This window comes from Theobroma cacao, chromosome 2 (genome assembly GCF_053813885.1).
Source record: "Theobroma cacao isolate CCN51 chromosome 2, ASM5381388v1, whole genome shotgun sequence".
Classification (NCBI taxonomy): Eukaryota; Viridiplantae; Streptophyta; class Magnoliopsida; order Malvales; family Malvaceae; genus Theobroma; species Theobroma cacao.
Window position 1 is genome coordinate 32,843,213 of NC_142640.1, and position 72,089 is coordinate 32,915,301.

Consider the following 72,089-nt stretch of genomic DNA (forward strand, 5'->3'; position numbering starts at 1 on the left):
ACGATTGCTTGCCCAGTCTGCATCTGTGAAGGCACTGACACAAAGTTGTTGATGGCATTGAAGAAATAGACCATGATAAATTGTGTATTTTAAGTAGCTCAGGATTCGCTAAGCTGCAGACCAATGAGTCTTAGTAAGGGAATGCATGAATTGAGCTAGCTTGTTGATTGCATAAGAGACATCAAGCCGAGTGAGTGATAAGTATTAAAAAGCACCAATTACTTGACGAAACTTAGTTGCGTATGCCGGTGGAAAGCCATCATGAAGTTGAGAAGATTGACTAGAGGACATAGACATGGTACATTCCTTGGCTCCTACCATGTTTGTGCGTTCTAGTAAGTCACAGATGTACTTGTGTTGAGTGAGAAGAAGACCAGACTTAGTCGAAAGTACCTCAATACGAAAGAAATAATGAAGATCACGAAGATCTTTGACAGAAAACTGAGTGGCCAACGCTTCAAGAAACATTGAAGAAATTTGTTGTCACTACTAGTGATAATTAAATCATCTACATAGACCAAAAAATAGAGCATAAAGGCATTGTTATGATAGATGAAAAGTGAGGCGTCACTTCGTGAGTTAACAAAACCATAGCATAGTAAAAACCCTTTTAACTCAATGTACCAAGCTCGTGGTGCCTATTTAAGTCCGTAAATTGCTTTTTGTAATTTTCAAATGAAAGTTGGATTATTCTGATCAACAAAACCTGGTGGTTGCTGCATATAAACTTCTTTAGACAATGTACCATGTAGAAAAGCATTATTAACATCCAACTAACGAAGTGGCCAATTAATGGATAAAGCAAGAGCAAGAATAAGTAGAATTGTTGTTGGCTTAACAACCAAACTGAAAGTGTCATGAAAATCAATACTGGGGCATTGGTGAAAGCCTTTGGCAACAAGACGTCTTTTGTATCTGGAGATTGAACCATCAGGATCTCGTTTGATTCGAAAAACCCATTTGCATCCAATGACATTTTGAAAGGACGAAGAAGGAACAAGTTCCCAAATTCCATTTTGAAAAAGTGTTGTAATTTCATCTGACATGGCTTGCCTCTATTCAACTTGTTTAATTGCCTGTGTGACACATGTGAGCTTAATAGAATTAGGAAGAGGATGTTTAGTAGATGTTTGATAAAGACGTTTAGGTTTGAAAATGTTATTTTTAGAGCGAGTAATCATGGTGTGAGATGGAGGTTTTGGAATTGAAGAAGTTAAGGTTGTTGAAAGAGGAAGTATTGAAGGTGCGACTGAAGGATTTGAATGAGTAACATCTGTTCCAGAAGAATTAGAGAAAGGAAGTGAAGAAGAGATATTATTTAAAGGAAAAGAATTAGTAATGGAGGTACTTGACTCAGTAGAAGAAGATGGCAGTGAAGCTGTGAGTGGTTGCGATAGAGTATGCAACAGAGCTGTCATGACTATTGTTGCTGATGTTTGAGACACAGTGGCGGGTAAGGATAATTTTTGTGATGGAAAGACATTGACAGGAAGATACCAAGTATGTGCATAGATATTATAGGAATCAGTGGCAAAAGTTTTAGACAAAAGAAATTTAGTTTTAGTAAATCGAACATGACGAGAAGTGTAGATCTTGTTTGTTGTGATATCCAAACAAAGGTATGCACTTTGATTCAGTGAATAGCCAAGAAAAAGACATAGAGAAGACTTAGGTTCTAGTTTATTGGAATTATATGGTTTCAACCAGGGAAAGCACAAACACCCAAAAACTCTTAATTTGTTGTAATTGGGTTTTCTGTGAAATAATTTTTCATAAGGAGAAGAAAAATTAATGATAGGAGTAGGAAGGCGATTGATTAAGTAGACAACTATTTGAAAAGCATAAGACCAATATTTAGAAGGTAGTTTAGCTTGATGAAGAAGAGTTAATCTAGTGTCCATTATGTGTTTATGACGTCTTTCAGCAATCCCATTATGTTGAGGTGTGTGAGGTGGTGTTTTGAGGTGTTGAATACCCATTATGCATAAGAAATCTTTTAAAGCAATATATTCTCCACCACCATCTGAGTAAATAGAGATATTGGAACGTTTAAAAAATTTCTCAGCCACAGCCTTACATTGATAAAAGATAGTAAACACATTAGACTTTAGGTGTAAAGGATATAACTATACTTGTAAAGTGATCAACAAAGATGACATAGTAGTAGAATCCATCAACAGATTGAATAGGAAAAGGTCCCTAGACATCAGTGTAGATTAAATCAAGGGGCCTATTACTTTCTAAGGTTGATTCACCAAAAGGAAGACGTTGGCTTTTATTACATAAACAAGAGTCACATAAAAGGTTTAAGGGCAGAGGTGTTGAAAGTGAAACTATACCAGAATGAACAAGAGATTTAATTGTTTTTAGAGATGGATGTCCAAGACACCCATGCCAAATCACTAGAGATGTTGAAGAAGTTGTGCCAGTAGACAGAGCCACGGCTAAATGTTTAATTGCACCTTCTGTAGTCCGCCACTCATAGATATCATGTCAATTTTTTCTGCAGAGTATAGGTGTCCCTGTACAAAGATCCTTGACAAGAAAATAAGATGGAAAAAATTCAATGGAGGTTTGATTAGTTCGACAAAATTTAGCAACTGATATTAAGTTATTTTTAATAGATGGGACACATAAAACATTACATAAATTAAAAGAGGAAGGAAAGTAAATTGAGCCTGTGTGAGTTATTTTTAAACCTGAACCATCACTAATTCGAATGTCATCTGGGCCTTCATAAGGTTGATGAAGAGAAAGATTAGACATATTTGAGGTAACATAATGAGATGCACCAGAATCGACTATTCATTGGGTAGGAGCTGAGGAAGAAGTGGTAACATGATTGGCAGAAGGACGCTGTGATCGAAGCTGAGGAAACAATTTAAAACATCTTTTGGCACCATGACTGTGTTTACTGCAAAATTGACAAACAACTGAATTTGAATTGGAATTATAAGAGTTGATGGGTTTATATTGTTTATTTGCAGAAACAGGATTGGGAAATAATCCAGGTGCAAAGGAAGGAGATAAAGACTTTGGAGGACGGTAGGAGGAAGAAAATGTTTTGGCTAGATTTACAATTGGTGAAGTAGGATCAAGATATTGTTTTTCATTATGAAAAAGGAAAGTTTCATGATCAATGATTTTATTAAACAATTCTTCAAATGGAACAACAGAGTCTCGAGTCTTCATGGTAGTGATAAGTTCCTTGTAGGCAGAACCAAGACCACAAATGCTGTAGACAAGGGAATCAGCATCACTTGGTGGATCACTAAGAATAGTTAGTTCGTCTGTAATCTATTTAATGGAAATAAGAAAGTTAGTGACAGAAAAAGATCCATGAGTAATTGAAGTAAGCTTGTCCTTGAGATGAATAATATGAGCAGTCGATCTTTTGGAATAGAGATAGGAGAGATGAGTCCAAGCCTCTTGGCTAGTTTTGGCAAAGGAAACAAGTGGAATGATCCCCTCACTTAAAGAGGCAAAGATTGCATGTAGAAGCTGATGATCTTGATGACATCATGGAAGATAATCTGGATTTGAAACTGTTTTACCATTATAAACCATCGTTGTAGAAAGACAGAGAAAGTTGCCATCAAGATACCCAAGAAGATCCAAGTCGAACAAAAGAGCATTAAATTGAGCCTTCGATGAGAAATAATTAAATGATGTCAGTTTAAGAGGTAGTTGAGCAGTAGCACTAATTGTTATTAAATTTTTGGTAGGATTGGAAGAATCAGCATCAATTGATGAGTTATTAGTAGATGAATCAAAAGCCATTTTAGTTGAAAAAAAAAGCTCGTTAGAGATAAGGCTTTGATACCATGACAAGATTGAATAATTTGAATAATTTTTGTTGTATATATTTTCTAATTCACAACCAATATATATATATATATATAGCATTACATGTCTATCTGCATTTTTAAAAGAGTCCTAAATATAAGAAAAGCTATTACAAGACAAAATCTTAGAAGATAAAATAGTAATCAAATTGTTGAGGTTGTTGTAAAAAGGGCAAGAGAGATTTGTGGAGAAATTAAATTTGTTCGCAAGGCTGAGTTCGTTGACTAAGTATTTGATCGTTTCATAATTTTTGAATTTCCTGCTAATAGGATTTTATTTGATAGACATTCTCTAACACCAACCCAATATTTCTTTGGTACAAAAAAGAGTAAATTATATCTGTATTCTTTAACATTTAAGATGCATACCGTTTTAAAAATAATTTGTTGGTCTTTATACTTCGAATATTTTTAAGGGTGCGTAAATTTAAGCTGAATCAAAGAATCGAGTCGAGTCGAAGTGAGTTCATTTTTTTTTATTTGGTTAAATCGGTGTTCGATTATTTCAATTAAATATATTTGATTACAACAGTTTAATCGATTCAATTATCAGTTGAGAAATTTTCCAACCGAACTAAACGAAGTTAAGTTGTAAAATTAGTTTTTTTCTTAACTTACACCTTAACCCTGTCAAAGGCTAATTGGCAGTGCCTTCTCGGCATCCATGTCGACAACTGAAGTTGAGGCAGCTTGTAGCTTCGCAGAGTACGTGTTGGGAAATTGCGGAATTGTCTCTAAAGAATTGCCCAAGATCTAACCCAATCAATAGAATAAAGAAAGAAAGAAATCAAGCACACCCACAAGAACACAAGAATTTACGTGGTTCGGTATTTTGATGACTTACGTCCACGGGCACAACAACAGAGAAAATTTACTAAGAGAAAAATCAGGAGATTACAAGAATAGTCTCAAACTCATAACCCTTATCCCACGTACACCTAAATCACTCTCTCTAAATCTAGGTGATAATTATTCTTTAACCCATAGGGTCCTTTTATAGTGCCAAATACAATAACCTTATCCTAATATAATTAGGAATCTTATCCTAATAGAATTAGGAATTGTTATTCTAATCTAACTAGATTTAAAGACTATTTTATAAGGTATACTAATTTAATTAGAATTAAACAATCCTAATTAAATCACAATTCAAGACTATCCTAACAAATCTCCACCTTAGGCTTGAATTCACCAAGCTCCACCTTACGAACTAATCTCTGTCGACACCGCCACTGCCCCAATGAGCCTCAAGCACTACGAACACTGATCAAGTCCAAGCAATGCTTGAACTTTATCCCAGAAACTGACTTAGTTAGCATATCTGCCGGATTTTCATCTGTAGCTATTTTCTTTACTACAATCTCACATCTAGATTCTTGTCCAAAACAAAGATCACTAACCAAGTCTCGAAGCCATAAGGCCTCCTTCACAGTCTCGGTCACAGTCATATATTTAACTTCAGTTGTAAACAAAGCAGCTACTACTTTCCAACTGATTGCAGACCCTGAGAGAGTGAACACATACCCCATTCGAGATCTTTTACTATCTAGATCACCAGCAAAATCTGATTTGGAGAAGCCAACCACATTACGACTAATGTTTGCACCTCCTTCACACACTAAGCCAACTTCAATAGTAACTTTAGGTGTTTTCACAAGCTTCCATGTTTGATCCCAGTGTAGAGACTCAATCTTCTTAGAAGACTCGACATATATAATTTTCTCATGATAAAAGTAAGGCTCATCAATCTCTACTTCCACAAATAAAACATAAGAATCAAAATCACCATAAATACAAGTAATGCTTCGTTGAGATACCAATTCTTGTACCTCTTGCAATTCTTTCTGGATTTCACTATCATCCCGCACTGTCACAAGAGCATTGATTTCAAGCTCCACCTGCTTGCCAACTTCTTGGTCTAATGTGTTTGCAATTCTAGACTTTATCCCACAAAGTAATGCAGACTTGTCAAAGGTAACATCCCGACTCACCATAAACTTGGGGAACTTACAATCAGTACACCACAACCAATAACCCTTCACCCCATATGCATAGCCTAGGAATATGCACTCTGTCGCCCTCAACTCAAGTTTACCATCACTCACATGAGCATGAACAGGACAACCAAACACTTTCAATATAGAGTAATCAGCGGGTTTACCTGACCAAACTTCCTCGGGAGTCTTTAATTCAATTGCAGTTGATGGAGACCGATTTACCAAGTAACAAGCCTTGTTGATAGCTTTTGTCCATAATACTTTGGTTAGGCCAACATTAGAGAACACGTATTTTTCTCTCTCCAAAAGTGTTTTCTTCATCCATTCTACAATACCGTTTTGATGTGGTGTTTTGACGACAGTGCAATGTTTAATGATTTTTTCATTATTGTAGAATAGACCAAACTCACATTTGCAAAATTCCAAACCTTTGTTTGTTCGAAAGCTCTCGATCCTTTTCTTAGTCTGCTTCTCGATCAATACCTTCCAATGCAAAAAGGTGGTTAACACTTCACTCATAGCCTTTAGAAGATACGTCCACACCTTTCTTGAAAAATCATCAATAAAGATCCACATGTATAATGATCCACCTTTTGATGCCACCGGAGAAGGATCCCACAAATCTAAATAGATGTAGTTTACTGTACTCCTGGTTTGATGAGTTTTAGTGCTAAATTTCACTCTATGTTGCTCACAGAAATCTAGCTTTCCACTCTTTTGACCACACAGCAAACTACGCTTACTTAGTTTTCTAATCCCTCTATCGCTCATATGACCAAATCTCATATTCCATAAACGTGTTACATCATCTTCAGGATCATTAGATGAGATCACAGAAATAGTTTCAATGACCGTGTTTCCCACTAGACAATAAAGGTCACCGGATAACTTGCCCTTCATGATAGTTAAGGTTCCTTTAGATACATTTAAGACACCATCTTGGCCACTATATTTGTAGCCCTTCTTATCGAACAAACTCAAGGATATTAAATTCTTTTTCATGTCAGGGACATGTTTTACCTCAAGTGTTCTTACCATACCATCAAACATCTTGATTCGAATTGTGCCAATCCCAACAACTGAGAGAGAGAAATCATCTCCTAATTGTATAGTGCCCATATCAACAGATTGATAAGTTGTAAACCAATCACGCCTAGGACATATATGAAAGCAACAAGCCGAATCCAAGATCCATGTATCCATTAGGTTACAATTAGTAATTGCAAGAACATTATCAGTTTCCTCAAAAGTATCAAAGTCATCTCCAACCACGTTTACAGTATTCTCAGACTTATTGAACTTTTTATCATCCTTGAATTTGGTACAGTCTTGATGAAAATGCCCTTTCTGACCACAATTCCAGCAAGTTTTCCCTTTTGCTCTAGATTTACCTTTTCTGTCTAAGCCTTTCTCTTTACCTCTACCTCTATTTACAACCAAACCTTCTGCTTGATTTTCATTCCGAATACCACCAACTTTCTTCTTTAATTCCTTGGAATTTAAAGATGCCCTTACATCCTCGAAAGTGAGAGTGTCTCGGCCGTATAGTATAGTATCCACGAAATTTTCATACGATGGAGGCAAAGAACATAAAAGAATTAGGGCTAAGTCTTCATCCTCAATTTTAACATCGATATTCTTTAAATCAAGAATAACTCTATTAAATTCATCAATGTGGGTATTAACGGACGTACCTTCACTCATTTTGAGAGTATACAATCGTTGCTTCATATAAAGCCGATTCGTCAGGGACTTGGTCATATAAATACTTTCGAGTTTAAACCACACTGCAGCAGCAGATTCTTCATCCGTGACTTCTCTTAGCACCTCATCAGACAAAGCAAGGAGAATAGCATTATGTGCTTTTTCCATAAGGTCATCTTTCTCACTATCAGATAAATTCGAGGGAAGATGCTCTTTTCCCTTCAGTGCCTTCAACAGTCCTTGTTGCACTAGCAATGCGCGCATCTTAACACGCCACAGGCTGAAATCGTTTCTTCCATTAAACTTTTCAATCTCATACTTGGTCGATGAAGTTGCCATAGCGAGATTCAGATTGACCCAAGACCTTGAAGCTCTGATACCAGTTTGTTGGGAAATTGCGGAATTGTCTCTAAAGAATTGCCCAAGATCTAACCCAATCAATAGAATAAAGAAAGAAAGAAATCAAGCACACCCACAAGAACACAAGAATTTACGTGGTTCGGTCTTTTGATGACCTATGTCCACGGGCACAACAACAGAGAAAATTTACTAAGAGAAAAATCAAGAGATTACAAGAACAGTCTCAAACTCATAACCCTTATCCCACGTACACCTAAATCACTCTCTCTAAATCTAGGTGATAATTATTCTTTAACCCATAGGGTCCTTTTATAGTGCCAAATACAATAACCTTATCCTAATATAATTAGGAATCTTATCCTAATAGAATTAGGAATTGTTATTCTAATCTAACTAGATTTAAAGACTATTTTATAAGGTATACTAATTTAATTAGAATTAAACAATCCTAATTAAATCACAATTCAAGACTATCTTAATAGTACGAGTCTGGCTCCCCTCTCGATTTGGTGCGAAAGGTCAGATATAGCCCCATGCAATGCCAATCGAGTGTCATGACGGGCAGCTCAACCCTTCACATCCCAAACTCTCCATTCCTCCTCCTCCTCTTTCTCTCTCTAAGGTTCTTTTCTATTTCTCTCCTCAAAATTTTCAAAAATAAAAATTATAATGATAAAAAATCTCCAAAATCAGTCTAATATATATATAAAATTACCTCTGAAATGAACCCATAACCCAAATATTACCTGGCTATCCGAGCTTCATTACTATAGAAGTACTTTTAAATTTATACTTTATTCCTATTATTTTTTTTTTGAAAAGCAATACTTCATTACTAGTAATCATTACCTAAATAAAAGGTTAAATTAGTGAAATCAAAGTTTACGTATAAAATAGTATTCTTCTTTTCTTTTCCTTTGTTTTGGTTTACATGAGAAAAATGATTGAATAGTTTTTGGAGCTGTTCTCTTCTGAGGAATATTTTCGGTCAAATCTTGATATAGTTGATTTTAGTTTCTTGGGGAACTACCTTAACAACTTGAAAAGTTATGGATCACCTGGGAAATGTAACTCTATTTGTATAGAATATAGTTAATCTAATATTCCCCTAAAGTTATTCTCAATTACAAAATCAAAAAATTAATTAAATATCACATGCATATAAATGAATTTTCAATTTAGCTGGGACTAGTGTGGTTTTATGATTATAAGAGAAAAAAAATGAGCAAGGAAATCAAGGAACAAAAGCCAAAAATATAAAACTAAATATCGTTTTGTTTATGGTTGGACAAATGGAACCCAAACAAGGGATATACGACTAATTGCCATGTTTTCTGTTTTACCAAAACCTGTTAGAAGAGACTCTCGTTCTCATCCTCGAACTCATGCAGCAAAAGTTTTCGAGGAAAATATCATGATAAATTGATTGGAGATATATTACAACTAAAATAGTATGTATCGCAGTATCGTCTTTCTTACCAACGTACACCTTTTTCCAATTTTATTATCTTACTCACTCTAATTTAGTAATTCCATCTATCTTCCCAAGGCCTTGCAAGCTGAAAACTTTACCATTCTTCAACACCTTTTCTCAACGCTGTGTGTCCCAGCTTTCACTCTCTCCTTCTCTCCTTCCTCTCTCTCTTTTGAGTCTCCCAGAGGTTTCTGTTTTCAAGCCTTCTCCTTCATCGCTTGGTTTTTCCTGCCAGCCAAATAGGTAAGGCCTTTGAACCCCAAGCTTTGCATTTCAACATTTTCTCTCCAAACGGTCATATTTTCTCTTTTGTGCGGAGATGTTTTCTTTGGTCTTGGTGGTTCTTGCTCTGTTCAACTTTCATGGTTTAGCGACTTGTTTGAACAATGATGGCTATGCCCTTTTGTCATTTAAGCAGTCCATTTATGCGGACCCTGAAGGGTCCTTAAGTAACTGGAACTTTTCCGATGACAGCCCTTGTTCATGGAATGGGGTTACATGCAAGGAACAAAGAGTTGTTTCTGTTAGCATTCCAAAGAAGAAACTCTATGGGTTTCTTCCTTCTGCCTTAGGCTCTTTGTCTGATCTTCGCCATGTAAATTTGAGGAACAACAAATTCTTTGGTGGTTTGCCTGTTGAGCTTCTTCAAGCTCAGGGCTTACAGAGCTTGGTTCTTTATGGGAATTCCTTATCCGGGCCTTTGCCTACGGAAATAGGGAAACTTAAATATCTTCAAACATTAGATTTATCTGACAATTTCTTTAATGGGTCATTACCCTCATCACTTGTTCAATGCAAGAGACTAAGGGCCCTTGATCTCAGCCAAAACAATTTCACTGGTTCTCTGCCAGATGGGTTTGGGTCTGGCTTGGTTTCTCTTGAAAAACTTGATCTCTCAATCAATAAGTTCAATGGTACAATTCCTAGTGATTTCGGAAATCTGTCTAGTTTGCAAGGAACTGTTGATTTGTCTCACAATCTCTTCACTGGTTCAATCCCTGCTAGTCTTGGAAATCTTCCTGAGAAGGTCTATATTGATCTCACTTATAACAATTTGAGTGGGCCAATACCCCAAAATGGTGCTCTTATGAACAGAGGACCGACAGCATTTATTGGGAATCCTGGGCTTTGTGGCCCCCCATTGAAGAACCCTTGTTCTTCAGATGCTCCAGCTGCGAGTTCACCTTCTTCATTTCCGTTTCTGCCAAATAATTACCCTCCTGGAAATTCAGATGACAATGAGGGTAAAAATGAGAGAGGAAGAGGACTAAGTAAGGGTTCTGTTATTGCTATAATAGTGAGTGATATAATTGGAATTTGCCTTGTTGGGTTGCTATTCTCCTATTGTTATACAAGGGTCTGCTCATGTAGTAAGGATAAGGATGATAATGGCTATGGTTTTGAGAAGGGAGGGAAGGGAAAGAAGGACTGTCTGTGCTTCAGGAAAGATGAGTCCGAGACATTATCAGAAAATGTAGAGCAGTATGATCTTGTGCCACTGGACACACAGGTGGCATTTGATTTGGATGAGCTGCTTAAAGCTTCAGCTTTTGTTCTGGGGAAGAGTGGAATTGGTATCGTGTACAAAGTTGTGCTTGAAGATGGGCTTACCTTAGCCGTGAGAAGATTGGGTGAAGGGGGCTCTCAGAGGTTTAAGGAATTCCAGACAGAAGTAGAAGCAATTGGAAAGCTGAGGCATCCTAATATTGTTACACTCAGGGCCTATTATTGGTCTGTTGATGAGAAGCTGCTCATATATGATTATATACCTAACGGAAGCCTTGCCACTGCATTGCATGGTATGTTTCACCAAGTCTTCTTTCGACAAATATAAATTTCTTTCTGTTAGTGCAGCAGTTAGTTTAATGCTTTTTTTTATCTGTCTTTTGTATTGACTGACTCCATTTTCTTATCATTATCAGGGAAGGCAGGAATGGTATCATTCACACCATTATTGTGGTCTGATCGACTAAAAATCATTAAAGGCATAGCCAGAGGCTTGGTTTATCTGCATGAATTCAGCCCCAAAAAATATGTTCATGGAGATTTGAAGCCAAGTAATATCTTACTTGACCAGAACATGGAACCACACATTTCCGATTTTGGACTTGGAAGACTTGCTAATATTGCTGGAGGATCTCCAACCATGCAATCTAACCGAATGCCTTCTGATAAACCACAAGAGAGACTACAAAAGAGTGCTTCCTCAGAAGCTACTGCCGTTTTTTCCTCCATGAACTTGGGATCTTATTACCAGGCTCCTGAAGCCATGAAAGTGGTAAAACCATCACAGAAGTGGGATGTATACTCATATGGGGTAATCCTGCTAGAAATGATCACAGGGAGATCACCAGTGGTTCATGTGGGCACCACAGAAATGGATCTTGTTAATTGGATTCAGCTATGCATTGAAGAGAAAAAGCCACTTTCAGATGTTTTAGATCCATATTTAGCTCCAGATGCAGATAAAGAGGAGGAGATAATTGCAGTTCTAAAGATCACAATGGCTTGTGTGCATAGCAGCCCTGAAAGAAGACCTACCATGAGGCATGTCTTTGATGCTTTGGAAAGGTTGGTCTTATCCACTGATTAAGAAATCGATTAAATCCAAGAATCCAGTGCCTCATGGGATATAATTGAAATTCTTTACATCAAACTGAGGATGGTTTCAAGGTTATGGTTAGTTCCACTTCAACTGAAATGATGTGCTCCTATAACAATTGTGACAGCGGAGAGAAGCGATGCAATTGTGCTTTAAAGCAAAATGGTTGTCTTTATTTCTGTAGGATTCCCTTCTTTGTCTCAAGGGCTAGGTGATGGTAGGTCTGCTATAAGAGCTGCTGTGAGTTTTTAACTGCTTTTGCATGAATTGGCTGTTCGCATATACTGTATGTGATTGGTGTTATCTTCTTGCTCTTATAGCAGACCCGTTGTCCCTTGTTTTTCTTGGTCAATAAAGTTAATATTTTATTTGTTTGTTTTATATTTTCCTTTGTTATGATACACGATCATGAGCAATGGAGGAAAAATATATATTTTCCCTATGCATCAATTAAGAACGATATATATTTTGTGACTTGGAGACCGCGACACGCACGCCGGGGAGAACTTAGAACTCCAATGCTCAGTTAAGTGGCCTGCAAGCACCCAGCCGTGGTATTGAATAATATATAAAATACAGAAAAGCTGGATGCATATGGCTGCAGAGAAGTTCTTTTGTTCCCCCTTTCAAAGAAAGATGGAGAAACAGGGACTTTACTCTTGGGGTTGAAGGAGGCATGCACCTATCATTGATTTAAAGAATTGCGTTGGGGCTTGCTGTTCTTTGACTCTCTGGTCTTGGTTCACATTCAAAAAAAGGCCGTATCAGGACATAGGTCTTTATTGAGAAGGGCCTCACTAAGTAACCTGTCAAATTTTGCGCCCCCCAAATTAATTAGTTAGAGTTGACAATTGAATATGCTTTTCACTTTATTGGTTCGGTTTCAAATCATTGAATTCTCTAGCTGCTTGACTCAAGGGTGATTCAAGTGACTAATGTCAGCTGCCTCTGTGGGATTAATCTATCAAGGATCTAGTGACTGTTTAGAGTAACAAGGACTATCAAATTATGTATATATGTACTCTTAAACTCAATTTTAGAATAATTTTTATGTCATATTGAGTTAGTGAAGTCATTATTAAACAGTTGATTGCAGCTTATTTATGAGACTTTAGGAAATTTTATATATATATATATATTTGAAAAAAAGAGATTTAAATTATTTTTTTTTTAAAAAAAGAAATCATTCAATAACTATGAGTTAAATATTTGGGTACATTTTAAAAACTTTCATGCATTTCATGTTTGAATATATAAAATAAAAAGATCAGAAACGAGTTAATACAGTGAAAGGACCAGGTATTGGAGAGGCTGAGGTTGGGGACTCATTCTATGAGTATGCTTTGGGGGAATTTCATATTAGGGCAATGCAATGGAAATTATTAAGTTTATTGTCAGGGGAGTGGGTATTTACTAAGAAGGAAATGAAATTTTTTATAATTATTAAGTAAGAGAATTCTATTACCATTTTACCCTTACATCATTTAATATTTTGCGAACTTGCTTATAGAAGTTGGACCCAAAACGGGAACTGTAAATTTGTCTTGATATGACATTTCCAGTCATGTTATCATCGATTTAGGTATAACTGCCCGGACTTCTCTTCCGGTGTCGCTTGGCCTCTCTCTCCTCCATTTCCTATCTTTCTCTCTCCTGATGTTGAAGAAATAATTTAACAATTTAAGGGTAAAGGGTAAAGGTGTAATTTCAATTTCCATAATAGTAACTAAAAGGGATAGTCATTTCCTTCCTAATAAATATTTATCTCCATGGTGGTGATGTCCAATTATGTCTATTTGGTTGCCCTCTTCTGAAATTCCTCCTACGTTTTCCAGGGCACAGCTGATTTAATTTTCCTCGATGTGATTTGACATGTCAATATTTCTAGATACCGTCTGTCATATCCCAATCTTCCACCCATTTTGTCCACATTCTTAATAACCTTTATTCTTCTACTTAATTATTCTACAAAATGTAAAAAGTTATTCTTAGTGTATCCCAACTGTGTCATGTCGAGTTAGGGCGAAGTTAGAATTCTCCCTAAGCATCCTACCATGTGGCGCGAATGAAGGGGGTAAAACTAAAATATAGGAGAAGAGTCTTAGCTGTCTTTTGGAATTAAGTGGCAGTGAATCTGTCTGTTTCTTGACTTTAACCACAGCTTGTTGTCGGAACCTATTCGGTCAATTCAGTCCAGCCAGCCAGGCTATTGCTAGGTTAGCATCAGGAGGCTTGATTGAGTAATTGTAGGCTTTTATTAACCAGAGTGTGCGCCATGCAGAGAGCCGGATATTTTTCCGTTTTCTTTTTTCGAGCTCGGCAGATTCTGAAAACATATACCTAACAAAGAATGTTTGTCCTATCTAAAGTACTAATAATGAAAATATTCATATTTTTTATAGACTTTATCATTGTTAGTGGACAGTAATACTTGAACAACCACAGCAGGGACAAGGGTTTGGACGTCCTAAATTTGCTCATTTACTCATTGTTGGATGTAGTGAGAGGTAGTAGATTCCAATGTAACAGTTGGCAAAAGCTGCTTTAATGCATATGCACCAAACTGGGCTTGTTGCCAATTCATCAACCTTTTATATATGATATTGTAACGTAATGGTGGGCAATTTATGGATCGAGCTACTTCCAAGTTTTTTTAGCCGTTATGAACTAGAAACCTAAACTGTAGTAAAATTTTATCTACCTTGTTAAATGAGAATTGGTAACTTAAATTTGGAGGAAACTCTTGGAGCTGTAGAACTTTGAAGGATGAGGATTTAATTGCTGAATTCAAGAATCTGCTAGCTGGAATTGGCAGGTGGTCCTTGTTGGTCATGTTTTTGGTAACAAAAACAACATTGATGTGGGCTGGGACTTAATATCCCCCTCCACATGTCGCTAAGTGCACTTAGAGTTCCATACAAAAGACAACAAAACTTTTTTAAAGGAAGAGCGAGCACAACTCTCTTTCTAAAACAAGGATAAAAATGATTTGTTAGGAATATAAATTTTTGTTGATATTATAGTATTTGGGTGATTTCCCAAGAATAGCCCACTTGGTGGAATGGCTATTTAGTGAGCAAAAGTGAAGCACATGGTGGAACATTCATCCCACACGGCTTAGAAGCTGATAACTTTATGATACAAAGTTATTTAAACTTAATTTTGATAGTAATTTAGTTTAGTTCTTGTGATAATACATAAAAATTAGTAAATTTTATCTAAATTATTTTAACTTAATTAATTTAGGTGAATCAATTTAATCTTAGTTAATTTTATACTTAATTTAGTGTTATTGAGATTGAGATAGGTTATTATTAATTTATTTATGCTTTTGTAGATGTTTATTGAAAGAAGAATTTTAATGGAAGAAAGAAAGTAAGTTCAAGGTGCAAACTCACACTGCATATGTTTTGGTATTTCAACCATTACTCTTTTTATAGAATTCCAAATGAAATGATTTTTGAACCATTGGAAAGATAAGAGAAAAAGCTACAACTTTTATATTGATCACTTTGCCCAGTTCGGCATAGAAGCAAAAATCTTGTCGAAGTTGAAGCATTGCAGCAATCCTAGAATAATTACGATTTCTGCTAATTAAATGGTAAAGGCCCCTTGGTGGAGGTAGATCGCGGCTTACGTAGTCTAATGAAGAAATCCTAGGTTGAATTGATTTCTTTCTTCACCCAACTTGGCCTAACTTCAAAAACCTATAAAAATAACCTTTCGAGAAACTTTTAGAAGAATGAAACACCAGATTCATAATTGAGAATAAAACCACAAAATCATTGAAGTTGAGGAGAAATCAAGGGGATTCAAGAAGATTTGGAGATCAAGATTTCAATTCTTGGGTTCTTTTATCTTTTTGTTATTCTTTTCTTGGTTTTTGTTTTTGATGTTCAAACTTAATTTGATGATGATGATGATGTGTGACTTGATGAGGAACTAAATTATTTATCTAAGATTATGATTGAACTCAATACATAGTTTGGTTAATTTATCTTTCTTTTGCTTATGTTTGATGGTTTTTAAGTTGTTTATTCTATTTTGTTCTTAATGCTTCTAGTTGATTGATTACCAATAAGATTGAATTGGAAGCCTAAGTTAAACTTTGACGAAGGAGATTTAGGTAGACCTAAAATAGAATAATATTGGATCGAATACATTTAGTTGATTAAGTGGTTTGATTTGCATAGAGGGGAGACATATACCTATAAGCCATACGCAGCCCGGATTAGAGTATGAACTTAATGATTCTTTCTTCAATTTAATTTGCAAAGACGTATAGTGAATTAATTGGGAAAGATATTTTTATGAGAAACTCGAGAAAGACTTGTAAATAATTTAGGACTTTAGGTTAGCAATTTAATCTATTAAGCTAAGTTAAGAGAAAGAGATAATAATCAGATGAAGTATTAAGAGATATCATAATCTTAGGTCTGGTAGTCACTCGAAGTTAATAAAGTAATTTTATTGATAGATTTAGAGTAGTTTTAGTTATTAGTTTAAAATTTTTCTTTTCAATAATTAAATTGTTTGAATAAGATTAAGGTGTTTTAATTTTAGTAGTTAACTTTAGAAATTAATTCAATTCCCTATGAGATTGACACTATACTCACATTGTATTATACTTGCGTGGGTAAAAAATTGAACAACAAGTTTTTAACATCGTTGCTAGTGAGTTGATTTTTAATTCTTTCCTGTTAATATTAATACCAAGCATTCTTAATCTTGATTTAAACTTTTCTTTTCTTTAAATTTTTTTAAGTACATTTGGTTGTTGTATGCGAAGAGCCCAAAATTTGAAAATTGTTCCTTTTGATCCAGAAATTGAAAAGAATTTTCAAAGGCTTTAGAGGAAAAATTAACAAGTTTCTATTCTAAGTTAAAAAATGGCTGATCAACAAAGGAACGAGACCAAGTTTTTGAGGGAATATGTTGTTCCATTGGTTCAAGGTCTCCACTCTAGTATCTGAAGACCTCATATTCAAGACAACAACTTTGAAATTAAGCCAACAATCATTTAGATGATTCAAACTTTTGTTCAATTTGGGGGTTTGCCTAATGATGATCCTAATTCTCATATTGTGAATTTATTGGAAATTTGTGACACATTCAAGGCTAGTGGTGTTATTGATGATGCCATAAGATTAAGGCTTTTCCTTTTCATTGTGAGATAAAGCAAAGGGCTGCTTAAATTCGCTTTTTGCTGGTACCATTAATACTTGGAATGATTTGGCTAAAAAATTCTTAGTAAAATTCTTTCCACTTGCCAATATAGCAAAGATGCGAAATGATATCACTTCTTTTATGCAATTTGACTCTGAATCACTATATGAGGCTTGGAACAAGTATAAGGATTTGTTAAGAAGTTGTCCTCACCATGGATTACTTAAGTGGCTACAAGTTCAAACTTTTTATAATGGTTTGCTGGGACTTATTAGAACTACCATTGATGTTGTAGTTGGAGGTGCACTTATGAGTAAATCCATTGATGAGGCTTACGATTTGCTTAAAGAGATGGCTTCCAATAACTATCAATGGCCATTTGAAAGATTGAGTACAAGAAAAATTACTGGAGTTCATGAATTAGATGTGATAAATTCTTTATCTACACAATTGGCTTCTCTTACAAAAAAAAATAGATAAATTAAGTGTCAATGCTATTCAGAGCCTTTTTGTGATGTGTGAATTTTGTGGAGAAGGACATTCTAATGACAATTATCCCATCTATTCTGAATTTTGTCAATTTGTTGGAAATAGGCAATATAACAATCCCTATTCCAACAATTATAATCTTAGTTGGAGGAATCATCCTAATTTCTCATGGGGCAACAACCAAGGGTCTTCATCAGCATTTAAGTCAAACTTTCCCCTCAGATTTCCATCTAGAGCCCCTATGCTAGAGAAAAAGCCTTCAATGGAGGAGATGTTCATGCAATTCATGACAAAGATTGAGGCATTCATTTAAAGTCAAACAACGTCATTAAGAAATCTTGAGACATAAGTGGGCCAACTTGCTAGTGCTTTAAATAATAGACCTCATGGTACCTTACCATGTAATATTGAACCCAACCTAAGAAGAGAAGATAAGGAATATTATAAGACAATCAATCTTTGCAATAGGAAAGAGTAAGTAATAAAGCTCTAAATTTTGAAATTTTAATTCATTTTGATGCGAAAGAAATTGAAAAAGATGTTGAAAAAGAAATTGTGGTTAAACAATCTATTGAAAATTCAAAAGAAGAAAAATCACAATTAAAATCTACTCCCACATTTCCACTGTTGTCCCGTTAATATGTGCTAGAGGGGGGATGAATAGTACAATTTGGTTCTTGACAAGATGTGAAACTAATTTTCAGAACTTAAGAATATAAAAACAGAGTATAAAGTGCACAACAATTTAGGGTGGTTCGGTCTAAGACCTACATCCACTACCTTGATTATCCAACCAAGGATTTTTCCAACAATTCACTAAGAATCCAGTGAAATTCATACGCTTTCACTAAGCTTTTACAATAGCTTTTCGCAGGCTCAGCCAAAACCTTTACACTAGTTTTTCACGAGCTCAACTAAAACCCAAAGTGGTTTTCCAAGGCTCAACCACAACTTATAACATTCAAGCTTTTTGAAGCTTGAACAACCCTTTAGAGTGACTCCCTCACTCTAAGTACACAAGAAGAGAAGTTAAAGAAATAACCTATGATTACAAGTTGATCTGAATGGTATAAGATTGAGTGCTAAATACAATGGCAAAGAGTAGGTGTTTAAGTGCAGACAAGTGCAGCGAAGTTTTTCTGGTTTTTCAACTTTCTACAGCTCAAATCTCAATTAAGGCTTTTTAAAACTTATTTCTCATTGTTGGAAGACCCTTTTATACTTGGAGATGCAACTTTGATGGTAGTTTGATAGTTTATGGCCGTTGAAAACAGTTGGGGATGAGTTTTAGCTGTTAATCTGTCTTGTAGTGCTCTGATTCAAATTATAGACAGAGTGCTCTTAGTCGACGACTTGGTTGACTAAGTTGATTCTGTTTCTGGTTTGCAGATTTTGGCAGAGGGCACTTAGTCGACTGACTTGGTTGACTAAGTTAGTTCTGTTTCTCAAACTCTTCAGTCCGCCATTTCTCTAATTTGAAATTTGGTCAACCAATATTCTTTCTTGTTTCACCAACAAGCTTCCTCCTTGTTATTCAGTTACATCTTGTTGATTTTATCTTTCTTTTTTTCTTTCAAAAATACTCTTTGAAGAGTTAAGAAATTAATTTCATATATTAATTTCCTACACACTCAAGTAAAAGTATTAGACACAAATAAATGAGAATGTTTTATTATCATAAAAAAGTAATGGAGCCAACATCCACCACCTTTTCCTCAAAGATTTCAGAAAAAAACTTGACAAACAATTCTAGAGATTTATTGATGCGTTTAAAGAGTTACATATTAATATTCTTTTTGTTAAAGCTCTGGAACCAATGCCAAGATATGTTAAATTCTTGAAAGACTTTCTGTCTAAAAAGAAGAAATTAGGTGAGCTTGAAACTATTGCATTTATTAAAGAGTGCAATGCCATTATTCAAAATAAGCTTCCACAAAAGCTTAAAGATCCATGTAATTTTACTATTCCCTGCACTGTTGGTGCTGTTTGTTTTGCTAAAACTTTATGTGATTTAGGTGCAAATATAAAGTTGATGCCATTGTCCATTTATAAAAAATTGGGTTTGAAAAAGATTAAGCCAACTTCTATGACTTTATAACTTGTTCGATCCATCATCTATCTTTATGGTATTGTGGAAGATGTTTTGGTAAAAATTGGTAAGTTTATTTTTCCAATAGATTTTATTATTCTTGATATGGAAGAAGATTATGAAATACTAATCATTCTTGAGAGACCATTCTTGAGAACTACTCAAGCTTTAATTAAAGTGAAAAAGGGTGAGCTTACTTTAAGGGTTGAAGATCAATAGGTAACATTTTGTATTTTTAGAGCTTTAAATTTTTTTAATGATCATGATGAATGTTTCTCAATTAATGAGGTGGATAACATTACTAATAATGTGTTTATTGAGAATCATTATGATGATCCACTGGAAGCATCTTTAATTTCTTCATGTGATATTATGGATGAAAGTTCTTGAATATGTGAACCATCTTGATGCCCCGTCATGTCTTCCAAATTCCCAATTTGAGTCTTTGGAGTTATCAATTACAACTTCACCAATCAAGCCTTCCATTAAAGAACATTCTTCGTTTGAGCTCAAACCATTGCCTAATCATTTAAGGTATGCCTTTTTGGGAAATTCTTCTACACCACTAGTAATTGTTTCTTCTTCTCTTCAAATGAACAAGAAAATAAACTCCTTCAAGTTTTAAGAGACTACCAAAAAGTAATTGAATGGACCATTACAGACATCAAAGGAATTAGTCTATCAATTTTTATGCATAAAATTCTTTTAGAAGAAAATCACAAGGCAACCATTGAGCATCAACGGAGGTTAAATCCAATTATGAAAGAGGTGGTAAAGAAAGAAATTATCAAGTAGCTAGATGCAGGTATTATCTATCTTATTTCTGATAGTTCATGGGTAAGTCCAATCCATTGTGTCCTAAAGAAAGGAGGTATGTTTATAGTTTCTAATAAAAATAATGAGCTCATTCCCACTAGAATTGTGACTAGATGGAGGGTATGTATGGACTATAAAATATTGAATAGAGCCACTAGAAAAGATCATTTTCCACTCCCTTTTATTGATCAAATGCTTGATAGATTAGCAAGTAAGGATTTTTATTGCTTTTTGGATGGTTATTCTAGTTATAATCAAATTTCCATTGCTCTTGAAAACCAAGAAAAACCACTTTTACTTATTCTTTTTGAACTTATGCTTTTCGTAGAATGCCTTTTAGACTTTGCAATGCTCTAGCCATTTTTCAGAGATGTATGATGGCAATTTTTTTTGATATGGTAGAAAAGTTTTTAAAAGTATTTATGGATGATTTCAGTTTTTGGAGATAATTTTGATGATTGTCTATTTAATTTTGCTAGAGTACTTAAGAGATGTGAAAAAACTAATTTAGTTTTAAATTGAGAAAAATGTCACTTTTTGGTGCCAGAAGGCATAGTCTTAGGCCATCGAGTCTCTAGTAAAGGTTTAGAAATAGACCAAGCAAAAATTGAAACAATTGAAAAACTTCCATCTCCTACCTCTGTTAAAGCCATTCGTAGTTTTTTAAGACATGCTAGATTTTAGAGGGGATTCATTAGAGATTTTTCTAAAATTTTTAAACCATTTTGTAATTTGTTAGAAAAGGATGCTCTTTTTAATTTTGATGATGCTCGCCATGATGCCTTTGTTGAATTAAAAAAGAGATTAATTGCTACTCTTATTATTAGTGTTCTTGATTGGAATCTTCCTTTTGAACTAATGTGTGATGCTAGTGATTATGCAGTTGGTCTAGTCTTGGGCCAATGAAAAGCGAAGATTTTGTATCTTATTTATTATGCCAGCAAAACATTGAATGAGGCTCAAGCAATTTCACCATAACTGAAAAGGAGTTGCTTGCCATTGGTTTTGCTTTTGATAAATTTTGCTCTTATCTTGTTGGTACTAAGTCATTGTTTACACTGATTATGTAGTTATTAAATATCTGATTGAGAAGAAGGATGCAAAACCACGCTTGACAAGATTGGTACTTTTGCTTCAAGAATTTGATTTGGAAATTCGAGATAGGAAAGGTATAGAAAATCAAGTGGCAGATCATATATCTAGATTGGAGAATGAAGAACAAGTTGGGAATTCAATAGTGATCAATGAAACCTTTCCTGATGAGCAATTATTTCATGTAGAAAAGCAAAAAAAATTTGCCATGGTATGCTGATTTTGTGAACTATCTTGTGAGTAAACTTTTCCCTCATGGATTTAATTCTCAACAAAAGAAGAAATTCTTAAGTGATGTTAAATACTACATGTGGGATGAGCCTTTTCTTTACAAGCACTGTGGAGATCAAATAATTAAAAAGTGTGAACTTGGCTGATTTAGTAACCTAGGGTTGATTATGGGAAGTCTGTAGTCAACCTTGACTGATAGATTTCCCCCATTTCCCTTCCCAAGATCAACTATAAAGGACCTATAGTCGATCTTGGACCAAAATGTCCAATTCCACTGACTTTTTTTCACAAGATCAACTATGGAAGCCCTATAGTCAATCCTAGATCAATATGCTTGCATTTTTCCCATTTTTCCTTCCTAAGATTTACTATAAAGAGCCTATATTTGATCCTAGACCAGCATAATCGACTTTTTAGGTCTAGATTTGGAAAAGTGGCTCTCCACAAAGCCTAAACTCATTCTAAACTTCTTCCACAATATCAAATCACTCTTAAATTCAACCCACACATATACATATCCTCAATTATCATATCACATACAAATCAAAACCCCAAATCATAGGATTCATCATGCATTTCAACAAAATTTTGCCTAAGTGTCCACATATAAATTGTCAAATACTCAACATACGTAACATATCATCAATATCCTCAATGCACAATATACTTAATGGATCATTCTCAATTAACTTGATTTACATCAAAATTAGGGGTGTTACATTCTCCCCTCTTTATGGAAAATTCAACCTTGAATTTAATTACACACCATAATGTAAAACACATATTAAACCTAAAAAAAATGAGGATATTTTTCTCTCATTTCCTTTTTGAGTTCCAATTGTGGCTTCTTCAACCTAATGGCTTTGCCACAATACTTTCACCATAACAATATCCTTGGAGTGAAGCAGTTTTGCTTGCCAATCCAATATGGCTATAGGCTGCTCCTCATAACTAAGTTTGTCTTGTAACTGGATTAAATCATATTGTATCACATGCGAAGGGTTAAGAACATATTTTCTAAGTGTGGACACATGAAAGATCGAATGAACATTGGACAAGTTAGGTCATAGTGCCAAGTGATAAGCAACTGTACCAACGTGCTTTAATACCTCAAAGGGTTCAATGTATCTAAGGCTCAATTTCCTTTTCTTTCCAAATCTTTTCACTCTTTTTGTAAGTGAAACTTTCAAAAACACATAATCTCCAGCTTCAAATTTTAAGGGCTTTTTCTATAATCGGCATAGGATTTCAAACAACTTTGAGCAGTTAGCATTCTTTCTCAAATGACCTAAACACCTTGTTCAGCTTCTTAGACCATTTTCGACCCTAAGAGTTTTCTTTGTCCAACTTTAAACTAACCAATAGGAGATCTGCACATTCACCTATATAAAGCCTCATACGGGGCCATATCGATCATGGCTTGATAACTATTATTATAAGCAAACTCAGCCAGGGGCAAGTAATAATTCCATGAAACTCCAAAGTCGAGCATAATCTCCCTCAACATATCCTCAAGTATTTGGATGGTGTACTCGGATTGGTCATCCATCTACGGGTGAAAGGTTGTACTAAAGTCCAATCTCATGCCCGAGGCCTCTTCCAATTTCCTCTAAAATTGACATGTGAATTACAATCCTCTGTCAGGCACTATCGTTACTAGAACGCCATGTAGCTTAACAACCTCATTAATGTATATTTGGGCATACCAAGCTACTCCATACTTAGTATTGACTGGCAAAAAATGAGCAAACTTAGTTAATTGATTAATTATCACCCAAATGGCCTCAGAACCACCTCAGCTCACGGTAAACATGTCATAAAGTCTATTATTACATGTTCCCATTTCCATTCGGGAATCGGTATTGGTTGTAACAGTCCATAGGGCTTTTAGCATTCAGCGTTTACTTGTTGACATGTGAAACATCTAGAGACACATTTTGTCGGTCCCAAAAATGTGTGCTAGATGAGGGGTGAATAGCACTTTTGAATGTCATTAAACTTGACTTCTAATTGGGGCTAGTTAAGGTCAATGATGAGAAGTTAAATGCTGAACGAATGAATGATTTCAAGAAGAATGAAATGAAAAATAAAAGAGGATAGACAATGCACAAAGATTTATAATGGTTCGGTCTTTTTGACCTACATCCACTACCTTGATCTTCCAATCAAGGATTTTTCAAAACAAATCACTATGAACAGTGGAATTCCTAAGCTTCCACCAAGCTTTTACAATGGCTTTTCATAAGCTCAAGTACAACCTTTAACAGTAATTTTTCCCAAGATCAACCAAAACCCAAAACTAACTTTTCCTAGGCTGAGTTAAAACTTTTACAATCAATCAAGCTAACCCAAGCTTGATTAATCCGCTTAAAGTGACTCGCACACTCTAAGTAATCAAGGAGAACAAATATAAAGAAGTACTTATGATCACTAACCTGATCTGAGTAGTACAAGATGAAGTGCTTAAGTCTATCACAAAGATTGGAGTGAAGTGCAAGAGGGATGAGAGAGTTTTTGCAATTTTTGAGCTCTTTTTGATCTTGGAAGCATCTTATCTACTTCTTAGCCATTGGGGAAGGTTTTTATACTTGAAAAACCAACTCTGATGAATGTTTGATAGCATCAGACCGATGGAAACAGTTTAGAGTTAGTTCTAGCTGTTAGTCTATCTTCTAGCATTCAAATTCAAATTTTTAGACAAAGAGCTCTTGGTTGACTAACTATGCTTTTTAGTCGATTAAGTTTTTTTATCTTGAAATTGAAATCCCTAGCAGTTAGCTCTTAGTTGACTAACCATGCCTCTTAGTCAATTAAGTTCTCTCTGTCTTGTAATTAAGATATCTGGCAGTGTGCTCTTAGTTGACTAACCGTGCTTCTTGGTCGACTAAGTCTTCTTTGTCTCACAATCTGCTTGAACTGGCCAACTTCACTTTTGAATTTTAGCTGACTAACTCCCTTGGTTATCCGACTTAGAGGCTTCTGTTTTATGGCTTATTTGTAGCTCCTTATTCTTATGAGTTTTGATATTTGCTTTTCAGTGATTAATTTATTATTGACATACATTTTCATCTTGCACACTCAGGTAGTATAATTAGACATAAACGAGTGGGAATGTTTTATTATCATTAAAAACTAATGGAGCCAACACATTTTGCTATGTCTCTTTTCATTCCTGGCCACCAATAAGTAGACTTTACATTGTGGTACATTTTTGTGGCTCCAAGATGAATAGCATAGGTCACAACATGCACCTCTTTCAATATCTCATTTTTTAAACCATTAACATCTGGCATGTAAATTTGTGATTGATACCTCATTAAGCCATTAGTGCCATAAGAGAAATCTTGAGCTCTATCTTTGCTCATGTCTCAAAAAATCTTTACCATAAATTTATCTTGATCTTGGGTATCACTAATTTGATCTAAATCGAAGGTCAAACCTTGAAATGTGCTATCAAGGTGCCTAAACCATTATCCTCAAATTGAACTCCCATATTGCCTAGATAATAAAGACTTTGTACAATTGATCGTCTCTCCACATTCATGTGTGCCAAACTCCCCATCGACTTACGGCTTAGGGCATCAACTACAATATTCACCTTGCTTAGATGGTAGAGGATGGTACAATCAGTTTATCAACAATTCTAACCATCTACCTACCTTAAATTTAAGTCTTTCTATTGAAATATATACTGATATACTTCAAACTTTTTTGATCAATATATATGTAAAGCCTGACTTTATAAAATACTTGTCATGACATACATGTGATGATAGCACGATTGTATGCTAGGAGAGTCCCGAAAAATTTACAAAAGTAGAATTGTACCTAGAGGTACAACAAAGTTGATTTAAGCCTCGAACTAGATCAAATAGAGATTTTATGGTGAAATTGAAAATTTTACAGTTCAGAAATGATTTTAAATGATGATTCGAAATTCAAGGATCGATTTGGAGTCAAATTGGAATTTTCATGACCTAGGGGTAAAATGGTCATTTTGCCACTTGAGGTTAAGATGTGAGAGTTGGATGAAATTTTTGACTAAAATTGATCAAGATTGACTATTTAGAACATAATTTGAGTTTGAGAAGTGAAAAATTTTAATTTCGATATTTTTTCGAGCATAGGGGTAAAATAGTCATTTTGCCACCCCAAGGGCAAAATTGTAATTTTACACCACCCGACACTTGTCCAGCACATGTATTTTATCCAATATTATCATGGATAATTGAAGAAATTTAAGTGGTGGAGAGAGAAAGCTTAATAGTGAAGAAATTACAAATGGACCAACAATATGGTGGCATGTGTCAAGTTTATATCCATCATTTATTTAGCTTTAAAATAAGCATAAAATCAGCCTATTTTCTTTCATATGGTCGGCCAAACTAAGAATAAAAAAGAACAAAGGGAGAAAAGAAAAACAAAAACCCTAGGTGAAGAATTTCAAGAGAAAAGTGTGGGAAATTCAAGAAAATAAGTGACAAAAGGTAAAATTTCTTGATTTTGACTTGTGATCTACCTTTTCCATGCATTTCTCCTCATTTTCTATGGTTAAATTACATGTTTTTATGATGAATTCATGGCTGGTCGAAATGGGTATGGAGAGAGAATAATGTTAGATTGATTTGATTCTAAATTATGTTAGTGTTTTTAGTTAGTTTACCATGTCTAGAAACAAAACAACAAGAAAAAAGTTCATATTCCCCACCACTCATCAATTGCAGAACCTACCTTGTGTTGAGTGAGGATGAATTTGATTTTTATTTTAAGAGAATTGGTTAGAAAATGATGAATTATGGTGTGAAAAAGTAGTAGGAAAAATCATGGTGTTAATGCACCATTATTGACCAAAAATTCTTAGAAGAAAAGTGAAGATAGTTTTGCCAAATTTTAGGTTATTTTACTTGAGTTTGGTGAATTAAGATATTGGAAAAGAAATGGAGCAATTTGGAGCTAAATTGGATGCGTTGGCCAATTAATCGGATGATAAGACGAATTAGGCCAATACCGAATTTAGATGGGTACTCGTGCATTTTGTATTCCATATCATGCATTAGTAGTTTAAATTAATTTAAATTCAATTTAGTACCAATGAAGTAAGTTTCTCGATTTTGTATTGTGTTAAGGTGGTGAGTCCTCCGATAAAGGTAAGGAAATTGCACCTGAGGACCAATAGTCTGAGTACTTCAAAAATCCCCACTCTAGACATCGTGAGTAACATTATCATTTTAGGTTTTATAAACAAAAATGTGTTTAAATGAAAAGATTTTATAAATTGTCTTGAAACGAAATAACGATTTTGAAAATAGAGTAATTGGAGACCACCGGTATATTGTAAATTTATGATTGGAAATTGATGGCTTATGTTATATTGTTATTGTGTTGGCATTGTGTTGGCATGACTGGCTGGGCTGTGTTTTATGAATTGTTTTATTTTACCCTTGTAGGCTGGATAGTCAAATATTAGCCTTGTCATGCTGTTAAAATTTTATTATATGGAGGGTTTAGCTTATTGCAATAGGCGGATTTTGTGGACCAGCCTAATAGAGGGACACAGAATTCGGATATAGATATATGTACCTCGATCGAAAAGGCGCGTAGGGTATCTCCTGAGGTATGGTTAGAGTTCACGTCAAGCCAAACAACCTCGTGATGATGAACTCAATTAATGCCAAGGAACGGTTGTGTTTTTCAAACTAATAATTTGTTTACGTGTATACAAAATTTTTAATAGCCTTGGTAGACTCGGTTAGATGCCTCGGCCAAGGTATCCTCGAGAATGATTTTGGCAGGAGCCAAGCTTTTAAAATACTCATAAGCCATGTTGATTATTTAAATGAAATGAGTATTTATGTTATGAAAAACATATTTAGATGAAATGTTTTAATAGTCTCCTTTTACTCGACTTTAGATATTTTAAATGATGTTTGTTTACTCGCTGAGATTTTATAATCTCACCACTCTCCTTTCCCTCCATTTCAGGCTTAGAATAAATTGTAGATAGCTGATCTCATCGAGGACTACCATTGGACTTGCATTTTCCAAACTGTAGGTTCACAATCCTCTTTACTTTTGTTTATTCGGGGGCCCACTTGTTATTGTAAATTAAATTAAATACTATGACTTACTGTATTACAGTATATATGAATTTATTTAACTTTTACGCTATAAAAAATAATTTACATATAACTCTAAAAATATTGTTTTATAAGAAAATAGAATATTTTACTTAATATTTCTTTTATTTTTTTATTATATCCAAATAAACAAAATTTCATTTTAAATGAAGATTTTAGACTTTAAAACTCATTTTTGATTATGAATTATGTGTTTTGTACTTGTATATTACATTTTAGCCGGTTTCGAACTTTTTGGGGGAAAATTGACTAAAATACCCCTGTGAGACGAAAATTATTATTTTATTTGTTTTGAGTTGGAAACAGCTTAAAATCTTTGGGAACATGATTTTCGACAATGGTTACTCACGGGGGAAATGAGATACTGATGTTAAGCCTTGCGGGATCCTGGTCGGCATTCCAGGTAATGAATGTGTATCGGGATACTGCAGCGGTTGTCATGGGCTCGAGGAGAGTACCGGGTCGTGACAATATATTTCGTAAGTTTCACCATAGAGATAATGGCACTAAATTTTTAAAGCAAAAACAATTGCATCCATCTTTAGGTCGTGTGTAAGGTAGTTCTGTTCATGCTTCTTTAGATGACGGGATGCATATGCTATGACTTTCCATTTTGCATCAATATGCAACCTCAACCAACTCGTGACGCATTGTAATGCACGGTGTAGCCTTCAGTCCCACAAGGCAGGCTCAGTATGGGCACTGAGGTGAAATAGGCCTTAAGCCTTTAAAACTCATCTCGTAGGCATCTGACCATTCAAATCTAACTCCTTTCCGAGTTAATTTCATGAAGGCAGACGCTATCTTTGAGAAATCTTGTACAAAGCGTCTATAATAACCATCCATACCTAGAAAACTTCATATTTTTTTGACATTCATAAGCCTTGGCTAGTTCTCTACTACCTCTATCTTACAAGGGTCAACCTGCATCCCCCGTTTAGATATGATGTGCCGTGGAAAGCTAACTTCAATCAGCCAAAATTCACATTTCTCAAACTGTACATATAGCTGATACTCTCTAAGGGTTTGCAGGTCGATTTCAAGTGTTGTAGATGCTCTCTTAGGCTCTTGAAGTACACCAATATATCGTTTATAAACATCACAAAAAATTTATACAAAAAGGCTTGAAAAGGTTTATTCATTAAGTCCATGAAAGCTGCAGGGGTATTAGTGAATCTAAACGAGATCACTAGGAATTCATAATCTCCATAACATGTATGAAATACAGTCTTAGGTATATTTACTCTTTTTTATCCTTAACTGATGATACCCAGAGCACAAATCAATCTTTGAAAAGCACATTGCCCCTTGCAATTGATCAAATAAATCATCTATTCTTGGAAGTGGATACCTATTTTTTATCATAACTTTATTAAGTTCCCAATAGTCTATACACAATCTTAAGCTCCTATCTTTCTTTTTCAAAAACAACATCGAAGCTCCCCAAGGCAATACATTTGGGCAAATGAAGCCCTTATTCAACAAGTCATTCAACTGCTCTTGAAGTTCCCTCAGCTCAGCCAGTGCTAATTGATACGAATGTATTGAAGTAGGTCTTGTATCTGGAACTAAGTCAATATAGAATTAAATCTCCCTCTTAGAAGGAAATCTAGGTAATTCATTCGGAAACACATCAACATAGTTATCACCAAAAGTATTGATTACACACTTCCATCATTCGTCTAACTATTTGCCATCATGGCCTGATACTCTTGGCAATTTTACTCGAGCAGTTGCTTTACGGCTAGAGTTGCCATAACCTCATCAGCTACTGGGCTATTATGCTGGGATTTGACCTCATGCTTAAACATGAAAATAATTAAGAAATTAAAAATATAACGTAATGAAAAAAATAAACTAAGCATTTAGTTAAAGAAATAGTCGAATCCCACAAGATCAATGTTTGTGTTTTTCATGTAATTTTTATATTAATTATAAACATTTATCAGTTTAGGAGTTACATACCTTATATTAAATATTATAATCAACAACCAATTAAATCCAAAAATGCTTGTGATAAAGCAAGTAACCTGAAAAGAGAATAAGATAGTCTAAAATCCTACAGTCAAAATCTTTGCTTCTTTACCTTTAGGATTTGTGAAATCTTCAGCCACCCAAGTGTTTGTTCTCTAACAGTAATCTAGATAGTGATCGAGTAAGACCTTCTCAAAGATAGGATTTTACTTGTACTAGCAAGTTTTGTTTCCAAAACAAAAAGACCAAAAATTCTTGCTGAATCTTATTTCTGTAAGACAAAGAAAACTATTTTTCTTTTCTTATTTTTATGAAACGACTAAGATGTAGCGAGAGGCTTAGAGTTTTAGTTGGCTAATATAACATATTTATATAGCCAAATTATGTTTTAACCTTAGATACAATAGTTGTATTTTAATTCAATTAAGTCCTTGTGAACTTAATTAATTTCTCACTTTTTTTTTGTCTATTATAGTTAAGTACAACTTAATTGATTATCCTTATTTAATCTCAATCATGTCACTTAATGTATGTGACCCATTAAGCTTGTAACATGTTGGTAATAAAAATAAATCCTAATCAAATATCAATTTGACAATTGATTTATATTTATAGATCATGAGTGGCATCTAGTAGTACATCATGACCACCCAAATGATAGAGGGTCAATTAAAGAATTTGACAAGGCCCTTCAGTGATAAGCCTTTAAATGCAATACGATCTTTTCATCAAATATCTCGGATATGTCATAAAGCATGGCTCGGTGTCTACTTATGACATTCTATATTAGTTCTCATAATTCATGACTAACTTTATGAATTTAGGAAACTAACTTTCCTCAAATTCATCATGCTTTGGCCAAAGACTTTATACAAGTTAATCAAGAATTGAAAACAAGTGAGATATATCCCCTCATATAATTTGGGGTGATGAATCCTCTCTTGACCACTTATTCACAGTCGCATGCTTCATGACATACCCAAGAACACCATGTTTAGGCATTTAGTCACCTCCGGACCCGTAAAGGTGAAATCAAAGTATGTCATTCCCCATGCAAGATGACTTGGTGTCTCAAGTTCGAGGACTAGTTGCACGACTATCACATAAGATCATATTCCATAGACACTTGAGAGTGAAATACCAAATGAAGTTCTCATAACAGGTCATGTTCAGTGAACTTTTTTCTTAACAAGCACCCACATGTTATTTTTAAGTATCCCATATACTTCAATCTATGAGATCGATTGCTTACTTTCTAAGTAAATAGGTTTAACATGTACCAGTTTTTGAACATTGTCAATGCCCTGTCTTGACAATAAAATGACCAAGAACAATTTTAGGAACATGGCTTTTATGCATAGTGATCTCATAATTGTAACAACTTTACAATTCTCTTGCAAGGCCTTTATGTTCCATGGGCTTCATCTAGTTAGTACTTAATAACTTCTTATTATTGCACTAACATGAAAGAAAACCTCTATGACATATAATTGCGATTAAGTATGCATTAAATGACAATATATATTCCTTGACCAATCCAATTGGCTCAATGGCATATATCAACAATCTCCCACTTACACTTGAGTCAATTGCTAACGTATGTAATAGCGAACTTTTTCACTTAGCAACTTTGTCTCTAATAGGACAACTCAAATTACAATGTTTGGGAATATGTTAATTTATATGATTGACAATCTATATTATCATAATTAAAATGCTAATTTAGATCACAACGAGACCTTGATTCCATTATTATGGCTCTTGTTGTTACTTTAACAACTTGGAATCATATATTGGTTTATTTAACCAATGATCCAAATATCTCTCCTTTTGTAGCCTAAACAAAAGGTTTGTATCCTATTATAGATATAATCATGCAATTATCTCTTGTTTTAGAACCATTCCAATACTATTGCTCAATCATGACTTTATGTCACTTTTAATATTTAAGAGTCTCTCTATGTTAAACTCCTTTAACATGTCATCCTACATTATTTTCTTAAGTCCCCTTTTAGGCTCTAACTCTTTTGTCCTGTTTTGTTTTTCTTAGACTGGCAAATATATCTTATACACTTTTAATGACTAACTTATCTTACTCACATTAACCTTATGATTTGCACAAAATATGTTTATCTTATTTAATGCATTCAACTATTTTCAATTTATTACATTGAATAGAGATTATTATCCAATCATTCATGTTGGATCATTTAGTAGACTTGACTTATATGAGTAGTGCATCAATATGAATCCTATTAGTAGATTGTATTTAATGGATTAATTATGCATCTTTATGCATTCCATTAAATCAATATTTGTTCATAGATCTCATCTATTGGATTTAATAATTTCATGACCCTTGACCTTTAAAGTGTCATTAGCTCCCACTAGTTCTATCATGTATAGAAATCTTACCAAGTAAACTTATTTACTTTCCTTTGTTATATCCATAAGTTTTATGTATACTTACATATCATAAGTCGTTCATCATCAGTTATGGGATGAATCCTCTCAAAGGTTAGTTCATGCGATTAATTGGGTTTGGAATGCTTTGTGGTTAATCTCTTATGAATTAAATATGATAATAAATTGTTATTTAGTTCTAAGTAATCTTAATTTAGATAGTTTATCTCAATAAGAATGCTCCTTAACTAAATGTGTTCATAATCCTTTTATAAATTCATTGAGTTAGGACTCAATTTTATCTAAGTCATCTCATTAATTTTCTTTTTGATTCATAATCAAAAGAAAAATAATCTCACAATGATCTTATGACTTAGTATTGATTATCATACATGCAAGGTTACACTTAAGTATAAATAATTTACAACAATTCCAAAATAAAAGGAGATATAATGTAAATATATAAATATATAAAAGCTAATCATCTCATGTTAGCGAAATATAAATCCATGTTTCCTAAACATAAAATAAAATATTCAGCCATAGGCCCAAAACCAAAACATCTCATCTTGGCAATCATGCCATGAACACATGCAATGTTTTAAAATTATTTATTGTTCCACAATCTATTATAGGAAAACAAGCTTGATCACCATTAACTGAGGTTGTCACCTTCATTGTCCTATTCTCCAGTGCTTCTTATCATTAATTTCTACAATATGTCATACATATTAGAACCATTAATAAAGAGTAAGGTATCATTTACCAAGTAGTGAAAAATAAATCATCATATGATTTATACCTAACATGGAAGCTTCATTTTGATGGATTCTAGATATTCCTTGCAATTGCGCCTCTAATGCCTTAGTTTGCCATAGAAATGGCATTTGTCATTGTCTTTGTCCTTTTTCACTCTTCCATTAGGCTTCATAACTTTTGAAGTTGATGCCTTTTCACTCTTGTCTTTCTTAGAAAATTTTCTTTTTCTTATTTTTATTTTTCTTAAAAGAGACAAGATGAACTGAAGGCTTCTCTTTTGCAATGGTGTTTTCAACCTGTGTGAGCATATTCAATAAGCTTGATAAGGTTACCTCAATCTTGTTCATGTTAAAATTCAACATAAATTGTGAATAGCTCTCTAACAGTGAAGAAAGTACAAGATCTATGCTCAAATCATGATCCATGGTCCAACCCAACTGCTCCAATTAAGTGATATATCCTATCATCTTTAGCACATGAGGTTTTACTGGGTTGTCTTCAATCATCTTACATCAGAACAATTCTTTTGAAATGTCGAATTCCTCTATGCGATTTTCCTTATCGAACATTTCTCAAGGTTTAAGATAATATTCACGGCATTCATAGCTTCATGTTGCTTTTGAAGATCTAAAGCCATATTAGCCAACATCACACATGTGGCTGGATCGAGATTATATATATAAACTTTGTAGGCCTCATTTTCCTCATTTGTAACATCATCACTAGGTTCTTCGAGAACAAGACCATCTAGGACATAAGCCTCTTTCTCTTGTTTCAAGACAAACTTGATATTGCAAAACCAGTCAATAAAATTTGGGCCTGTCAACTTGTTTGCATCAAGTATGCTTCTAAGTGATAAACTAGTTGCCATGATTGCTTTATATCCTATATAAATCAACATTTATAAAGCTTAGTCATTAATACAAATTATGTAATCATAAAGACAAGGTTTTAGAATCTTATATGATTATTCTCAATATTTTATCAAAATAATAACCCTATTTTAATATTTCGAGAAATTAAAACGTTTAAATTTCTTATTAAGCTAAGACCCCTTTCATCCCACCATGACCTTAAATGACTCAACAAGCCATAATGAAACTAATTAGGTAAGTAACTTAACTTACCAATTGTATCTTATACAACTTTTAGATTATTTAAGTGACAACTCCTTGTCTAAATGCATATACATTTTCCCTAACTATGCCTTTAATACTATGCGGTCATGTGTGACACATCCGAATAACAGGGTACTAGTTGAGTAAGACCTACCAATAACTCAAACGTACTTATGTAAAAGTTTAGCCTTGAGTGACTCAACAAGGCTCCAATTAAAAGAGCAACCTAGTTATCTTGTTATATGGTGGAAGGTAACTTTTTGACTCAATATATTAACGAGGGATTTCACATTGTTGGTGGAAGGTCTCATTGATTTCACATTGTTGACATGTATAACATTTATCACATTTCGCATATAATATATGTATATATACTGAAAAATAAATCTATCTCATGCCAACTACTTGGATGATTATGGACTTTACTAATTCTAATTTCCTTGAGCCATTAAGGAAATTAGTTGGTCAAATTCCTAGCGAATTTTACAAACATGTCTTTAAGCTTTGCTTGTAATCTCTTTGAATCTCCATGGCGCCTTCGGATTTCCATCTTCAAGTTACAAAATTTTTTTTATCTAACCCTAGTTTCACACTTTGATGTAACTAATTTCATTCTATAATCAAGAATTGATAACTCTATTATATAGAGTTATTTTGACACATTTTAGAGGCTTAAGTAGTTAGATGTTTGAGACTTTAGGTTCAAATCTTAGCATTTTAGGTGTTTTTCTAGTTTAAGTTTGATTACATGTTGAGTAGTTAATTTAAGTTAGTTTAGTTAAATTTTATGTTATTTTGTTTTAAATTACTTTAAGAGTAGCATTGGTAATTTTTTTTATTGCTTTTGTAGGAAATTTGATGAAAAAGGCTCATTTGATGAAAATTCGTGCAAGTATGGTGGTGGCTTCATTCTTATATGTTGCGATATTTTGACCATATCTTTGTCTATAGAACTCCAAATGAAGTAATTCTTGGACCACATCTAAGAGAAAGGGCTACAACTTTATGTTTATTACCTCACCCAGTTAAGATTGGGTCATGGTCAAAATATTTGTCTAAGTCGAAGCATTGTAGCAGTATGCATGGACAGAACATGACACGTTCGGACCAGATTAGGGTGAAAATCACATTTGAAGTTGGTAGACCGCTGCAACGTCGGGAGAACAAGGCTGCAGCGTTGGTGTCACCATACAAATTTCTCGAGAGCTCAATGCTGCAGCGCTGAATAAGTAGCACTGTAGCGCTACTGTAGCAAAAAAAAACCCACACCGCTGCACCAAGAAAGCAAGGCTGCTGCATTGGGCGATTTTCCAAAAACAAAAAAATTGACAAAAATTGACAAAATTTTGAAAATTAGGTTACTTGGAGCCTATTTAAGAGACCTTTTTCAGAGGTTTTAAGGGGGAGGCAGCAACCAACTATTTTAGGGACTTAAAGCCAAGAACAAAATAAGAAAACAAGAGAATTTGACAGAGAATTGAGATCATAAAGCTTCAATACTTTTTCTCTCTCTCTACCTTTGTGTTTCTTTTATTTTCTTTGACTTGGATTTATGGCTAAATTTCTTTGGATATTGTTTTTATTAGTTATTATGAGCTAAATTATCTTTCTAGGATTATGGTGAATTCAACATGTGGTTTGAATATTAGTTTCTCTTTATTTATACTGAATGGGTGTAGTTTTGCTTATTCAAATTTGTTCTTAATGCTTTTGATTGCTTGGCCAATAATTAATTGATTTGTGAATCTAATTGAGACTCGACAACGAGATTTTAGATTGGACTAAGGTTTGAATAGTGTATGTCCACGTCACTTAGGTAATCTGATTCACGATTCGGGTAGACATACGCCAATTGCCATACATAGCCGCATTAGGAAACTTACTTTATGAACTTAATTTAATTGATTCCTGCAGACATATAGTGAACTAATTAAGTTAGGTATTTGTACAAGCAACTCGACGGAGACTTGTTTATAGCTTTGGATTTTAGGTTAGTAAAACCACCCAGGAAAGATAAATAACAAGAAAAGTTGGTATCAGATGAAATGTTGAATGAACCTATAATCTTAGGTCTTTAATATATTGCTTTTCTTAACTTATTTAGTTTGTTAGTTTATTTAGTGTTGATTTTTAATTATTTTTAATTAGTTTTTCTTTAATTTTTGAATTACTTAAATAAAATTAATTTGTTTTATAATTTTAGTAATTAGTGAAACTTTAGGAACAAATCTTCGTGGGATGATACTTTACTTTATCACTATATTACTTATTCGATACGTATACTTGTGTGTGCAAAATCGACAACAAGTTTTTGGTGCCGTTGCCGGGGATTTTGTTTCTTTTTTATTTCTTAATATTAAAATTTTACAAATTAGTCTTAATTTAAGTTTTATTGTTGTTTTGCAGTTAAGTTCAGTCATTGTATGAGAATAGCAAATAGCTTGGAGACTATCCCATGTGATCCAGAAATTAAGAGAACATTTTGTAGACTTCGATGAGAAAATCAATAAGGTGTTGCTTCAATAAATACAATGGCTGATGAACAAGGTGGATAGCAAATCCAAGAGCACGTAGTATCTGACAATCGTTGCTTAAGGGATTATACTGTTCCTTTAGTAGAAGGAATTGCATCAAGCATTCGAAGGCCAACTATTCAAGCAAACAATTTTGAAATCAAGCGAGCTATCATCTCCATGATTCAAACATCGGTTCAATTTAGGGGTCTTCCAACTGATGATCCCAACGGCCATATAACAAACTTTTTGAAGATTTGTGACACGTTCAAGCACAATGGTGTCACAGATGATGCAATTCGCTTAAGTCTCTTTCCTTTCTCCTTAAGGGATAAAGCTAAAGCATGGTTGAATGCGCTCTCCACTGGCTCATTGACAACATGGGATGATCTTGCCCAGAAATTCATTGCCAAATTCTTCCCTTTGGCTAAGCCAGCGAAAATGAGGAATGACATTACATAATTCTTGCAGCTAGATTTTGAATCATTGTACGAAGCTTAGGAAAAATACAAAGAAGTACTTCGATGTTGTCCTCATCATGGTCTCCCAAAGTGGCTTCAGGTGTAAACTTTTTATAATGGTTTAAGTGGGCAGGTTTGAACCACCATTGATGCTGCTGCGAGAGGACCTTTAATGGCAAAATCAATTGATGAGGCATACAATTTGTTGAAGGAAATGGCTGCAAACAACTACCAATGGCCAACAAAGCGAGGAATGCATAAGAGAGTAGCTGGAATTCATGATGTTGATGCTATGACAACATTATCCGCTCAGGTAATAACTTTAACTAAAACTCTTGAATCTTGTGGTACCAATAGCTTGCAAAGTCCTTTTGTAGCTTATGAGTTTTGTGGAGATCATCATGCAAGTCATCAGTGTGCAAGCTTAATAGAGATAATGCAATTTGTGGGTAATAGACAACATAATAACTGTTACTCCAACACTTACAGCCCAAGGTGGAGGAATCATCCCAATTTCTCTTGAGCTAATAATCAAGGTTCATCCTCAACTCCAAGGCCAAATGCACCTCCAGCATTTCACCAGTAAGCCGGTGCAACTATTTTAGAAAAGAAACCAGTTGTGGCAGATCTGCTAAGGTAGTACATGACACAAAGTGATAGCATTATACAAAGTCAAACAACTCTCATTTAGAGTCAATCAGCATCAATTAGAAATCTTGAGACTCAAGTTGGTCAACTTGCCAATTTATTAAACAACCGACCTCAAAGAACATTTCCTAGTGATACAGAGGTGAATCCAAGGAGAGAAGGTAAGGAACAAGTTATGGCAATCACCCTGAGGAGCGAAAAAGAGGTTGAACATAGTGTTAGGCAAGCTAATTTCAAGATGAGCCTGTTAAGAATAAAACGGTGATTGAGGCAGTTGACAAGTAAAGTCAAGAGAAGAATGCGAAGGGAACTTTACCACCACCACCCTTTACTCAGCACGTTCAGAAACAAAAGCTTGATAAGCACTTCCAAAAATTTCTTGAGGTATTCAAAAAACTTCACATCAACATTCCTTTTGTAGAAGCTTTAAAGCAAATGCCATCATATGTGAAGTTTCTGAAGGACATATTGACAATGAAGAGGAAACTGGAGGACTTTGAGACAATTACACTCACTAAAGAGTGTAGTGCAATAGTCTAGAACAAGCTTCCACCAAAGCTTAAGGACCTAGGGAGTTTTTTTATTCCTTGCTCAATTGGTAATTTTAATTTTTCAAAAGCTTTGTGTGATTTAGGTGCTAGTGTCTCAATTATGCCTTTGTTTGTTGCTAGGAGAATTGGACTGAAGGAGATTCAACCTATTACAGTGACCTTGCAACTAGCTAACAGAACGATAAGGCACCCCTGTGGGATGATAAAGGATGTCTTGCTTAAAGTTGGGAAACTGTTCGATCTAGTAGACTTCATAGTACTTGAGATGGAGGAGGATCAAGAGGTTCCAATCATACTAAGACGTCCATTCTTAGCCATTGCAGGGCACTAATAAATGTAAAGGAAGGTAGAATAACTTTCAAAGTTGGAGAAAAGGTAATGGAATTTAGTATTTTCAAAGCAACTAAGAGTCCTTCAACCACATCTCATTACTATAGAGTAGATTTAGCTGATAAAGATCAAGGTAACCCTACTCCACCAACTACAAGTACGCAAGCATCAATTCTTGAATCAGAGCCATTGCCACCATAGCTCAAAATTAAATAGTGTTATGATGAGCATGACCTACTACTTTCAATTAATCTTGATTTTAAGGTGGGACAACAAGTGTTACCGACCAAATCAGTCAAGCTTATTCCATGGAAACAAAAATCAAAGTGCTCAGGTCCTCACAAAGTGGTTAAGGTCTACTCGTGTGGTGTAATAGATATTTGTAGTGAAGCTACTAAAACATTTGGAGTGAATGGGCAATGTCTCCAGCATTACTTGGGAGGTGAATTGGATCATCGAATATCTATAAGTACTTTCGTAGACAACAAAAAGAGGGTATCGTAGTCAAGCTAGTGACTATAAAGAAACATTTCTTGGGAGGCAACCCAAGCTATATCTTTTTAGTTTTAGTCGCTAAGTTAGTTTTTGTTTTCTATTTAAAAAGGTACTTACAACCTCTCCCTAACTTTTTTGTTGAGTCTGCAGGTTTAGAAATAATGAATATAAGGAGGATGAAAATTAGAGCTTTCAATGCGCTGTCATGATTGATAGGGGAGTTTCTTTTCCTTATTCTTTTTAGCTTTTTACATTAAGGACAATGTGCAATTTAAGTTTGGGGGAGGGTTTTATTGTTATTAGTTTTTGTGATAGTTTAGGTTAGTTTATTTTCGTTAAAGTTTTTTTTAGGCATGTGCATTTGCATTTGAACTAGATTTACTTGTGCCAGTTTCGTTTCCTTTACCTATCCAATGATGAGAACTCAATTATATTCCTATCTTGATTCTTCAAAACATGTGAATATTGTTTGAGTGTTATGTAAATTCTCATGCTAAGCTCTACTGTTAGGTTGAAATTTCTACATTTTGAGCACCATGTCTTTTGTTTAGATTCATTGTATTTATTTAGAAAAGGTTTATGTGAATGCAAACTTTTGAATTATGTATTAAGTTCTAGAATTTGTTTGATTCTCTTTCAAGGCGAAATTCTAGGCTATACTTAGTTAAGAAGATGATTTAGGCCATTTTTGGACTTATTGAGCCTTTTGTAGCTTTCCTTTACATAAATTATCCTTAGTTTCCCCCTTTGAGCCTAATGACATCTTTTCTTTATTTGAACACTTATGGCATGCTTGATTCACTGGAAAGAATAGAATAGGAATAGAATAGTCATTCCAAGGGAATAGAATAGAGGAAGAATAGTTATTATGTAGATTGGTTTATGGGAATGGAATAGGATAGAAATTGCTATTATTACTTATTCCATTATTTGGTTGGCAGGAATAATTTTAAGAATGGTTAAGGAATAATGGGTAAATGATAAAAATACCCTTTATTAAAATTTAAAGATTTTTTAATTAAAAAACAAAAAAAACTATGATGAGAAATAAATGCTCTTTATTAAAATTAAAGAATTTATTTTGTTAAAAGATAAAAATATTCTGAGCAACAAATCAAAATAACTTTTACTATAATTAAATAATATTTTCACAAATATACAAACATATTTTTATTATAATTTAATAATATTTTGTATTAGAAGATAATTAAACCTTTTATTATAATTAAATAATATTTAATATTAAAAGATAAAATATATTCTTCATTAAATTTAAATAATACTAAATAATATTCTTTGTTACATTTATTATATTCAAATAATAATATTAAGTAATATGCTTTATAATATTTATTATAGTGAAATAATATTAATATTTTAAATAATATTTAAATATTTTCATTTCTCTTTTTTTGAAAATGAAGTAAAAAATTTTGTATCTTTTGTGCTTTAGAGAGAGGAGTGAGAAAGAGAGAGAAAAAATAGGTTTAGTATTTTTTATAAGTTAATTTTTTAAATTGTAAAAGGGTATATTTGTTTATTCAATTTTTTTTCTTATTCCCAACAATTTGGAATAGCTATTACTAAGGAGGACCTTGGTAATGGCTATTCAAGCTTCTCTTGGAATGGTTATTCTAAAGATTAGCCATTGCATTGAACCGAATGTAGCTTTATCTCAAGAATGAGAATAGGGGAGGAATGGCTATTCCATTCCCCCCAACCAAGCATGCCCTTAGTTTTTAGCCTAGACACTTACATTAATATTTCCAACAATTCTTGCATCCCTCATTCCGAAGTGCATAAGTCAATTTAGGAAGTGTTATGAGCCACATAGTGAAAGTGGTAGTTAAGATGAAAAAAAATGATGAAATGTTCAAAAATATGATTGTATTCATCTCACTACCCAATAAAAGAAATAAGTTTAGGGGTGTGAAATTGAGAAAAAAAAAAAGAAACAATGAGGTGTTGAATAAAAGAAAATGTTGATGGAAAAGGGGAACACTAGGGGAAGGAAAATAAAGCTCTAATGTCACGACCCGAAACTCCCATCGGGCCCGTGACAACCGCAGCGACGTCCCAATAGGCACTCATTATCCCGAATGCCGATCGGAACCCCGCAAGGCTTAGCATCAGCTTTCGCATATCCTCGGTGAGCGACAGTTATTAAATCTTGCATTTCAAATAATCATAATTCATTTCCAAATCAAATTAATAAAATATTATTTTCTGGCTCACAGGGGCATTTTCGTTATTTTTCTTTGAAATTACCAAAACCCGCCAAAAATACGGTGTAAAAGCTAAATATGTTCATACATATTTTAAATCAAATAACTAAAGTATAAAATTACTTTTACAATGACACGTGGGCCTCCAACTAACCAATAAGATGCGAGTCTGTGAACCTATAATTTTGTCAATGCAAGGCTAACTGAAGTCCTTGATGCAATCGGCTATCTACCGGCTATCCCGAACCTAAAATGTGGGGAATTAAGGGTGGTGAGATTATAAAATCCCAATGAGTAAACAGACACCATCTAAACTATTTAAAGGTGAGTAAATGGAGACAATTAAAAAAATAATTAACTTCAGCAAATTTTTCACATCACGAATATTCATTTCAACCAAATAATCAATATGGCTCGTGAATTACTCAAAACTTGGCTCATGCCAAATCCTATACTCTGGGACACCTGGACCAGGGGTATCCAATCGAGTCTGCCAAGGCTGTTAAAAATTCATATTTTGCATAAATCATATTTTTATTTTGAAACATAGCCGTTCCTTGGCGTTGGCTGAGTCTCACTCTCACGTGGTGGTCCACGTGAAGTGCACTCAAAAAGCCCACCTCAGGAGATACCCTACGCGCCTCTACGACAGAGGTGAGAATATAAAGGAGTTCACCGTGCCCCCCTAATAGGCTGGCCCACGGAACCCCCCACTACTGCAATAGCTAATCTTTTATCTACCACCTGATTTATAAAATCTTTTTCTGCATGACATGGCAATTTATCACAACCTAGCCTCTCAAGGCTAAATACATAGTACAAATAATTCTAACACTAAAATCAGTTTAGCCATTCATGCTCATTTATTGTCATAAGCCATTCAATTTAAAACCATAAATTTACAATACAAGCAGGCGGTCTCCAATTACTCTATTTTCAAAACCAGTATTCGATTTTTCAGAAAATTTATAAAATCATTTCTCTTAAAACATAGCAATTTACCATTTAAACCCATTTTTCATAAAATCACACAATTGTATAAAACTACTCTAGATAATTAAGAATTTAATAAGTTTACTCACAGTTTCTGAAAACTAAATTCGGGTACTCCAACTATTACTCCTCGAGTGCGATTTCTTTGCCCTTGCTAAAGGATTCGCCACCTTGACAAATTGTACAATTAAGAGGTTTACTACTTTGGTACTAAACCAAAATAAACTAATTTATACTACTAATGCATGATATGAAGTGCAAAATGTCTAAATTTTGGCTAAACGAGATGTTAGCCTATTTCGATCTTTTACCCGATCAATAGATATACGCGTCCGTTTAAACTCGAAATTAATTTTTTTCAATTTCTATACCTCAATTACACCCAAATTGACTTAATGTTCCTCAGTGTGGTGCAAATTATCAGTCTCGATAGTAAATTACCAAAATACCCTTAGTGGGTAAAAATTCGTATTTTTGCTCCGAAAATTTTCATTATTTTTCTAGGCTCATAATTCATCATTATTCATCATAATTCCTCAAACAAACATCAAGATCAGCAGCCAATATTCCCCTAGAAAATTCAGCATAATGGGTTTCAATGGGAGAAAATTATTTCTCTAGCTTATTTTTGTTATATTTCAATATAACCTAACTAAAATCACTTAATTCAATTAAAATCAACCAAAACTCATCCATGGAGGTTTGGCCAGCATGGGTGTCCATACCCACTTTCTAATTTTGCATGGAAATGAGAAAAAAATGCATGGGTAGTGAAAATCACAAGGAAAATCAATGAAATTTACATTTTTAATGCTTGATTTCTTGATTTCTCTTTATTTTTCCCAACTTTTTTCAGCTAGGGTTCTTATTTCTTTTCCCCCTTTTTCTCTCCTGGTTTGGACAGCTGAAGAAGATGAGAATTCTGGAATTTTGACATTTTTAAAGGCTAAAATAATATAATATTATTTTATTCATTTTTTTTGTTTTATTAATTCCTGAAATTCTAGCCATCCATTTATTTCCAAATTTTCACCATACACTTGTCCCACATATCCATAGCTTAGATAAAATTCTCAGACTTATCCAAAGTCTTGGTGGAGTAATTTTTAAAATTTACACTTTTACCCCCGTAAAAGTCAAAAATTATATTTTTGCCCCAAAAACTAAAAAATTGCCCATAGACATATTTTTCATCCCTTCTGCTCATACCATTCTCCAATTTTTCAAATTTAATCTAAATTCTCTCAAAATCTCAAATTTTGTCCGTGGGTGGAAAAATTACGATTTTTGCCCCTACACTCCAAAAATCACCGGAATTAAACTTTTTCACTGCCAAACCCTCAAATTATACTCCAATACTCAAATCATACTCCAATAAGTTAAATGGGGCCAAAAAAAAAATTCTTTTCTCAAAATTCTCATTTTGTCCCCAATTGGCAAATGACCATTTTGCCCCTAGATAGTGAAAATTTTGGTTTGACTCCAAATTGATCCTCGAATTTCGAATTACCATTTTGAGTCATACCTGAACTGTGAAACTCTTAATTTCACCTCAAAATTCCTATTTGAACTAGTTCGAGGCTTAATCAACTTAATGGCACCATTAGGGGCAATATCATCTTTTAACAATTCCTCGAACTTCCTAAACATACAAACATTCTATTGAGCATGTAAATGACATCGTAATTATTTTATAGAATAGAGTTTGACAACACTACCCCCTTTAAAATAAAAATTTTGACCTCAAAATTTCATTTATCAATCTCAAAGAATTAATAGGGGTATTCTCTTTTCATCATATCTTAAGTTTAAATCTTGAACCACCAATAACCATTTTTCACTTGAGCTGATCATAATATCAATCCCTACACATATGTATATGCCTCATAATCCCATTAGTGCTTCAAAAATTTATCTGGACTTGATCATTGCATCATATGCAATACCACAATTTCTTAGAGTCATCATTTTGTCCTTAATCATCTTTCATGCCTCTATATTACCTTGTATCTTTCTTGCATTACGATATTGATTTGTCACTTAAGACTCAAACTCATTTGAATCATGTATACCTCAAGCATTTTCGAATTCCAATTTCCATAATGTATTAAGAAAATTTCATTATCTAACTTCATTTTCAAGGTTAACTTCTATCATCCTTTGTTCTACTCTTTCATATAAATTTAACATCATTTTTTTCTTAACCAATTTACAAATTGTACCTGAAATTGTAAAACTTGAAACTAGATTCCCCTCAAGTACTTTTCAATATTAATATGAATATCACTTTCAGCTTACAACTTCCTTTTTATAACTACATAACTTAGTGTTTGCTTTCACGAAATCCAGGACAGAACTTCTCTTGATTATTTTCTCGGGAATATCTACCTTAGACTTATGTCTCATAACAAATGATTACTTAACTCGTGACTTAGCCATTAGGCTACTCAACAAGTTTTAAAATCACACATCTTATACTCATCTCGTATAACATATAATTCTTCCTCAAAGGTATTTAAATATTCTTGAAACACCTAATCACTTATTTGCTCTTTCATACTCCAAGTATATCATTTCCATAAAGGTATACCCAACTGCTCATATTTCAGTTTATCTCCAAGAGTTTCTAGCATGTCACCTAGTTTACTTGTGTTGTTACTAATCCTTTCCTTTCAACAAAGTTAAGACAAGATCAGTATATTCTCATAACAATATTCTATATCAACTCATTTGCTATATCATTATTGAAATCTTTATTTACATTTTTCCTCACTTGGTATTGACATCTCTTATCAGTATCTCATACATTCATCTAACCTTTTGCTCGCTTCCTCATTAGTCTTTAACAAGACTTAATCTCTTATTTTTCTTATTTCTTAAGATTTGACTTCAGTCATCATATTATTCATCTCAACACTCCCCATGTTAATTTATTTTTATGTAACCATCTCAAAAACTCTTTAACTTTTCTTTCTCTTACATGCCAATATATAAGGCAATAAAGAAACTTTACAATTTCACTTATCATCTTTATCTTAATGCCTCCCCAATGCATTTAAGATTCCAAACAACAAAGCTTAGCATGAAAACCAATGACCATTCCTCAACTCGTAAGTTTCATCTTCATGCCACTCTCAATTTGCTCATGCTTGCTAGCCATTAGGGGTTCTTAACGCGACAACGTTTGAGAGTCAGTACTGTGGCGTTGGAATTGTTTGATTTCACTTTATCCCAGCAACTCTTCTACCTTTAAAGCTACTACCTCAATTATTCACAATCGTGTGGCTTCCCTTTGAGTCTATACCACAATTAGCAATACTAACTTTCTATCACAAGTACGCGATCAGAACATTGATTTAATGTCTTTATTTTGCCATTAACATTCATATATCTTTACCATAACATTTAGTACGAGTTTGCTTAAGCAAAGATCTCCAAAGTTATTCATAGCTACATGTATCTCAGATTGCACATCACTTATCATCAGTCAATAAATCCCACTTTAGAATACTTTTTCCATATTGTATAGTAACTTCACCATATAGTATCACGACACTCTGTTCCTCCATTCTACTATTATGTATACTCCACAAAATTTAATTAGAAGATTCACGTACCTTAACTAATGCTAATTCTATTTAATCATATCTTAAATACTCTAAACTTGTAAATTACAACTCCAAGTGTATGTCCATATATTGATAATCCTTATATATTTCATGAAAACTACAACTTACAAACTAGCTTTCTATCATATGCACACTATTAGAACATTAACTTCAACATGTTTAATTCTCCTTTGGTGATATGTTAAGATCATTCCTGGATACATATTCATATTAACATTGATATGCCTTTACCATAACATTTAGTGCAAATTTGATAAAGAAATTGTCTCCAAATAACCCTTAAATACATAATTATCAGATTGTATACCACTAAACATCAAGATCTTGACTTTATTCATCAATAATCAATCACATTTATTAAGTGAATAATTTACTTAGTTATTACACCTTGCCTTTGCAATCATAAGATCAAAGTTGTCCTAAGCTTAGGATGCAGAAGTTCTCTCTCTTAGAGTATATCCAAACATCAAAATTTTCTAAATTCCTTGCTCTGGGGAGATCACCTTTAAGACTGATCATTCGTATTATAGGCCACACTTTAAACCGAATAAACTTTTAAATTGATCTTTAAAGTAATTCGTATATCAATCTCAATTATAGAACTTCATATGGCACTTAGACTAGATTCGACATTTCCAAGTCATTTAACCTCAAGCTACCAATTCCACATCTAGTCCTTCAGTCCCTTGGCTCCTCCTTACTATGCATAGCAAAGTTCAAGCTCATCCTTAGAGCAAATTTGTTTACTAACTTCTTACTTCATGACCACACATCAATTATAGTAATCATTAATACTCACTCTCGAGTTAGTTCACGTGCTTATATCCATGAACTATAATAGATCTAATCAATTTTTTAAATCTCACAATCGTTTAATTGAAATCAACACCACTTTTATATGGGCATAACACGCTCAATTAACATAGTGTTCTTATCTTCATGCACATATGTATAAATTTACTCTTACCTCAATGCTTAATTTATACATTCCACCAAGTGAATAAATTATCACGACCTATTTGTCTAACTCCAGATTTCTCCATTCATAATCAGAGGGATATATCATTTCATTAATCTTTCATTAGGAGCATTCGTTTTAAGATCTCTCCAACACTGGCTCGTGGCACGGGTGGCATCTTAAACCCGAACAACGGCCCTACTTATGACCTTTTCATGACATTAACAAGGAAGTGAATTACTGGGATCAGGAGTTCCTATAACTCCCATAAGATTTATAAGAAAAACCAAAATAAGTCTAAACAACTCCAAATTTTATATGCAGATGCACGTAATCTATTCTACCTAACCTGACTTAACTTAACTAACTTAACTTAACTTGAGCCACGCAGTGTCAGTGTGGATTTCTTAAAACAACTTTAAAACCAAAAACTTTAAAATCCAAAGCTTTAAAATCAAAATCTCTGACCTTTAAACCATGCTCTGATACCACTTTGATTGTCAAGACCCGAAACTCCCATCGGGCCCGTGACAACCGCCGCGACGTCCCGATAGGCACTAATTACCTCGAATGCCGATCGAAACCCCGCAAGGCTTAGCATCAGCTTTCGCATATCCCCGGTGAGCGACAGTTATTAAATCTTGCATTTCAAGAAATCATAATTCATTTCCAAATCAAATCAATAAAATATTATTTTCTAGCTCACAGGGGCATTTTCGTTATTTTTCTTTGAAATTACCAAAACCCGCCAAAAATATAGTGTAAAAGCTAAATATGTTCATACATATTTTAAATCAAATAACTAAAGTATAAAATTACTTTTACAATGACACGTGGGCCCCTAACTAACCAATAAGATGCGAGTCTGTGAACCTATAATTTTGTCAATGCAAGGCTAACTGAAGTCCTTGATGCAATCGGCTATCTACCGGCTATCCCGACCCCGAAATGTGGGGAATTAAAGGTGGTGAGATTATAAAATCTCAGTGAGTAAACAGACACCATCTAAACTATCTAAAAGTGAGTAAATGGAGACAATTAAAAAAATAATTAAGTTCAGCAAATTTTTCACATCACGAATATTCATTTCAACCAAATAATCAATATGGCTTGTGAATTACTCAAAACTTGGCTCATGCCAAATCCTATACTCGGGGACACCTGGACCAGGGGTATCCAACTGAGTCCGCCAAGGCTGTTAAAAATTCATATTTTGCATAAATCATATTTTTATTTTGAAACATAGGCGTTCCTTGGCGTTGGCTGAGTCTCACTCTCACGTGGTGGTCCACGTGAAGTGCACTCAAAAAGCCCACCTCAGGAGATACCCTACGTGCCTCTATGACAAAGGTGAGAATATAAAGGAGTTTACCGTGCCCCTCTAATAGGCTGACCCACAGAACCCCGCACTACTGCAGTAGCTAATCTTTTATCTACCACCTGATTTATAAAATCTTTTTCTGCATGACATGGCAATTTATCGCAACCTAGCCTCTCAAGGCTAAATACATAGTACAAATAATTCTAACACCAAAATCAGTTTAGCCATTCATGCTCATTTATTGTCATAAGCCATTCAATTTAAAACCATAAATTTACGATACAAGCAGGCAGTCTCCAATTACTCTATTTTCAAAACCAGTATTCGATTTTTCAGAAAATGTATAAAATCATTTTATAAAATCACAATTTCTCTTAAAACATAGCAATTTACCATTTAAACCCATTTTTCATAAAATCACACAATTATATAAAACTACTCTAGATAATTAAGACGATAATAAGTTTACTCACAGTTTCTGAAAACTAAATTCGGGTACTCCAACTATTACTCCTCGAGTGCGATTTCTTTGCCCTTGCCAAAGGATTCGCCAGCTTGACAAATTGTACAATTAAGAGGTTTACTACTTTGGTACTAAACCAAAATAAACTAATTTATACTACTAATGCATGATATGAAGTGCAAAATGTCTAAATTTTGCCTAAACGAGATGTTAGCCTATTTCAGTCTTTTACCTAATAAATAGATATACGCGTCCGTTTAAACTCAAAATTAATTTTTTTCAATTTCTATACCTCAATTGCACCCAAATTGACTTAATGTTCCTTAGTGTGGTGCAAATTATCAGTCCCGATAGTAAATTACGAAAATACCCCTAGTGGGTAAAAATTCGTATTTTTGCTCCGAAAATTTCCATTATTTTTCTAGGATCATAATACATCATTATTCATCATAATTCCTCAAATAAACATCAAGATCAGCAGCCAATATTCCCCTAGAAAATTCATCATAATGGGTTTCAGTGGGAGAAAATTATTTCTCTAGCTTATTTTTGTTATATTTCAATATAACCTAACTTAAATCACTTAATTCAATTAAAATCAACCAAAAATGAAGCTCAAAACTCATCCATGGAGGTTTGGCCAGCATGGGTGTCCATACCCACTTTCTAATTTTGCATGGAAATGAGAAAAAAAATGCATGGGTAGTGAAAATCACAAGGAAAATCAATGAAATTTACCTTTTTAATGCTTGATTTCTTGATTCCTCTTTATTTTTCCCAAATTTTTTCAGCTAGGGTTCTTATTTCTTTTCCTCCTTTTTCTCTCCTGGTTTGGACAGCTGAAGAAGAAGAGAATTCTGGAATTTTGACATTTTTAAAGGCTAAAATAATATAATATTATTTTATTCATTTTTTTTGTTTTATTAATTCCTTAAATTCTAGCCATCCATTTATTTCCAAAATTTCACCATACACTTGTCCCACATATCCATAGCTTAGATAAAATTCTCAAACTTATCCAAAGTCTTGGTGGAGAAATTTTTGAAATTTACACTTTTGCCCCCGTAAAAGTTAAAAATTACATTTTTGCCCCAAAAACTGAAAAATTGCCCATAGACATATTTTTCATCCCTTATACACATACAATTCTCCAATTTGTCAAATTTAATCTAAATTCTCTCAAAATCTCAAATTTTGTCCGTGGGTGGAAAAATTATGATTTTTGCCCCTACACTTCAGAAATCATCGGAATTAAATTTTTTCACTGCCAAACCCTCAAATTATACTCCAATACTCAAATCATACTCCAATAAGTTAAATGGGGCCAAAAAAAAAATCTTTTCTCAAAATTCTCATTTTGTCCCCAAGTGGCAAATGACCATTTTGCCCCGAAATAGTGAAAATTTTGGTTTGACTCCAAATTGATCCTCGAACTCCGAATTACCATTTTGAGTCATCCCTGAACTGTGAAACTCTTAATTTCACCTCAAAATTTCTATTTGAACTAGTTCGAGGCTTAATTGACTTAATGGCACCATTAGGGGCAATATCATCTTTAAACAATTCCTCGAACTTCCTAAACATACAAACATTCTATTGAGCATGTAAATGACATCGTAATTATTTTATAGAACAGGGTTTGACATCTGAGTAGGTTCTTGATTGACTGTGTGCTTAGGGTGATTTGAACGATATATTATCCCATATCCAACCTTAACCCTAGCCATACATTACAAGCTAATTAAAGTTCTATTGATCTTTAACATAGTGCTAGCCTACATTAGTGGAGAGCGAGATGAAAAACAAACTTATGGAGTTAATTATTAATTTGAATTTTGCATAAATATAAACTTATCCGGATTGTACAATATTCTAGGTAAAAAGATTACACACACACACACACGAAATTTAACTTAATGATGAGTTTACATTTGAATTGAGACATAAACTTGAAAATATTTATGTGTTTCCTAGAGTTATGGATATGGATTAACTTTTGAGGATATTAAAGGTGATTAATTAAATGTTGTAATTGAATTCTAGTTAAATGTTTTCTTGTTTAAGTTATTGCATGTTGTTTTATGTTTTGCTCAAGGACCAACAAAATCTTAAGTTTGGGGGTGTGATAACTCTATTATATAGAGTTATTTTGACACATTTTGGGGACTTAAGTAGTTATATCTTTGAGATTTTAGGTTCAAATTGTAACATTTTAGGTGTTTTTCTAGTTTAAGTTTGATTACATGTTGAGTAGTTAATTTAAGTTATTTTAGTTAAATTTTATGTTATTTTGTTTTAAATTACTTTAATAATGGTATTGGTAATTTCTTTTATTGCTTTTGTAGGAACTTTTGATGAAAATCTATGCAAGTATGGTGGTGGGTTTACTCGTATATGTTGCGGTATTTTTACCATATCTCTATCTACAGAACTCCAAATGAAGTGATTCTTGGACCACTAGACTTCTCAGAGGAAGGGCTACAAGTTTTATTTTTATTACCTTACCAGTTCAGATTGGATTGTGGTAAAAAATTTGTCTAAGTCAAAGCACTGCAGTAGTATGCATGGACTGAACATGATGCGTTCGGACCAGATTAGGGTGAAAATCATGTTCGAAGTTGATTGACTGCTGCAGTGTCGAGAAAACTACAGTGCTGGTGTCACTATACAAATTTCTTGAAAACTCAAAACTGCAGCGTTGAATAAGTAGCACTACAGCACTACTATAGCAAAAAAAAAAAAAAACCAACATCGTGGCGCCAAGAAAGTAAGGCCGTGGCACTGGGCAATTTTTCAAAAATAAAAAAATTGATGAAATTTTGGAAATTAGGTTACTTGGAGCCTATCTAAGAGACATTTTTTAGAGGTTTTAAGGGGGAGGCAGTAGCCAACTATTCTAGGGATTTGGAGCCAAGAACAAAGCAAGAAAACAAGAGAATTTGAGAGAGAATTGAGATCATAAAGCTTCAATACTTAGTTTCTTTCTCTACTTTTGTGTTTCTTTTATTTTCTTTGACTTGGATTCATGGCTAAATTTCTTTGGATGTTGTTTTTATTAGTTATTATGAGCTAAATTATCTTTCTATGATTGAGGTGGATTTCAACGAGTAGTTTGAATATTAGTTTCTTTTTTATTTATCATGAATGGGTGTAGTTTTGCTTATTCAAATATGTTCTTAACGCTTTTGATTGTTTGGCCAACAATTAACTGATTTGTGAATCTAATTGAGACTTGAAAGAGATTTAAGATTGAACTAAGGTTTGAATAATGTGTGTTGACGTCACTTAGGTGATCTGATTCATGATTTGGGTAGACATACGCCAATTACCCTACATAGCCACATTAGGACACTTGCTTAATGAACTTAATTTAATTGATTCCTATAGACACATAGTGAACTAATTAAGTTAGGTATTTGTACAAGCAACTCGACGGAGACTTGTCCATAGCTTTGGATTTGGGGCTAGTTAAACCACCTAAGAAAGATAAATAACAAGAAAAGTTGATATCAGATGAAATGTTGAATGAACCCAAAATTCTAGGTCTTTTTAATATTGCTTTTCTTAACTTATTTAGTTATTTAGTTTATTTAGTGTTGATTTTTAATTTTTTAATCAGTTTTTCTTTAATTTTTGGATTACTTAAATAAGATTAATTTGTTTTATAATTTTAGTAATTAGTGAAACTTTAAGAACAAATCTCTGTGGGAACGATACTCTACTTCATCACTATATTACTTGTTCGATACATATACTTGCATGTGCAAAATCGACAACAAAAACCTCGAGTTACATTCGAGAGGAGTTGGGTGAGAAATGAATTTTGCAATCCAGAGAAAATAGAGATAAGGCAGGATGCACAAACCTTATTTTTAAATAAATACCATGAGAAATAAATTTAACCATCCATGACCTATTTTCTAAGGTCTATTTCCATAATCATCCTCCTGCTTTATAATCAATATCAAAAGCATAGAATAGATGCAAGCCCAATGTCACTTGGTAATCTTGTGTGTTATTTGAGAAAAGCATCAATTAACTCACTTAAAGTGCTAAACTCAAATTATTTGGTATTGTTTTATTTTAATTTAGTGTTTAAGAAATTCCCATTTTCAAAACACTTAAAGTAAACATTTTACTCCTTTTGCTTAAATAGAAATTCATTGAAATAAAACTTTCCATTTTAATTCTTTCCATAATTAAAGCTTTTTTAATTTTGGAAACCTTTTTATTTTTCATAAACTTCCTAAAATATATCTAAGACAACATTTTAATTTCTAACATTTAGAACATGGATTAGTTTCCTAAATTGTATCTTGTTCAAGTTATCAAAATGGTGACTTAACAAATTTTGGAAACTTCTAGTCAAACCAAAATTTAAGGAAAGTTTAGTGTTATTACATAACTTCAAGAATTTCTTTTAAAGTAGGAAACTATTTTCTATGAATTTACCAAAATAAAATGCTATCCTTAATTTTAGGAATTTAGTTTAAAGTAGGAAACAATTTCATATTCTTTATGAATCACCCAAAATTAAAATTCTATCCTTAATTTTAGGAATTGCTTTTAAAGTAGGAAACAATTTCCTATTCTTTATGAATCACCCAAAATTAAAATAGATGGCATTTAAGTGCTCTTAAAACTCAAGAAATCATGAGTCAAACTCATGAAAAAGCTGCTGAAAAATTTCAGCAAGTGTGTTTAACAATTAGACATAAAATTTGTGGAGAATTAAGCTGCCAAATCTGATCATAACTGCCCAAAATTTTCTGCATTGAATCTTTGTTGTTTTGAAACCAGAAACATGATTTTATGATTCTTTTTCATACTAAATCAAGTCTGGCTAAAACATGTAGTAAATTAATTTAATGAACCTAATTTTTAACAATTAAAAACTGCTCATAATGCTTGCCCAATGTTAGCAAAAATAATCGGTACATTAGTCTCCAAAATACCTCAAAACTATTTGGTTTTAACTTGGCTTCATAAGCCTTTAATTCGATTCATTAATTCTTCACTTAAACATGATTTTAAACCTTTTTAAAAATAGGTTTTAGTGGATTAAACACATGCTGTCCAGATTTGAATTAAAACGGAAAATCAAATTTTAAGGAAAGCCTTCAAAATCGGTATATAACAAATCAATACACAAATCAATCCTATTGATTATCACTAAGAATCAAGTATGCAAATAACATAAAAAACATCAAACAAAGGCTCTGATACCACTGATTGGATTTAACCTCATGCTCAAATATGAAAATTATCAAGAAATTAAAAAAATAATGTAACGAAAAAATAAACTAAATATTTAATCAAAGAAACAGTCAAATCCCATAAGATCAATGTTTGTGTTTTTCATGTAATTTTTAAAATAATTATAAACATTTATAAATTTAAGAGTTACATATCGTACTTTAGATATTGTAATTAAGAGCCAATTAAATCCAAAAACGCTTGTGATGAAGCCGTAACTTGAAATGAGAATAAAACAGTCTAAAATCCTATAGTCAAAATCTTTGCTTCTTCACCTTTAGGATTTATCAACTCTTCAGCCATCCAAGTGTTTGGCCTCTAACAGTAATCCACAAAATGACTAAATAAGACCTTCTCGAAGGTAGGATTTTACTTGTGCTAGCAAGTTTTGTTTCTAAAACAAAAAAACCAAAAATTCTTATCAAATCTTATTTTTGTAAGACAAAGAAAACTATTTTTTTTTCTTATTTTTATGAAACAACTAAGATTTAACTGGAGGCTTAGAGTTTTAGTTGGCTAACATAACATATTTATATAGCAAAACTAAGTTGTAACCCTAGATACAACAGTTGTAGTTTAATTCAATTAAGTCCTTGTGAACTTAATTAATTTCTCACTTTTTTTTGGTCTATTCTAATTAAGTCTAACCTAATTGATTAACCTTATTTAATCTCAATCATGTCACTTAATGTGTGTGACCCATTAAGCTTTTAATATGTTGGCAATAAATATAAATTCTAATCAAATATCAATTTGATTATTAATTAATATTTATAGATCATGAGCAGCATTCAGCAATACATCATGACCATCCAAATGTTAGAGAGTCAGTTAAAGAAATTGACAAGGCCCTTCAGTGATAAGCCTTTAAATGCAATATGGTATTTTCATCAAATATCTCAGATATGTCATAAAGCATGGCTTGGTGTCTACTTATGACATTCTATATTAGTTCTCATAATTCATGACTAACTTTATGAATTTAGAAAACTAACTTTTGTCAAATTCATCATTCTTTGGCCAAAGACTTTATACAAGTTAATCAAGAATTGAAAACAAGTGAGATATATCCCGTCATATAATTTGGGGTGATAAATCCTCTCCTGACAACTCATTCACCTTCGCATGCTTCATGACATACCCAAGAACACCATGTTTAGGCATTTGGTCACCTCCAGACTCGTAAAGGTGAAATCAAAGTATGTCACTCCCCATACAAGATGACTTGGTGTCTCAAGTTCGAGGACTAGTTGCACGACTATCACATAAGAACATATTCCATAGACACTTGAGAGTGAAATACCAAATGGAGTTCTTGTAGCAGGTCATGTTCAGTGAACTTTTTCCTTAACAAGCACCCACATGTCATCTTTAAGTATCTCATATATTTCAATCTATGAGATCGATTTCTTACTTCCCAAGTAATGAGGCTTAACATGTACCAATCTTTGTGCATTGTTAATGCCTTGTTTTGAGAATACAATGACCATAAACAATCTTAGGAACACGACTTTGATGCATAGTGATCTCATAATTATAACAACTTTACAATTCTCTCACAATGCCTTTATGTTCCATGGGCTTCATCCAATTAGTGCTTAATAACTCCTTATTATTGCACTAACATGAAGGAAAACCTCTATCACAAATAGTTATGCAATTAAGTATACATTAAATGACAATATATATTCCTTGACCAATCCAATTGGCTCAAGGGCATATACCAACACATTATGCCCGTAAATTACAAATGATGATTTTTTAGGGAACTTTGACTTCACTAACTTACGGTAGCAATCTACCTTGGCAAAACAGGATGCTAAACAGTCCATCCCCAATATCACATCAACATTTAACATCATAAGCAGCACCAAGTCTACCAAATTGTCCTTCTTCTTGATACAAATCACATACGACTTATACACGTATTTCACCATAAATACTTATTCTAAGAGGGTGGTCACCATTAGGGGCTCTTTCATTTCATAAAAATACAAATTTAACCTTGAAAGAAAATGGGGTGACATAAACAAATGTGTTGATCTGAGATCAAACAATACTAATGCTTCGGTACAACAAATAGAGAGTGTACTTGTAACCACTACACTAGAAGCCTAAGCGTCGCACGGTATTAGAGTAAAAACCCTTGCTTGAGTACCTCCTGTGCTTCCTTGTTGCTTTGTCTTGCCTCAAGATGGCGTGGCTATTCCCATGCTTTTATCCTTTCTAGTATCTCTCAAAGAGGTGCCGCCATAGGTAGTGTGGTTTCCATCGATTGCATGTAGCCATGATTATCTCCCATTGACTGTCTAAGAATTAAACAGTCTATCATCATATGTCTTGACTGCCCAAATCTGAAACATATCCCCATTGATCTAAGGCATGGTCCACCATGAGCTTTGCCACAGTTGTTACATAGGACACCCCTCTGTTTGGAGCCTAGATTCAATGCCCCACTGAATAGCTTTCGCCTCTCAAGAAGGCTAAAAAATCATTGTTTTGGGGTGGTCTATGTTGAGGGGTAGTTCCTTCTTGGCCTCGACAACCCATTGGTATTGGACTCCACATCTCATTGGAATCCCTCTAGCCACGTTGACTTTTCGTTATAGCCTTTCAACCCTTGTCCCTTTCCATCATAGCCCCCATTCTATGGTTCTCAATCAACCTAGCTGCATCTACCACTACAGAGTAGGAAGCAAACCTATGGGTGATAATATCTCTGAATAATGGCTCTATCAAGCTTCTGACAAATTTCTTGATCCTTTTTTCTTTTGTCAGGACTAAATCAGGTGCATAATGGGACGATTGGGTGAATCGGATGTCATACTTTATCACCTTCATTTCTAGGGTCTGAACTCGAGTCTCAAACTCTTATGCCTTGGCGTCTCTCACGTTGTTAGGCAAAAATCGATCTAAAAATGCTTGGACAAATTTATCCTATGTAAATTGTAAAACCCGACCCTATAAATACATGTCATGACATACATGCACTGAGTAGTATGTTATTATGCTAGGAAAAGCACCTAAGAATAGACGAAACTCGGTATTGTACCTAACGGTACATTTAAATTGATTTAACCTCGAACTAGTTCAAATAGGAATTGTAGGATGAAATTTAATATTTTATAGTCCAGGAATGACTAAAAATGATTGTTCGGAGTTCGAGGGTTCATTTGGGGTAAAATTTGAAATTTTGATATTCAAGGGCAAAATCATCATTTTGCCACCTAAGATAATAATTTGATCATGGAGTGAAATTTTTGACCAAGATTAACTATTTGAAGTATAATTTAATGATAGGAAGTGAACAAGTTTAATTCTGGTGATTTTTGGAGTGTAGGGGCAAAATCTTAATGTTGCCACCCACGGACAAAATTTGAGATTTTGAGAGAATTTAGATCAAATTTGAAAAATTGGAGAATGGTATGAGTATAAGGGGTAAAAAATATGTCTATGGGCAATTTTTCAATTTTTGGAGCAAAAATGTAATTTTTGACTTTTACGGGGGCAAAAGCGTAAATTTAAAAAATTACTCCACCGAGACTTTGGATGAGTCTGAGAATTTTATCTAAGCTATGAATATATGAGACAAGTGTATGGTGAAAATTTGGAAACAAATGGATGAAATTTTAAAAATGGGCCAATGGGAAAGTGACATGTGGCATTTTTTTAATGATATAATATTATTTTAATGACAAGTCAGCCCATTTAAACCCAAATTTTAAGTGCTGGCCGGCCATAAGGAAGAACAAGAGAGGAAATAGAGAGGAAAGGAAGAAAAAAAGAAAAACCAAAGAGAAACAAGAAAATTCAAAGGGAAATTCATGGTTTTCGACCGTTTACGCGTCTAACGGTAAGATTTTTCGATTTTAGCTTGATTTCTACCTTTCCTATGCCTTTATTTCCATTTAGCATGCTTGAGGAGAGAGATCAAAAAGTGATATCAAGGGCTGGACGAAATTCTAGGGGAGAGAAATTGAAATTTTTAGGTTTTGATTTTTAGTTAAATTGATAGTTTTAGTTAGTTAAATGTGTTTAGAAATTAAATTGGGCAAGAAATCATTAAATTTTCACAATACCCACTCTTGGCTGGATGCTCAATGCTGTACAATGATGATGAATTGATTTTATTGTAAGGAAAATGAAGAGAAATGATGAAAAACGATTAAACGTGATAGAAAAACAAAGTAGAAAATTAACCGAGTTAATGTCCAATTTTTTGCCGAATTTCCCAAGGAAGGGAGTGAGCTGATTTTGTTGTTTTTAGAAAGTTATTGGCTGATATTTAATGGTTAGAAATGTTGGAGAGAGAATGGGATGATTTAGAGCTAAAATGGAGCGCGTTAGCAATTTATTGGGCAAAGTGCCAAAAATAGGTTAATACCGCGTTTAAGCCGTTTTAGGCTATTGCATTTCATACCATGCATTAGTATAGGATTTAAGTTAATTATATAGTGATTTAGCATCAATGTGATGAATTGTGTAAATTTTTGTAATGTGTCTAGGAGGAGAGCCTTCTGGAAAAAGCAAAGATGTCGTACCCGACGAGTAGTGATTGGGGCGCTTAGAAAGCTTTTAGTTTGTACAAATTGTGAGTAAACTTATTATTATTGTAAATTATCTAGAGTTTATTTTTAAATGCCCTTTATGTATTTTATGAAATGAAAACGGGATTTTTGATGTTTTAGGAATAAATGTGATAAATAAAAATATATTGTATTGATTATGAAATTGAGTAACTGGAGGCTGCAAACTGACTTGAAAAATATATATTTTCCTAGGAATGGCTTATGAGAAATGAGTATATGTGGCTATATTTTGTGAGTGCATTTGAGAAATTTATGTAAGTTGATTTTACTATGCAGGCTGGATAAATAAATAAAAGCCACGTTATACTGTTGAAATTTTATTAAAATTGGTGGGTTAGTCACTGCAGTGACGGGTTTTCGTGGACTGCCTATTAGAGGGGCACGGTAAACCCAGTTATATAGTTACTCTGGTTGTAGAGGCGAGGAGGGTAACTCCCGGGGTAGTATTAGAGCTCACTTCACGTCGAACCCCCACGTGAATGTGTAACTCGGCCAACGCCAAGGAACGATTGGTTTTAAAAATAAAAATGTGTTTCACGTGTGAATATTTTAACACCCTTGGCAGACTCGGTTAGATGCCTCGGCCAAGGTATCCCCGAGGATTAGTTTTGGCTTGAGCCTTGTTTTAATAAAAGACATAAGCCTTAAAAACCGTTTTGGTAAATTACAAATATTTTATGGTTTAAGAAATAAATTGGAAACATTATGAAATGGGTTGAAATTTGTTGTTTAAACTTGCCTCCATTTTACTCGTCTTTAGATATTTATGATAATGTCTGTTTACTCATTGGGATTGCAAAATCTCACCCAACTCCTTTCCACCCATTTCAGGTTCAGTATAGACTGTAGATAGCTGATCTCATAGAGGACTACCATTGGATCTGCATTTTCCAAACCGTAGGTTCACAGTCCTCTTTACTTTTGTTTATTCGGGAGCCCTCTTGTTATTGTAAATTAAATTAAATATTTTGGCTTACTGTATTTCAGTATGTATAAATTTATTTAGCTTTTACGCAATAAAAATTATTCACGTATAACTTTATAAATATTGTTTTATAAGAAAATAGAATATTTCCCTTAATATTTATTTTATTTTCTTATTATATTCAAATAATCATAATTTCATTTTAAATGAAGATTTTAGACTTTTAAACTCATTTTGAATATGAATTATGTGTTTTGTACTTGTATATTACGTTTTAGCCAGTTTCGAAATTTTTTTTAAAAAAATGACCAAAATACCCCTGTGTGGCGAAAATTTTATTTTGATTGTTTTTGATCTAAAATAGTATATATTCTCTAAAAACTCAATATTTAACAATGATTGCTCACAGGAAAGGAAAGAAACTGATATGTAAGCCTTGCGGGGTTTCGGTTGGCATTCCGGATAATGAGTGTCAATCGGGACGTCGCGACGATTGTCATGGGCCTGAGGGAGGTTCCAGGTCGTGACATAAATGGAACCAATTTTCTTTTCTTGAGGGTCACAAACTAGATTTGGGCTACATTTTTCAATTAGAATCCCACTAATTCAACTAATCGCTAGCTGGAACATCCCCACATCGTGTATATACATTCCATGTCTTTTAAGAATCTCTATGGATCCTCTTCGGCATTTGAGCCGGTAAACATAAGGGTTTAAGTTGCATAAAATCTGCTAACATCACCATAAATGCCCCACTGCCATGTTCTGTCATTGGCATAAAGTTTGAGTCCGTTGAACTAGAATATATCCATTTTTTTTACTGTGATTTGCCCCTATTACAAACTTAGAAAACTCATGTGCTAAACTTTGTAACCCAGCTACCAAATCTTCTACAGTGACACCTCATCTCGTCTTGTGATCACCTCTGACTTCTTCATAATCGTCACTAGCAAGCATATCATTGGGCTCAACATTTCGAGCGCGTCTCACAACTCTAGCTCTCCCATAACTCTTTGATGAAGATGTCCGTGGTCTAACCATAGTTTCATTGAGGTCATCATGTTCTGCCGTAGCCCTTGAGGTAGCTCTCGTCTTAGGCGGCATCTTTACCTAGATGAAGCAAAATCATATTCAAAGTTCATAATTTAAAATCACGCAGCCTCTTGCTCATGAATTGTGCCACAGTCACAAAGCATGAACAAGACTCCACACTAGTCCCTACTACTTCGTTAACGAACATAGATTGACCTAGGACTCTCTGTAACCTAGGTTGGCTTTGATACTAAGTCTGTCATAACGTAAATCTGGGGGTTTGTGACGGTACGCATGAGCCTGGCAAGTAAGCTCGCGAGACTCGAGGAAGCCGTCTTAAGTAAGTCTTATTTAACATATCTCATAATCACAAAGCCTCATGGCCAACAGTCTTGTTTAACATATCTCATAATCACAAGGCCTCATTGCTAACATCATTTAACTAATCTTAAATCTTTAATATTTAACATTAGCCTTTCAGCCCCGTAATAACATTCAAGTCTTATACATAGCATATGCATATTCTTACATTGGCTAAATTATCAAGTTATTAAACATTTCATTCCATGATGTCATACTGAGTGACGCAGTACCCATATAATCCATTTTAAAACAAAACCGTTTTATACATTGCGAAAGTACAAGACTCGTCTATGACTCAGCGGAGATACATCGCTAGTGGATAACATACCACTTGTCAAAATTGCATGTTTGACGTTGGCAATGCTAACCCCCTGATCCATGGTGTCTATTTATTTGCACAATACAATTATAGGGGTAAGTCACACTAGTTCTCAATGAGTGGGAGCATAAATGAATTGTAAATGTGCAAGGATCATTGCTACACATATCCTTTACACATACGTGTGCAATAGTAAACTTGTCATATATATAGGTAGACAAGTTAAAACATCACAAGTCGTAACTTCACTATCATTGTCTTATTAGCCGCACTATGATGTGTTTATACATACTCATTATCATACACATAGGGTAGGCTATCTTTGTCTCACTGAAACACCCTGTACTTTGATATGTTGGCTAATAAAGCTTATTAGATGCCAATTGAGGTTAATTAGAGTGTTTAAAAGCGATGAAGAGTGAAAGGCATAGTTTGGAATAAAATATTTCGCATGCGAAGAAATAATAATTAAATAATAATATTTTTATTGAGAATGAATTAGCAAGATAAAAAGTGATGTGGAAGTGAATCGGGGCATAATAGGATATTTTGGATACCAAGGAGACAAGTGAAAAATTTTGAAATAAACTAATATTAAAAATTAATATTTTATTCGATATCGAAATTGGTCATGAAAGAGGAGTATATGGTCAATCTAAGTGGGGGAGAAGAAGTAAGAATGAATTTTGAGGAAAAACGATGTTAGTGGGGCCCGTGTGTCTTTATTAAATGAAGCTAGCATGGGTAAATATATATTTAAATATTATGGTGATATCGCATTGAAGTGCGAACTTGACATTTTATTGGTACAAGTGTTAAGGAGGAAAAATAGAAAGAAATTGGAATTAAAAGATTGTGGGAGGACTTAATTAAAAAGGGGGGAAAACCTTGAAGGGCAAAATGGTAATTTTACCATTATTGGTCTTAAGTAAATGTGCTAGAGGGGGGGCGAATAACACAATTTTGCTCTTTCAAAAATTGGCTCTAAGTGAGAACAAATGCAAGATAAAAGAAGGAATGAAAATAAAACAAAAATATAGTAGACAGCACACTAGAATTTAGAGTGGTTCAGTCTAAGACCTACATCCACTACCTTGATTATTCAACCAAGGATTTTCCAAACTAATCCACTAAGAATGGTGAAATTTACAAGCTTTCACCAAGTTTTTACAGTGGCTTTTATCATGCCTAGCCAAAACCTTTCACAATAGTTTTTATTGGGATCAACTAAAACACAACACCTAACTTTTCAAGGCTAAGTTAGAACCTATGCTCAATCAAGCAATCCTAGCTTGAATCAATCCCTTAGAGTGATCTGCTCACTCTAAGAATATAAGGAGAAAAGTGATAAGAGTGTACCAATGATCACAAGGTTGATCTAAGTGGTACAAAGTGAAGTGCAGATAAAAATTACAAAGATAGGAGTTGAGTGCAGTAAATGAGCAAAGAGTATTTTTTGGTTTTTGAGCTCTTTTGGACTTGGAAGCATTCAATCTGCTTTTCTAGCCGTTGGAAGTCCTTTTTATACTTGAAAAATCATCTCTGATGTGGGTTAGACATTTTTTACTATTGGAAATAGTTTGGTAGCAATTCTAGCTGTTAATCTATCTTTTAATGCATAATTCAAATTTTCTAGTAGAATGCTCTTAGTCAACTAACTTATGTCTTAGTTGACTAAGTTGTCTTTGTTTTCTGTTTTGAGTTTCTAGCAGTGAGCACTTAGTTGATTAACTTACTTCTTAGTCGACTAAGTCAGTTCTGTTTTGAAGTCCAGATTTCTGGCAGTAGCTTCTTAGTCTACTAACCCACTTCTTAGTCGACTAAGTCTTTTCTATTTCTTAATATTCTTGAGCCCGCCAACTTTTGATTTAAATTTTAGCTGACTAACCCTTCATTATTCAACTAAGGAGCTTCTGTTTTGTTGATTAGTTGTGGCTTCTTATTCATATGCGTTTTTGATATGTCCCATGGAATAACTTATTTATCATTAGCGTATAATTCTTGTCTTGCACACTCAAGTAGAAATATTAGACACAAATGAATGGGAATGTTTTATTATCATCAAAAACTAATGGAGCTAACAACTTCCCCTTTTTTGATGATGACAAAACATTCCTTGATTAACTGTACAGTATCCATTTAATCTTTTTAGTACTGCACAAAATGAGGATTTCTCCCCCTAAGTGAGTGCTCCCCATTAGTGTGTGCTTATTCTACTTATTTATTTCAACAAATTTTTATTCATGTCATATAGATAATGACATTATAAATTCAGAATATATATATGCAGATATATAGTAATTGATTGTAGGTGACTATTGACAGATTATCATCAATATATCAACAGTGTTTGTCAACAACATATTGTTACTAGATTTTATCTATGCCATTTATCATGCAACAAATATAGTATAAATAACATCCATATTCATTTACAAACCCAATCCATTTACATTGTCATATTAAAGATCAATCATCAGCATGACAACCCAATATCACACCAAAGTAGCAGCAAAAACTCAATGGCGAAACTTCAATAACAGATTTAAATATTCAACATCCAACTTGTTGACATCCAAAAACATAAACAGCAATGTCTATCAGCATCTAAAAACATCTATCATCAAAGTCAAATTTAATTGTTCAACTGTCAAAGCAAAGACAACAGGAAAATAAAAAATAGAAGTCAATATTCCTAAATTACCCCAAGTTCTCCCCTAAATTTTCTACCATAATTCTCCCCCTTTTTGTCATCATCAAATCCTAAGGATGCTCAATCATCTTCTGAAGAGGCTGATGGGGTAGACTCATCAGTGCCATAGAAAACATTAAGGGGTTCAAGAGATGGTTCTGGAGGTGATTTATGTGGTGAGGGTTCAAGTGATGATTTATCAAAAACTTCAAGGGGGTCTTGAGGAGAAGAGATGGCTGATGGTCTACCTTTTTTAGCTATTCAAGAGGATTTGCGTCTCTTTAGGAATTTGGTCTTGGTTGCCATTGTCTTCATGCCTTTATCAGGTGGTTTTGATTTGGCCTGTGAAGCTACAATAACTTTTTCTTTCTCTTTACCAAATTGCTCCTTTGCTGTGGAAGCTGGTTCAGTGAATGCATACTTCTATGCTTGTGCTTCAACTGTTTCCTTTTTTGCCTACTCTTCCTTGACCTTCTGATGGAAAATGTCCATGATTGATACTTCCTCAGAATGAGGAAGAGAAGGCTACTCTTTTTGAGGTTCTTGAGGAGATGGAGGATTTTTATCCAGTGAGCCAAGCACTTTAGTTCCTTGTTTTGATTTAGCTTCTTTTTGTGGTTCAAGTGAAAGGGTTTTCCTTGGTTGATCTACTTTAGGTTCATGACCCTTGGCCTGGAAAGCAAAACCTTCAGCACCTTGTTTTTTTGCAAGACTTGGAGTTGTAGAGGTATCAACAATTGTAGGTTTAAAAGGCATTTTTCCTTTTTTCATTCAATACATTTTCAAGCTCTGCCAATTTCTCTTCAATTTTCAATATTCTTATTACTTGGTCAGTCAGCTTTCCAGCCATCCTCATGAGCAGGTTGAAAAGTATTTTATTAGAGAATTGTGAGGGAGCTGTTTCTAGTTGAGCAGGGAGTGAAGACTCTTTTCCAGAAGTGGCCTTGGGGGTTTTAACATATTTCTCTCTATCATGCTTATAGCCCATTTTAGGCAAACTCCCATGGTAAATAGCTTGGTCCTTGCTTTTCACTAAATCTATTTGATACCTTGAGCTCCATATTCCATTTTTCTGAACCAAGGAAGTAATGACATTTCCATAAGGTAAATTTATTTTGTCTCATTACTAGGCTCCTCTCATCTTTTTAATCATAAATCTGCCTAGATTAAGTGGAGTGCCACTGAAGGCATGCTTCATTAGCCATAAGTCTTGAAGGCTAATGTAGCTAAACTGCCACTTTTGCCATGAATGTTTGCTGCAATAAAGCAGTGTAAAATTCTGATTTGAAGACTCGTAATTAGATTGGCATTACTTTTGGAGGAGTATTTTTCCTTCTTCCTTGTGATTATTTCCCATAGGGATGAGGGGTCATTATTTTCAGGGAATTCAAACTCACATTCCTCACACTCGATTTTGAGTAAACTCCTAAAATCAGCAGCAGTTACAACAAATTCCTTTCCATTCAAAAAACCATTCAGTCCATCATCAATATAAGCATCAGAATCCTCAAGTTCATCTTTATCTAGTGCTATACTTGCATAAAATTCTTTTACCAAACTAGCACTGTAGGATCGATTTTTAAAAGTACTAAACTCCTTTAGGTTAAATTCCTCAAAATAATCAGATAGGCTTGTCTGAATTTCTAGGATTTCATTAAAGCTATCCCAGTCAATGAATTTACCACAGGTGATTGGGGCATTTTCTATTTTCCTGTATTTATCCTCATGCTCTTTATTCCTAAATTTTGAGGATGAAGTCTTACCTTTCTGAAAGGATTTTTCTTTCTCTTTCTTTTTCTCGGCTTTGTATTCCTTCTTTATCTGCGATTTTTCAATTTTTCCAATCTCAGTAGTGGGCATTATCTTTTTCTTCTTCTTCTGTACTTATGCTTGCAGACTTTCTTCCAATGGACGTTTACCTTTTTTCTTCTCTAGAATCTCTTTGGAATGTTATGATTTCGCCATTTGGTTTGAGAAATTTCTGACTTAAGGTTTCAAGGGTTTGAGAGGGAATGGTTTCAGTCTTGGGTGGGTCAATTTCAAAAGAGAGAAGATGTAGAGAAGATGAGTTAAAGGCAGTTTAATTCTCTCAAAAATCATCTGTCTCCCCTTTAAACGTTGTTAGTTTTTCTCTTGTCAAAATTTGAAAAATTCCCTCTAAACTTAGTTTTTGTTTAGGCGATTTTTCTTCTCTGGTTTATTACCTGGTAGACAATTTCTTTTCATTATTCAATTCCTTTCTTTTTTAATTCACTGAGTCTTATTGTTTAAGGAGACATAATGCTCTTAGTTGACTAAGTTCCTCTCTTAGTTGACTAAGTGCCTACTGTCTTTTAAGAAAGTTTCAGAATTTTTTTTTAAAGCTCCTGCATACTAACCATTCCTAGATTTCTTCTAATCTCACAAAATCTTTCCTCATTTAGTGGTTTGGTGAAAATGTCAACTAATTGTTGTAGAGTATTAACAAACTCAATCCTAATATCACCTTTTATTACATGATCTCTAATAAAGTGATACCTAATCTCAATATGCTTGGTCCTAGAATGCTATACAGAATTTTTTGAAATGTTGATTGTACTAGTATTATCACAATATATTGGAATGTTATGCATTGATATTTCATAGTCTTTTAGTTATTGTTTAATCCATAATATTTGAGCATAGCAACTGCCTAGAGATACATATTCGGCTTCAGCTGTAGAGAGAGCAACTGAATTTTGCTTTTTGCTTGACCATGACACAAGCATACTTCGTAGAAACTGGCAGGTTTAGCTAGTGCTCTTTCTATTTGTTTTGCTGCTAGCAAAATCTACATCTGAATATCCAACTAGACTAAAGGATGATTCTCTAGGATACCATATCCCTAAAGTTTGTGTATCTAAGAGGTATCTAAAACTTCTTTTAACAGCAGTCACATGTGATTCCTTGGGTTGGGATTGAAAACGAGCACACAAACATACACTGAATTGGATATCAGGCCTGCTGGTTGTTAAATAAAGTAGTGATCCGATCATACCTCAATAGAGCTTTTGATTAACATCTTTTTCGTTTTCATCTTCATCAAGTCGAGTGGATGGACTCATTAGTGTGCAAATTGATTTCAGCTTTAGCATATCAAATTTTTTGAGCATGTCTTGAATGTACCTTTCTTGGTTGATGAAGATTCCTTTTTCACTTTGTTTGATTTGAAGGCCAAGAAAGAACTTCAGCTCACCCATCATGCTCATCTCAAATTCCCCATACATTTCTTTAGCAAAGTTCTTACATAAAGCCTCATTAGTTGAACCAAACACAATGTCATCCATGTAAATTTGAACAACAATTAAATCATTTAAATATCTTTTGATAAACAATGTTGTATCAATACTGCCTCAAACATAACTTTTTTGAACAAGAAATTTTGAAAGCCTCTCATACCAAGCTCTAGGAGCTTGTTTCAATCCATACAAGGCTTTATGAAGTTTGAAAACATGATCTAGTTTTTCAAAGTGTTCAAATCTAGAAGGTTGTTCAACATATGCTTCCTCTTGAATGAAGCCATTTAAAAATGCACTTTTTACATCCATTTGGAACAATTTAAAATTCATAAAGCATGCAAAAACAAGCAACAACCTTATGGCTTCTATTCTAGCTATTGGTGTAAAGGTTTCATCATAGTCAATTCCTTCCTCTTGGTTGTATCCTTGTGCTACCAACCTAGCTTTTCTTCTAACTACATTTTCTTACTCATCTACCTTATTCCTAAACACCCATTTTGTGACGACAATAGGGTGGTTTAAAGGCTTAGAGACTAATGACCACACATGGTTTCTTTTGAACTGATCAAGTTCCTCTTGCATGGCTATTATCCAGCTTTCCTCTTTTTCTGCATCGTCAAAGTTTTTAGGCTTAATTTGAGAGATAAATGCTGAAAACTCACATGTCTCTCTAGTTGCTCTTCTAGTTTTAACTCCATGAGAAATGTCACCTATGATTTGCTCTTGTGGATGATCCTTGATGTACCTCCAGCTCTTTGGAAGATCATGATGTTGATTTTCAGTCCTTTGTAAAGTTTCTAAGGGTGGAGGTTTAGTTTCTCTACCTAGGGTATTTTTTTTCACTATTTTTCTTATCATCTAAACTCATCTCTTCCATTTGTTTTTCAAGGACATCCGTATCATTTTCATCATCAGAAATTTCCTTTGCAAGGTATTGGATTCATCAAAAACTACATGGATGGATTCTTCAATTGTTAAAGATCTTTTGTTGAAGACTCTATAGGCTTTTAAGTTTAATGCATATCCTAGATATATAGCTTCATCACTCTTTGCATCAAACTTTCCTAAAGGCTGTTTTCCATTGTTTAACACAAAGCATTTGCAGCGAAAGCTCCGAAGGTGAGAGATATTTGGTTTTCTACCTTTCTACAGCTCATATGGAGTCTTTGATATCATGGCTCTTATAGACATTCTATTAAGGATATAAGCTGTTGTATTAATAGCTTCTGCTCAAAAGTATTTAGGTAAATTATTCTCACATAGCATAGTTTGAGCCATTTCTTTCAAGGTTCAATTATTCCTCTCTACAACTCCATTTTGTTGGGGTATTCTAGTTGCAGAAAAATTATGATCTAGCCCCTTTTCATTACAAAAATTCTCAAATTCATCTCCTTCAAACTCACCTTTATGATCACTCCTAATACTAACTATAACTAGTCCTTTTTCATTCTCAACCTTCCTACAGTGACTTATGAATGCTGGTAGAGCATCATTCTTATGACCAAGAAAATATACCCAAGTGTACCTAGAGTAGTCATCAACTATTACAAAGCCATAAGATTTTCCTCCTAGACTAGTTGTACTTATTGGACCAAATAGAACAATGTGTAGCAATTCAAGAGGTCCAGATGTGGAGACAACTTGCTTGATTTTAAAAGATGTTCTAGTTTGTTTACCTAATTGACATGTATCACAAATTTGATCATCTTCAAGTTTAAGCTTAGGCAATCCTATAACCAGATTTTTCCTAATTAATTTTGACATGGTATGCATGCTCACATGACCAAGTTCCCTATACCAAGTTCCTAATTAATTTGTCCAACTGAGCCAATAGCATTTCATCTTTTGTCATGTGCCTTGAGCAGCCACTGTCTATATACAAAAGCTGTTTCCCCTTTAATTGAGCTCTTGAACATGTGACTTTTGAGTGCAGCTCAACCTACAAAACAAATATTCAGTTTTTCTTAATAGGTATCCATATCTTGATGGGTCTTTGATTATTAGTAGCAACATAGGATCTTTTTGGTACCCATATTTTTCTTATTGTCTATACACTTCTTTTTCTATAGTAATCATAGGATAAATGACCAATTCTATTACAAGTATAACACCTAGATGCTGCCTTCACAAAATTTCTCTTGTGGTATGCATTTCTGTTTGAAGTTTCATTTTTCAAAATTTTGAGTGCAGCATTTTCTTCACTTACTTTTTGTAAGACTCTGGTTTGGCTTTCAAATTCCAATTTTAGAGTTTCAAATCTATTTTTGAGTGCTCCAATTCAATTTGTAGAAAATTTCTTTGTTAAAAAATAGAATCAAAGTCAAGTTTAATCTTTTCCAAAACTGATTGTAGAGATGCTGACTTTTTCTTTAAAGTCTTGTATTTCAAAACAAGTTTTTAAATTCCTCATATAAACATTCATATTCATTTTGAAGTTCATCAACAGAAATATTGCAAGGGGATGAGGATACCTCGGATTCATCATCCCGTGCCATCAAACACAAGTTTGCTCTTTCTTTAGCTTTTCTTCCTTAGCTTCAAAACTTGAAGTATTACTATCTGACCAAGTAGCTGCCACCATTACCTTTTTTGATTTCTTGTTTTTCTTTGGAGTTTCTTCTTTTAGTAAGGGGCATTCTGACTTGAATGTCCAGGCTTCTTGCATTCAAAGCATATAAGCTCTTCCTTTTTGTTGGAGTCATTTTTGTTTCTAGTTCTCCATGAAGAACCTTGATCTTTTTTAAACCCTCTTTTAGCCAATCTTCGATTCCTTCGGCCCATAAGCTTTCTAAATCTCCTTGCAACCAATGCCAATTCTTCACCATCATCACAAGATAACTCATCTAGTTCTTCTTCAAGAATGCTGGATTTTAGGGTGATGCTCTTTTTGTTTTCTTTTGCTTTTCTTCTATCTTCTTTTTCCTCTTTTTTGAGTTCTAGCTCATGAGTAAGGATAGAACCACAAATTTCATCCAAATTATAACATTTAAGTTCTTGGCTTCTCGGATGGCGTCAGTTTAGGCTTCTAATTTTTGGGTAGGCTTTTAAGAAGTTTTTTAATAATTTCATGCTCGGGGATTGGTTTTCCTAGCTGACTAAGTTTGTTTGTGATGTTAGTGAATCTATCTAGCATGTTGGTTGTGAGACCTTAACCTTTATAGGCCTGTAACTAGGTGTAGACGCTATAACACAGGTCACGGATAATTTCATCATTTTCTTAGTGAGCCCCTAGAAGTATGCTTTCAAGCATTATTAAGGTCTAAGTAGGCCTAAAGCATAAATGAATGATGAAAATAAGGGTAAAATGATGAAAGAAATAAAAATAATGATGATTTCCAAGGTATGGGCAAAATGGTCTTTTTCATCTAGGATAAAAAATTTTAAGTTTTCATGAACCCGAGTTTTTCTAGACTATTATGGACCTTGTCCCAGTATGAAAAGAGTAAAATGATTGCACTAAGGATTTGAGGAGAACAAGCTAACTTGCTAAGGGCATTTTCGTAATTTCAGTAGAGATTGGATAAGCTTTGTCTAGAAATATCATTTTCTCTAGCAGCTTCTTCATTTCTCCAGTATCTTCTTCTTCTTCTTCCTCCCATCTCACGTTTCTTTCATCCTCCATTGAAGCTTGTTTCGAAACCTGCATAACTTTTCTCTAGCTAGCTTCAATTTTTATGCTTTTGTGCTCCCTTTCATAAAACCTTTATGCTCTTTCATTTTTTCACTTTGAAACCCTTGGAAAGTCTTACTTTTATACTTCCTCTCACTAGCTAGGTGTTTTAGAGAGAGAAAGAGGGAGCTTCTATAATAGCTTGGAAATTTTTGGGAAGAATTTCATTACAATCCACCAAGGTGAATGATGAATTAGGATTGGTTTTAAGTTGTTGATAATGGCTAGTAATTGAAGTTATGAGTTGTGTTATTGCTGAAGTTGTTTATCTATTTCTAGTGTTACTAAAGAAGAGAAACTAAATAGCCAATCAAATGGTAATTGAAAGGTAAATAGGAAGGGTTATTGAAGTTTGATTTGGAAAACAGCTTTTGGAGCAATATTAATGTAAATTAGATTGGCTGTGATGTTTTTGTGCATGATAGGTTCTGACGAGGCTCCTCAGCCCCAATTGGACCATTAGGGAAGTTAAAGTTGACTAAAGGTTCAACAAATACCAGTGAGTGAACTTGCATTAAAAAGGTTTTTAAGATATACACATGTATGTTTGATTGAACCCCCTAAAGCATTTTATTGGTTCTTGCTTCAAAACTCCCACGGGAACAAGCTTTTATGAAATGTTTTTATGTTATGAAATGGATAGTGTGATGAATCCATATGTTTCTGTATAATGTTGATATATATATATATATATATATATATATACTATTTCATATATGGTAACATTGTGTGACAAATGCAACCGTGCATGTGCGGAGTGAGTGTGCACCTGCCGGTGATGACGGTGGTAAGGGAGATGGATGGTGATATTGCCCGTGTGCACGATGTGGGGGGGATGCACATGATGGCATTAACTGTGCACGATGTGGGGGGATGCACACGATGACTTCGGCTATGTGCACGATATGGGGGAATGCAGTTTTTTTGATCGTTACAACTTACTATTAAAGTACTTAAGGGTTAAGATTATGAGATATAAATGTAGGAATAGTTGACGGGATGATGAGCAAGATTATATAAATAGGCTTGCTTAGGCTTAGTGGACTATGTCCATTGAGTCCATGAGCCGGTCATGGCCCGAAAATCGAGTCGTGACACTGGTGATATCTTCACCAGGCTCCATTTTAAACATTTTATAATTAT

At 33.9% G+C, this 72,089-nt stretch overlaps 1 protein-coding gene and 1 non-coding gene across 2 annotated transcripts; one reads left to right on the top strand and one right to left on the bottom strand.

Annotated features, from left to right (window-relative positions):
• Positions 1 to 9,442: 9,442 nt before the first annotated feature.
• LOC18609161 (Leucine-rich repeat protein kinase family protein) lies at positions 9,443 to 12,363 on the top strand. The gene is made up of 2 exons (XM_007044168.3): positions 9,443 to 11,179; positions 11,303 to 12,363. The coding sequence occupies exons 1-2, from the start codon at positions 9,700 to 9,702 to the stop codon at positions 11,971 to 11,973; spliced, it is 2,151 nt and encodes a 716-aa protein (XP_007044230.3). The 5' UTR covers positions 9,443 to 9,699; the 3' UTR covers positions 11,974 to 12,363.
• A 24,844-nt stretch (positions 12,364 to 37,207) lies between these two features.
• LOC148764167 (small nucleolar RNA R71) lies at positions 37,208 to 37,314 on the bottom strand. Its single transcript, XR_016024892.1, has one exon. It is a non-coding gene; the product is annotated as a small nucleolar RNA R71 (small nucleolar RNA).
• Positions 37,315 to 72,089: the final 34,775 nt, after the last annotated feature.

Coding starts and splice junctions, on each gene's coding strand:
- LOC18609161 (XM_007044168.3), top strand. CDS start 9,700: ATGTTTTCTTTGGTCTTGGTGGTTCTTGCTCTGTTCAACTTTCATGGT. Junction 11,180..11,302: donor CCTTGCCACTGCATTGCATG/GTATGTTTCACC, acceptor TATCATTATCAG/GGAAGGCAGGAATGGTATCA.